Source organism: Peromyscus eremicus, chromosome 1, assembly GCF_949786415.1.
Source record: "Peromyscus eremicus chromosome 1, PerEre_H2_v1, whole genome shotgun sequence".
In the NCBI taxonomy this organism is placed as follows: Eukaryota; Metazoa; Chordata; class Mammalia; order Rodentia; family Cricetidae; genus Peromyscus; species Peromyscus eremicus.
In genome coordinates this window covers 43,157,256-43,221,352 of record NC_081416.1, presented here as the reverse complement: position 1 = coordinate 43,221,352, position 64,097 = coordinate 43,157,256, and the positions used below count along the sequence as shown (strand labels likewise).

Sequence of the window (64,097 nt, the reverse complement as noted above, 5' to 3'; positions counted from 1 at the left end):
AAACAAAAACTCTGATTCTAATCTTCTTGTTCAGCTTTTTTCCTGACCATTAACAATTGACACTTGTAACCAACCATTGTAAACAATGACAATATCCAAAACTCATTAAACGACCCAAAACCTCCCATCCCACCTCTTGGAAATGTGGGCGTCATTTTCTTAAAATTACTTCCTGCTTTCTGGGGGTGAAGACATCTTTAGGGGATCCTGAAAAGAAAATTTTTGGGTTAATTGTCAAGTCCTGTATCATTTGTCCAGTCGCTGCATAATAAGAAAGTGCAGGGCTTGTTGCAAGTCCTTGTTCAAGTAGTCTGTCAGGCTGGATCATCTCAGCTAGCCATCTCAAAATTGTCCTGAGTAGTTTGTAGTCCAGAGTTGATCTTTCTGTGGTGTTAATCAGCTTAACAGCTTTACCGTAGTCCATGTGGAATCATCTTTGTGGGGTCCCATTAGCCTTTTGAAGATTTCAAAGTTGCTGTTAGGTGTGGTCATGGTTGCCTGCAGATTTTTTTTTTTTTTTTTTTTTTTGTGCCTCGTCTGTGGTTTGGAGCAATGACAGTCTGATAAATGTCTGTCTCTCGGAACCATGAATGTTCTTCCCTAGAAGAGAAAATCTTCACAGCAATTTCTCCCCACTATTTGTCTTGCCAAATTTTTCCAAACTGACCTTTGCCAATGATGCTTCCTTGTAACACAATGGTCTGGGCAATTCTCTGAATAAGCAGCAATAAACCCTTCATCCCAGGTAGCAGCATCACAGCAGTCACCAACACAATGAGAAGCAGCCAGCAACTCAGAGCAGCAGCAGCCGCTGCCTCCATAGTCCCGCTGCCACCATTTGTGTCTGGGCCTTGGCCGAGCTTCTCCTTAGCAAGTCTCCTAGGCTGTCCTCAAACTCGAGATCCTCCTGCCTCTGCCTCTTTCAGCAAATCCTACCGGCATGTGCCACCACAACCGGCCTAGTGTAGCTCAGGCCTGAGCTGGGGCCCTCAAGGCTACAGGCAAGCAGCTTTTTCATGAATTCGTACCACGAACGTTGGGCGCCAGATTTAGCCGCAATCTTAAAAGGTCTTATTAATTAAATCAAACCTAAGGCCAGTTATTGGGGTGAATGCTGGAAGATCAGAGAAGCAGAACAAGTCACAGCTACCTCACCTCGCCAGTTCCTCAGCTGATCCTGTTTCCTCAGACTGGAAGCCTCTGTGTCCTCATATCCGAATGGGTCTCAGCTGAACTGCTGCTCCAAAGCCTAAAAGCTTAATCAGCCAAATGCTTCTAGTTTCTGGTCCTCACGCCTTATAATTGTATTTTAACAGAGGGTAGATATCCTTTACATAAAGAATTTCAAAATGTTCACTATATTTCCCAGGATATTGAAAAGTAGGTAAGTGATTGTCTTTACCAATGACATTCTGGACTGTGTCAATTAGGCTGTTCTGGCCTATGTCAATATTATGACATATGTTATTTTTGTGTGTGTGTGTGTGTGAGTGTGTGCGTGCAGAATTAGTAATGGCTAATAGTATAAGGAGTTACACATAATTTCCAAATACCAGTGTTTAAGAAAAATGGGAATTAGATAGAAATCTGGAAGGAGCAAGGAATTGGTGAATTGTGTGTGGAGAAGGTGACTGGGATAAAGACATGGTATTTTTACTCCTTTGGATTCTTCATTAGAAGTTCGAGCCATACCTTAGTGTGTTACTCTTAAGAAACACACTGAAGACAGGGTGTGGTGGTTCAGGTCTGTCATCCCAGCACATAGAAGGCAGCAGCAGGTGGATCTTTGAGGGCTTCTGTTTGTTTGTTTGTTTTTAGTTTTTCCAGATAGGGTTTCTTTGTGTATCATTGACTGTCATGGAACTGGCTCTGTAGACCAGGCTGGCCTTGAACTCATAGAGATCTTCCTGCCTCTGACTCCTGAGGACTGGTATTAAAGGTGTGTGCCACCATTCTCACATCACTTCCTTATGGTTACATATGACCATGACCTAGTGGAGACCAGCCAAGATACAGTGAGCTGTATGCATTCTGGGAAAGATCATAGACACCATCAAGACTCAGGCTCTCCTAGATTACAAGTTTGAGCTGGTATATGCCAAGCATGCCTTTATATGTGGGTGAGGGCATGGAGGAAGAAGAGTTTTCTGGAGCCCAAGATAATACGACTGCCCCAGAGAAGGGTTAAAAGGCTGGAAGACAGTGCAGAAGGAGAGGATGCAGGTGAAGGGTATTAGCTCATGTGCTGAAATTTTACACTTCGTTGTTTGGGAATTTGTTTCCCCTATTTTTAGAGAATTGTCTCTGGTAATCCTAAACTATCAATAGAGGTAATGTTTCCATTAAAAAAAAAATAGGGGGGTGGAGAGATGGCTCAGCAGTTAATAACACTTCCTGGTCTCCCAGAGGTGGTAGTTTGGTTCCCAGAAACCACATTTGCTTGTAACTCGAGCTCCAGGGCAGTTCAGAGGGCTCTTCTGGCCTCTGTAAGCACTCTCACACATGTGGCATTACCCCTACCAAACATACGTATAACTAAAATCAAATATTTAAAAAAAATAAGATACACTAGAACTTTAGAGAATTCTCATGTAAACTGTAAGTTTAACATACAAATACAACTTTTAGCATTGCTTTCATTTCAATTAACTTAAATCATGAAAACACAAAGCTAGTTTATTTTCAATGTCTCTTTTCAACAAAGTTTGAGATCGTTGAGCGTGCTTAAGTTCTGAATAAAGTCTTTTCTTTTTACTATTATTTTGTAAAACTGATTTGTTAGGTGATGTACCTAATTCACCAGAAAGAATTATTTTCTAAGAATAACATTAAGTGCAGGTAGGGGCAGCTGTTTTAATCCCGAGTCCAGAGAGAAATGAAGCAGAAAGCAAATAAAGGAAAGTTAAACAAAAGAGAGGAAGCGATCAGACCCAGGATGGCCAAGGGTCACTGCTGGATCCCGGACTGTTAATGGTTCCCACAAACATCTGCAGCCATCGAAAAGCGATGAGGGCTTTTTGTATTTATACGTTTCGTGTTTTGAGACGGGGTCTTGTTATAGTGCTACACAGGCGGCCTCGGCTTCCAGTGTAGCCAAGATTACAGAAGGTCGCCTTTATACCAGACTGCGGTTAGGACTTGTCATAGGTCGCTAACCACAGCCGTGTGTGTGCCTCCTAGCATCATGAGTGCTTAAAGAGAATCCACTTAGAAAGTGAGTTTAAAAGGGGAACGCAAGACCTTCCCTTTTTGAGTTTCTAACGTTAAAACATTCGAAATGAATTTAAGGAAATCTTTTTCTTTCTCTTTCTGGTCCCTTCTAGCCTCAGAGTCCGCCCTACTCCACCCAGCCAGTCAGGCTCGTAGCCCCACCCGCTGGGCCCTCACAGGTGCCCGCCGCTCAAGCCCCGCCCCACCGAGGAGCTCCTCCTCCACCTGGCCCCAAGCCCCGCCCACCGAGCGTCCCCGTACGTCAGCGCGTCGTAGCGGAAGCCCGGCAGCGAATGGGCGCGGGCGGCCGCGGCCTTGGCCCCGTTGTCAGCGCGTGCGCGCCGAGTGCGCGAGTCCCCGAAACCCTGGCGGAGCGCAGCGCGAATGGAGGCCTGAGGGCGGCGGGGGCGGGGCGCGCCGCGAGCGGGGGCCGCGGCCGCGGCGGGCGCCGTCTAGAGGAGGCCCGGCCGTCCGCCGCCACGCACTCGGGCGCGGTGAGACGCAGGCGGGTCAGACCGTGGGCCGCGGCGGCGATGCAGCGACGGCGGCGCGCTCCGCCCGCGTCTCAGCCGGCCCAGGACGGCGGGCGCGGCGAGGAGGTGGAGGTGCAGTTCTCCGCCGGGCGTTTGGGCTCGCCCGCGCCTGCCGGGGCTCCTGCGCGCGCCACCGCCGAGGACGAGGAGCGGCTGGAGCGCGAGCACTTCTGGAAGGTCATCAACGCGTTCCGCTACTACGGGTAAGGCGCGCCCTCAGCCCGCCCGCCTGCCCGCCCGCTCGCGGCCAGCCTCGTGGCGGCTTCGCGGAGCCCACGGTCACCTGCGCGCAGTCCTAGGGGACGGCTCCCCACTTTCCCCGGAGCCGCCGGGAAGAGCGTGCACTTTCCGTAGAGAACTGAACGGTGCTGCTGAGTGGCTCTAACCGGATCGGTGAAGGGGAGAAGTGGTCCCGGAATTCCAAAATGTGCTGCTTGGTAAGGGAAAGAGAGCAGGCACCGGAGCCGGCTTTATGTTCTTGTAGTCTGCGAGTAAGTGTGGAATTCCTTTCGTGGGCTAGGCATGGGTTGTAAGACCCTCGTAATTCAACTTCCTAACTTTAATGTTTCGTCTAGATAGGTGTTTAGATAGCCTAATCAGAGTGTGTAAATGCAGGTCTGAATGGGTTTTAATGCACCTGGATTTTCGGGGAAAGATAATACATTTATTCGGATAAGTGATAGAGTCCACTGGTAGCAATATCCTGAACCTGTAGTTGGAACCAGAGAGACAGACATGACCCCTTGTCCAGGTCAAACCATCGTAGATGGGACCCTCGTGCTATTATTATAGATATTTATATATGTAATTTTTTGCCCAGCTGTGACCCCCTTCAAGGGCAGGGAGTGAGTCTTATTTGTATGTCACAGCACTTGGCAATATTGTTGAAGCTCTATTTTTAACGAATAAAACATTGTAGCAAAAAAAAAAAAAAAAAAAAAAAAAAAAAGACACTCCTATGCAGCCCTCACCAGTTTTGGCCGGTGGTCACATTACTTTGTTACTTGTTTGAATTGAATAGGAGCTGATGGTTACATTGTGGCAGGTGTGACAGAAGCCTGAAACCCAAGGTCTCAAGCTTTACTGTTGGGAGCATTACTGCTTAGCTACACTTCTAGACTCAGGACAGACTGTTTCTTGGATCAAAGATTTTGATGAAATACTTTACTAATTAAACTCAGGAGGCGGTATAGAAAAGAATGCTGTGTGCATCTTCTAGTTGTAATGTGGTTCCCCACCCTTTCATCTCTCTTTAGCAGTTGAATGTGGGATTGGGGGAATTTTCATTAAAGTCCCTTCCCCGCCACAAGGTTTCTCTCTGTAGCTTTGTGCCTGTCCTGGATTTCGCTCTGTAGACCAGGCTGGCCTCAAACTCACAGAGATCCCCCTGCCTCTGCCTCCCGAGTGCTGGAATTAAAGGTGTGTGCCACCACTGCCCGGCTTAAAGTTTTTCTTTTATTTGTATGTACTGTCTGTGTGAAACACTTCAAATCTCTGGAAAAGTAGTGTAGCATAAGTATATGGTTTTTAAAATGCCACTTAGAGAGCCGGGCGGTGGTGGCGCACGCCTTTAATCCCAGCACTCGGGAGGCAGAGCCAGGTGGATCTCTGTGAGTTCGAGGCCAGCCTGGGCTACCAAGTGAGTTTCAGGAGAGGCGCAAAGCTACACAGAGAAACCCTGTCTTGAAAAACCAAAAAAAAAAAAATGCCACTTAGAGGTGTTGGGTAATAAGTCAGCATTGTGTTGCTTTCCAGCATTTTTTGACAGTCTGGCCTTGAAGTGTCTATACTGCAGCCACTACTCACATCTGGATAGATATAAAAATAAATTAATTAAAAGTTAGAATTGAGCTGGGCGGTGGTGGTGCACGTCCTTAATCCAAGCACTTGGGAGGCAGAGGCAGGCTGATCTCAGTGAGTTCGAGGCCAGCCTGGACTACATAGTGAATTCTAGGACAGCCAGGACTGTTACACAGAAAAATCCTGTCTCAAAAAACCAAGGGAAAAAAAAGTTAGAATTGAGATAGCCATAATATCAAGTGCCCCACTGCCTGTAGCTAGTGTACCATATTAGAGTGTATGGGTAGGAGTCTTTTCGTCATCAGACAGTTTTAACAGCCAGTCCTGTTCTAGACTCCTAGCACATTTTGGAGGGCTTGGTTTTTACCACTAAATGTTATAGTGAATAGAAAACTTAGATTAAGGTCGCAGGACAAGAATGCTTTCAGCTCTGGCAAAATACCCACCCCCCATGTTTTCTTTTGTTTGTTTGTTTGTTTCTAATTTTTGTGTGTGTGTGTGAGGGCATTTCTAGGGTTTGTACATAAACATAGGCTGTACCTCATGAAGCTACACACCCTCAGCCCAAACCCATTAAGAATTTCCCAAAGTGTCTTGTTTCTGGCAGCACAGAAGACAGCTAGATCACTGGGGTTAAGGAATGTGCTTCGTTTCATCCAGCTCTGTTCAGTTACCTGAGTTGTCTGAGTAAACACAGCTTACTAATAACTAATCAGTAAATATAGCTCACCTCCCTGCTGCCAAGGTGATATATAGTCTATGAAAAACCAAAAGCAGCAGCATGCCTAGCATTGGTTTTTGTTGTCGTTCTTACTGAAATGTGGAGATTTGGAAGTGGTAAAGATGGAAGTTGTACCTAGAAGAATTACTAGCAGGGCAGGGGAGGGTTGGGGAGACCCTAGGGGGAGATAGCATGCATCTAGCAGCAATATTCCTTAATAGCAAGCCCTTCAGTACTCTTTAGCCATAATGGGGCCTGTGCCCTGTGAGGCTGAGAAAAGTCATTTGGAGATGATAACTTCTTATTTGAGTGTTAGCTGTTAAGAAAGGGGACACATGCTACCAAAACTAGTTTGGTGGTTTTGGTTGTGGGTTTTGAGGTGTGGTGTAAGATGAGGGACAGCCATTGCCTAGGAATACTAGGAAGAAAGTTTGAGCTGCTCACAGTGAATTTTAAATTGTTACCACACTGCTATTTGCCTGACTTTATGCTAAGGCAACTTTAGAACTATATAGATAGTGATAAAAAAAAATCTTTCTGAAAATCATTTTGTAGCATGAATCTTAAAGAGTCTTATTAATAAAATCAAACCTGAGCCAGGTATTGGGGTGAATGCTGGAAGATCAGAGAAGCAGAACAAGCCACAGCTACCTCACCTGGCCAGTTCCTCAGCTGATCCTGTTTTCTCAGACTGGAAGCTTCTGTGTCCTCATCCAAATGGATCTCAGCTGAACTGTGCTGCTCAAAGCCTAATAGCTTAACCAGCCAAATGCTTCTAGTTTCTGGTCTTCACGCCTTATATACCTTTCTGCTTTCTACCATCACTCTCTGGGATTAAAGGCTCACTTCTTGGGATTAAAGGCGTGTATCACCATGCCTGGCTGTTTCCAATGTGGCTTTGAACCTCTGGAATGCTAGGATTAAAGGTTTGAGTGCCACCATTTTCTAGCCTTTGTATCTAGTGGCTGTTCTGTCTCTGAACCCAGATAAGTTTATTAGGGTGCACAATATTTTGGGGAACATAATACCACCACATCATTTTGTACTTATCCCTTCAGATCTGATAATACTGCTTTGGGAAATTTATACCCACCTTCCTTTTTTCCCTAAACAATCTATTGCTATAAGTGAATCTCCCAAGTTAAGCAATTTACTTGTAAGGATTAAAAACTAAAAAGGGTGGGAAGTTCAAGGGTATGAATCACATTTGATGAAGTTCTTCTTGCTAGTGGAGAATCCATAGATCCTTGAGGCAGTATAGGACATCACATGGTAGAAGGAACTGGGCATCCTCAGGGTCTCTTTTCTTTTTCTTCTAAAGCCACAATCCCATCGGATTAGAGTGCTACCCTTCAGGTACCATTTAATCATTTCCCAAAAGTCCTACCCTCAGATACCGTAGTTGGCTTACCTTTCCAACCACTTTATACCTCACAATGAGGATTAAATTTTAATGTGCATTTTTTTGTGGCTACTTGCAAACCATAGTAAATACAGACAGTTGAGAACACAAAAATGTTCATTACTCAATGCCTAGAAGTTAGGAAATAGTTTAGTAAATTTTGGTTGCATAAAGTAGAATGAATGTTAAACAGTCTTTTTATATTTGAGAACATATATCCAACTTGACAAAAATACTTCCTGTAAGGGCAAAGAATTACAAATGCTTCTCAAACTTTGAGGTGTATCTGAATCATATGTGAGTCTTAGCTAAAAGGCAGATTCCAACTCAGCAGGACATAGGTCTGTCCTGATGTACATTCCTAGCCATTTCCAAGAAGTCTGCTGTTACATTTTGAGTAGCTGTTACATGAAAGCAAGCCAGTCACCAGGCGGTGGTGGCACACTCCTTTAATCCCAGCACTTGGGAGGCAGAGGTAGGTGGATCTCTGTGAGTTTGAGACCAGCTTGGTCTACAGAGTAAGTTCCAGGACAGGCTCCAAAGCTACACAGAGAAACCCTGTCTCAAAAAATCCGGAAAAAAAGAAAAAAAGAAAAAAGAAAAGAAAAGAAAAAAACAAGCAAGCCAGATACCTCATGTTGTTATGTGTGGAATCTAAACAGCCACAGATAGAGCAGAATGGTAGTCAACCACCAGATGGGAGTGGAGGGGTGAAAATGTAGGGGTAAATATCACTTTATATTCCATAAATGCATATAACTAGAATTTGTGAATTCAATCATGAGTGAATTTGTCTTAAACAGCTACAAGATGGGTAATATGTGAAAGGTTAGAAGTAGTTCCTTCTAGAAGAGGGATTGCTATTTCTCTTCCCCTGAGCAGTTTTACTTTTCTACATTTTGCAGGGGAGGGTGGTATTTCTACTGTGGATTTGTTAATATGAAGAAAGTAAGTATGCCTGCTATGTTTTGCATGCTGTATTAGTCAGACTTGGTCACTGTGATAAACCCCAATGTAAACAACTTGAGGGAGGGCAAATGTATTTAGATGCACAGGTTTCACTTGGCTGTGCGGAAAGATGACTGAGCAGAGCAGCTGACCTGACAGCCAGCAAGCAGAAAGAGTAAGGAGGCTCTGGACAAGATGCCCAAAAGTGTGTGTCCCCTTGCCCCTGTGACTGTCACCTCCAGCTACCTCTTAGAGTTTCTAGAACCTCCCCCAGAAAGTGCTGCTAGTTAGGAACATAGTTTTTGGGTTTGTTTGTTTTTTTTCTTTTTTGAGGAAAAGAGCTTCATATCACAACAAATGCTTATTATATTCACTAAGTTTTCATATCCAATGAAGGCTAATTGAATGAACAGAGGACTATAATGATGCCTACCTTGTAGGTTTTGTGGAGATTTATTCCAACCAGTCCATGTTATGTGCATGCTTGGCAGTTACTAAATTTCAGTAAATGATATTTCCATGATCATTGTTTTTACCTTGTTTCATCAAGACACTTTGGGTGTAAAAGGATCACATAGTAGTAACAGACTTGAGAACAGTCATACTGTCCCCAGTGTAAAAAAAGCAATGTCAGTGCAACCACTGCCCAGGTGGCCTCTTACATCATCCTCAGGGCCTCCATGCCTGAGTGCCATACATGCTTTTAGAAACTTGACTGTGGCATGTGTGTATAGCCAGAGCTGCTTCTGTGCTTTATTACTCTTCACAGAAAGTATTTACATTTTTATTTTACAGAAGTGCTTGTTTTATTTGTAAATAGTTTTTATAGTCTGCACGCGCGCGCGCGCGCACACACACACACACACACACACACACACACACACACCTCTCTCTGTCCCATTCCTTTTCCTTAGAGAGGGTGTTCCTGAAACTTCATTTCCTTGCATGCTTGCTCGGTTCCTAAACAGTGTGTTGTTTAATGTTATATAAAATGGAGTTATATAGCATGTGTTCTTTAATTTGCTGTTTCAACAAATATTTGTGTTCTTGATTTTTGTCTATATTATAGTTGTAGCTGTACTTTGTTCATTTCCCTCCATTCCACTGTATAACTATAATTTCTGCATCCTGACCACTGATAATGGGCTTTCTGTGGTTTGTGGGATTTTATGTGTGTTGTTTGACAGCATTGTGGTGAAGATGGCTTGTGTTCCTTGACTATGTGTAAGAGTATAATTTCTAGATCATAGGGCAGATAAAACATTAAGCTTTACTAAGGATGTTGTTATTTTGTAAAGTGGTTGTACTCAATTCTGCATTCACTATTAGTATATAAATGTTCTGGTTTTTCCACAATTTCACCAACATTTGATCTAGTTGGATTTCTAGATTTTTGCCAGTTTGGTTGATGTAAAATGACACTTAGCTGTGAGTATATATTTAGCTTCTAAAAATGAGACTCTGCTGAATAAGCAATCTCTGAAGTAACCATTCAACTTAGGAAACCTTTGGAATGCAAATTGTGAATATTACATTTGAAACTCATTTGCTTAATACTTTCGTATTATATGCTTATATTTTTCAAAATTCAACTTGACTGGCTTTTAGTTTCAAAACATATTTTATATTCTATATTACTACTATTTTCATTCTGGGGATTTAACCTAGATTCAACCTAGGATTCAAACATGCTGGGCAAGTAGTTTGTCACTGAACTATATACCCAGACCATTTTAATGTACTTTTACAGCAACATGTTACTACTCTATAATACAGGAATCTAAGCCATCCTCCAGTTTTGCCCAAATGTTTAATTTGAAAATTGAAATTATTAAAAATAATTATAGATTAATCTTTATGTTTCCTCTTAGTGCACATGTCTGCTTTTACCATTTTGCATTTTTTTTTTTTTTTTTTTTTTTTTTTTTTGAGACAGGGTTTCTCTGTGTAGTTTTGGTGCCTGTCCTGGATATTGCTCTGTAGACCAGGCTGGCGCTTTTTGTTGTTGTTGTTGTCAAAACAGAAACTTTCTAAGTTGATATCCTTCAGAAATCAAAGGATAGTAAATAAGAGCAGTGTCCGGCATAACTAGGGAATAGTTATGTAGGATGACAATCTTAAAATGAGGTTGGCCTCTGGTGAGAGAATTCTTTTTGGCAATGAAAATAAAACACTTTTTCTGTTTTATTTAGCACCAGTATGCACGAACGAGTGAACCGAACAGAAAGACAGTTTCGATCACTTCCAGATAACCAGCAGAAACTGCTTCCTCAGTTTCCCCTTCACTTGGACAAGATCCGGAAATGCATTGACCATAATCAGGAGATACTGCTGACCATTGTGAATGATTGCATACATATGTTTGAAAATAAAGAATATGGAGAAGATGTATGTGAACCTTGTTCTATCTCTTTTCATTTTAGGATAACCGTCTGTACGTCCAGGTCTTTCAGGTCATCCACTTTACTGAGAGGATACTTTCATGTGATGAAGCTAGAGGAACAGTGTGCTAGAGATAGCATTTGTTCACTGTTTTTTTTAAAGCACCTAGATAATTGTTGATGCTTTCACATGGTGTTTTGCATGTTAGAGTATATAAGAGACTTAAATTTCTTAAAAGACTTTACTAGCTATATTAAGTTAATTTCCATTGTTGCTTTTTCAGTATCTTCTATTTGTTGATTTTCATCTTCCACTTTAAAATAAAAATATTTTCACTTAAATCTCAAGTGACTGGCAGTAATAGAAACTGAAGTCTCTTGGTATCCTGTGATAGATACAGTTTGGCCAGTCCAGTGTGAGCCATCCCTGCTGCCTGCCCATCAATGAGCTGCTGGAGGGGTTTCCTTCCCTCTCTTGGAGGGTGGAATGTTCTGTCTCCATAAGCAGTTCAGTGCTGGTCCTTTCCCGAGGAAGAACTGCTTCACTTTGTGGTCGTTTTATGATTAGTGGATCTTCCTCTGTTGAGGGTAGAAGTGAGAGCACCAAACTTTTTTCATGTAGGATCTCAAGCTGCACTTGAGTCCCTTGAGAGGCTAATAATTATCCACTGACTCACCTATATCTTAGTATGTGTATTTAACCATATTCAAAATTGATGCTCAGAAAATAATTCTTTTTCCCTCCCTCCCTTTTAAACAGGGCAATGGAAAGATTATGCCAGCATCTACATTTGACATGGATAAGTTAAAGTCTACATTGAAACAGTTTGTAAGAGACTGGAGTGAAACTGGGAAAACAGAAAGGGATGCCTGCTATAAGCCAATCATAAAAGAAATTATAAAAAACTTTCCAAAAGAGAGATGGTAAATACTACTGCATTTCTAACCCCTTTCTTTAAGGCATATAAGCACTTAGCTACAACATTTCATTGTGATTCATTTTCATAGCCACTCTGGGCCTGCATGTTTTTACGTGTGTGAGAGATCTATTTGTTCCTGGATGTTTCAGTTGTGTGAGGTTGGAGTTTTTAATGTTCAGTAACATTTGCTCTAGTAATTATGAGAAATTTGAAACTAAAATTAGAACAAATATTCATAGTCCATAATATACACTGCTTTATAAGTTGTTTTTTTTTTTTTAATAACAAAGCAATACTGATAGATTTTACTTTATCTCAATGAGGGATCTATCCCATAGAGAAGTCATAAACTTTTTTGAACATAGAACCTTTGGGTGTTCTGAAGCTCAGGGTCTGATTTTCAGACTAACATTTGTAAATAAATAAAATGCATAGGGCTACAAAGAACCAGTTATTTTGAAGCAAAGTTACTGAAGTCTTTAAAAAGCAAACTTGTGGAGGGCTGGAGTAGTGCCTGTTCCACTACATGAGGGCCTGTGCAGGCTCTTTATAGTCTCTGAGCTGGGAAACCCTGTCCTGGCTCAAAAATAAGGTGGGAAGCAACTGAGGAAGACAGTATACATTTTTAGTGCAACACACACACACACACACACACACACACACACACACACAGACAGACATTTATATAAACAAAATAAGTAACGTATCTTAATTAAAGCAAACACTGTGCTGTTACATACTTTTTATAATGTAGTGATTAGATACAGCCTGGCAGTGGCTATAAGTACTTTATTATGAAAATGCTGAATAGCTTGTACATTATTTTGATAAAAATGTGATTCCTATTGGTGACAAAGACACAGATATTCCTACACCTACCTATTGCTCATTGCCTGCATTTTGTAATTGAGGACAAATATCAATGAAAGAGTATTGCAGTTAGAATCTGTTGGGGGCTGGAGAGATGGTTCAGCAGTTAGAACTTGTACTTACTGCTTTTATAGAGGACTCAAGTTGAGTTTCCAGCTGAACATTATCAGGCAGCTCACAGTCACCTGTAATTCCAGCTCTGAGGGATCCAATCGATGCCCTCTCTGGACCCTGTGGGCGTCACATGCTCATTTCCACACACAGACACAAACATATACATACAATTTAACGTAGACCATTAAAAAAAAATTAACAGAGTAAAATCTAGTTCTCCTCATGCTCATAAGTCCAGTGAATTTTGTCCTCAGACCCTGAGATTCTTAGGTCCCTGTGTTCAGAACTCTAGAGTTTGATATATCCTTTGAGGAATGTCAGTACTTATGTCTCTTCTTTCTTTCTTTGAACTTTTAATTTTGGAATAACTTCAAAATTATGGTTCATGAATTGTACAACCGCCTTCCATTTACTCTTTTCCAAAATTCATCAAGTTTTGGCATTTTACAACATCGCTGTATCATTCCCACCTTCTCTTTTCCTCCATCTTCCAGCACATGGATGTCTAAAACCATACTCTCAAAATTATTGTGAATTCATTTGAGACTTCAGTTAGTATTTGCCGTGTTTTCTTACTGCTTAAAAATTCACAGTTTTAGACTTCAGGGTCTCGCTGTGTAGCCCTGGGTGGCCTAGAACTTTTGTCTGACCTGGATCACTGAGATCCATCTGCATCTGCTGCTGAGTCTGGGATTAAAAGTGTGTGCCACCACACAGGTGTAGAGTTTATTCTTAAGTCTGTTCCCTTTCAGTTACCAGATTCAGGAAATTGACCCTTGAACACAGTTATGGAGCCTAATAGTATATACTCAGATTTCGTAATTGCCCTGGTAGTCTCCTTATAACATTTCCAGTCCATTCTAGAATCCAGTGCACTGGTGGTTCTTATGTGAAGCAGTCTGTGAAGTGATGGTCTTTATAACCTTCACAGTTGCAGACTGCTTTCCACTAAAAGGAAGACTCTTCTTCTCTCTCCTCTGTATATATTTATTTCAATGACCCATAGTTCCTGTTGTATTTAGTAAACTATAATCTGTTACTATTATTTTAATTTTGTTGTTCAAATTCCTTTATCCTTAGGTGATTTTTCTTTCTTTTTTAAAATTACAAAGATGCATCTTTTGTATTTTTTATAAAAAAATTTTTTTTATTCATTTTACATACCAACCACAGATCCCCTTCTCATTCTTCCTCTTGCCTCCCCTACCCCCACCTTCCCCCACCGTGAGCCACCCCCCATTCCCTGCTCCTAGAGGTTAAGTCCTCCCATGGGGGAGCAGCAAAGACTGGTACATTCAGTTGACTCAGGGCCAAGCCCCTCTCCCCTGCATCAAGGATGAGCAAGGTGTCTGATCATAGGTAATGGGTTCCAGAAAGCCAGCTCATGCACCAGGGATAGATCCTGATTTCACTGCCAGGAGCCCCTCAAATAGACCCAGCTATACAACTGCCTCCCATATGCAGAGGGTCTAGTCCAGTCCATTTGTGAAAAATATAAAGTATTTAAGACCCATGTTGTAGTTTCCTGTGAGGGTGTGGCTATTTCTCCTTGTTATATGGAATGCTATACAGAACTTCAAAGTAGACATGAGGTCTGTTCATTGTTACTCGATGTCATTTGCTTTTGGGCATTCTACTGCACAGACATAAACACACACACTCATACTCAGTGCTGAATTCCTTCTTTGTATACATGGCCTATCTCTTCGGTTAGATGCTTTAACTTTATGCTTTTCTGAGGCAGGATCTCATTGTAGCTCATAAGCTCATGCTGGCCTTGAATTTAAAATGCTCCTGTCTAGATCTACCTCCAAAGTGCTAGGACTATGGGCATATGCTGCTACATCTCAGCTCAATATAGTTTACAGTGATTTTTTTTTCTTTTTGTTTGTTTTTGTTTTTTTATTCCTGATCAATAATCCCAAAATCAGTGTTTGTGGGTTTGTTTTGAAAACTCCCTTTATTTTCTTGAGTTTTCGCATTAGCAATTTTGTTTTAGTGGGACATTTTATGTTTAAAAAAAGTGAAGTTGAGTGTAAATAAATTAATCAAAAGTAAATGATATTTTGCTTTTTCTGTCAGGACACTAGTATAGAGGGCAGGGTAAATAATTTGTTTTAAATTTTTGAAATACTTGCAAGTATTTATTGCTTCAGACAATCTCTTAGGGAAATTTTCTATAAACCTTGTATCAAGAAATACGGGATTATTGCCTCTTTCTAGAAAATGAACTGGTTTATTAGGTTTTGTCTGCATTTCATCCACATTGTCTTCTTGAGACAAAGTAATAGAAATTTTGCAACAGTAAGTAGTTACTGGCCTCTTTGAATAAAAACAATTACTTCTTCAATAGTAAATCAACTACTGTGTACACTGGAAATCATTGGCTTATTAATGTCATCTGCAAAGGCTGGGAGCAAGATATTGTGTTGTTGAGTCAACTTTAACACAGAATGTTTGACTATCTCACCTTGTTTAGATCCCCCCCTCACTGTGTGTGTGTGTGTGTGTGTGTGTGTGTGTGTGTGTGTGTGGTTTTTCGAGAAAGGGTTTCTCTGTGTGGTTTCGGTGCCAGTCCTGGATCTTGCGCTATAGACCAGGCTGGCCTCGAACTCACAGAGATCCTCCTGGCTCTGCCTCCCAAGTGCTGGGATTAAAGGTGTGCACCGCTGCCTCCCAGCGTGTGTGTGTGTGTGTGTGTGTGTTAGTTACTATTTTTTAAATTGTCACAATTTGGGTTTCTTGTTTCTGTTTTTTTCCATTCAAAGTATCATTTCTTTTTATTTTTTTTAAGTTATCATACAGCATAATGGGTTTCATTATGGCATTTTCATGTATATATGTCAAATATGGCACTTATTCATTCACTTCCCCATTGTGTCATGTAGTTTATTTTCAGGAGAATAAACATAAAAGTCATGGTGTAAATGCTTGTGACTTTTTGACATTTTGGATTGTACTTTCTGAATAGCATCTAGCTTTCTTGTAGGGTTTTTTTTGGGTGATTTCCATATATACTATCATGCAAAAAATCTTTCTTCCTTCCCAACTTGAATGCCTTTTAACCCTTGTTTTTGTTGTTAGGGGAAAAGCTTTCTCTTTTTCACCACTGAGTGTAATATTAACTGAGGTTTTCATAATTCCTTTTTTCTTGTTGAATAATTTCCATCTTTCTTAGAAAGGATGTTGATATTGTTAAATACCTTTGGATTCTATTGAGCAACCTCTTGTTGAGGTCCCCCTGCCCCATTTTATTAAAGTCTCATTTTCTCGTGTTAAACCTTCTTTGCCTTCTTGGGAGAAGTCACATTTGGTTATGGTAAATAGTTTCCTAAGCTTGTTATTGGGTTAGATTTGCTAATATTTTATTTGAGATTTCTATACTCATTCAATTGTAAGGGATAGTGGCCTATAGTTTTCTTTTTCTTTTGCTAGTAAGCCTTGCCTTGTACCCATGGGACATTGAGGTGATGACAGCTTGTGTTTTTTCTTCTCTAGAAAATAGGAAGCAATCTTCAGTACTTTTACTTTGAGTTGAAATACTACAAACTTCAGTCCTTAAAGGCTGTTTTATTCAGTCACAGTGCTACTACACATCTGTTTATGTGCTACACGTGGACCCTACCATTGAGCTACTCCCGTGCTAAGATTCTTATCAGTGGCAGTTTATGAAAGATTCCATAGCTATTAGAATATGAGTTAATTTCTTTCTTTTTTTTTTTTTTTTTTTTTTTTTTTTTGGTTTTTTGAGACAGGGTTTCTCTGTGTAGCTTTGCACCTTTCCTGGAACTCACGTGGTAGCCCAGGCTGGCCTCGAACTCACAGAGATCCTCCTGGCTCTGCCTCCCGAGTGGTGGGATTAAAGGTGTGCACCACCACCACCCGGCCCTAATTTCTTATATTAACTTTTTATAATTGCTTTAAGTTTATAAACTTTTATGAACATCATTACTTCTTTTTTGTTTGGTTGGTTTTTTGTTTGTTTTTTCGAGACAGGGTTTATCAGTGTAGTTTTGGTGCCTGTCCTGGATCTTGCTCTGTAGACCAGACTGGTCTTAAACTACAGAGATCCTCCTGCCTCTGCCTCTGCCTCTGCCTCCTGAGTGCTGGGATTAAGGGCGTGCGTCACCATCACCCGGCGAACATCATTACTTTTGTAGGGATATTATTTGTTTTAAAGTTCCTAGTTTTTATTCTCTCTGAATGTCATTGGTCCTTTGCTCAATAAAGTACTAGATAATGGCTTCTTTAAAGTCTATGTATCCCTGAAAATTCAAAGTATCTTTGTTTCTGAGATTGTAAAGTGAGGCTCTTTAAAATTTGAGTGTACCAAATTTTGAATGAATTCCAAAGGCTAAAAGGTCAGATGCTTATGTCAACATAATTTCAAGTATTTATAATTTTATTCATATTCAGATTCTTGAATAATATATGCTATTGCGTTTAATCAGCCTTTCAATACTAGCCTATCTAAAAAAAGCATGTCATTATTAAAGGTACTTAGTAAGCTTGCACAATCACTACTGTTTTACAGTTAATTTTCTGCTGTGATAGTGTAAGTAGGTAAATGGTTCTAGTAAATTACTTTAAAAGTAAAAGAATAATTAAAGGCATTTTTCAGTAGGTGAAGATTTCAGCGTTGAGGATTCAGAAGGATGTGACTCTCCTGTCACTGCTCTCCAGTCACCCACTTTCCATCTCTGAAAACAGCAAATGTCACAGGCGGGATAAGGACACACACACTCATAAACTTTAAATGAAATGAAATATACAGGGTGGGGGGTGTTTGTTCCCCCAGTCTTAGAGCTGATGGGAAAATTAGGTATTTTCCTCTATATTATTTTATCTTGTTTTATTTAGATTAGTTGCCTTATTGTAGATAAAGAAAGTTAAACAGTAAGATCACACACACATCGAAGTCCTAGCTTTCCCATAAAATGTAACCTCCCAGAGTCAGGTGTAGGTGTGGTGCTCTGTACCTGTGCTCCTACAGGGCCGAGGCAGGATTATGGTAAGTCTGAGGCCGGCTTGTGTTGCATAGCCATACCCTGTCTCAGAGGAAGAAAAAGGCCTGCTTGAGGCACATTAGTTATAGCCCAGAATTAGTTAGTTCTAGAGAAAGCCTTGTCATCTGGGTCTCAGATGGTACCACAGCAGGCATAGGAACTTAACGTCCTTATTTATACTTGAACTGGATTTGACTCAGTTTCAAATGCCTGTCCTTACTGAGATTTCAGTGATGGCCATTCTGAGATGTCTATGAAAGATAGCATATTTAACAAGTATGCATAGAACTATCTGGACTTGATCATTAAAATGTTATATTGTAAACATGTTTATTTTAGCTGTTTGTCCATGTTTGGAAATAATATGCTTGAGTTTTTAAGTACAAAATTTGAAGGTACAGATTGACTTCTGCAAGGGTCTGTTTGCGATGAGGAAACGTTTTCTACATTTTCCCAAATGCCAGATTACTGGTCTCTGCTTTGGTTTTAACCTGTGGTGCTATTGCAAACAGTTGAGCAAACAGTACTCTTTGTTTTTGTTTTATTTACATTTAAAATCCAAGCTTAGCCTGGCATTGGTGGCACACACCTTTAATCCTAGCACTCGGGGAGGCAGAGGCAGGTGGCCAGCCTGGTCTACAGAGTGAGTTCCAGGACATCCAGGGCTACACAGAGAAACCCTGTCTTAAAAAAAACAAAACAGCCAGCTAGTGGTGATGCACGCCTTTAATCCCAGCACTCGGGAGGCAGAGGCAGGCAGATCTCTGTGAGTTCGAAGCCAGCCTGGTCTACAGAGCGAGATCCAGGAAAGGCGCAAAGCTACACAGAGAAACCCTGCCTCGGAAAAAAAAAAAAAAAAAAAAAAAACCAAAAAAACAAAAAAACCCCAAAACAAACAAACAAACAAATCCAAGCCTAGCTGAATATGGTGGCTCTTATATCAGCAATCCAGGTATTCAGGAGGGAGAGGCAGGAGGAGCACCAAGTTCAAGGCCACTGTGTGACTCAAGTGAGCTTGAGGTCTGAACTGTTTTCTTAAATATGAGCACAAGGATAGTGTAATGCTTAACATTTGATAGAATAGTATGTATTGAAATTTTCATCCAAATAAACAAACAAACAATAAAGAACAACAAAGCAGATCTTCAATTTCCCTGAGTGTCTGCTGGTTCAGTGCTATAAAGTACAGAGATATTGAAGGAGAGAGACATTTGAGCCTGTCTTAAAGGCTCCCAGTTTTTATCATAAGAACAATTAAGTTATTTTTGTTACTGTTTTAAGTTTTTAATTGATTAGCCTAAGACAATTTGGGGTGATATTTGTTTAGAATATGTTGGTACTCACTATACTCCCAAGAAGACATTGACAGGCAGAGTTGAAAATTAATCTTTCTCATAATTTTTAGGAAAAATATTGTTTTAAAGAAGCATTTTTCTATTTATAGTAAAATAAAGATTTTAATTATATTTATGAAGGGATTTGTTAGCTTAAGGGAATCCATTTTAAAGAGTAAATGGAGGAAATATAGAATGCCAGATGCAGTTGTGTAGAGTGAAGAACATTTTCTCTCATTCTGAAAACAGGCATGTGTTTTAGACTTCATTCAGATCAGAATTTCAAATGTTTATAATTCTAGAATAATACCTCAGTGGTAAACTGTCCAAGATTAATAATTCAAAAGAAAATGGCATAAAAAGAATATAAGACAATCTTACAAGAAAATTCAAATCTAAAAATCTATGCTAAGAAGCCTATTTTCATATAATGTACTGCAAAATTTAGAAATTAGGCACCAGTGAAGCTGTGGAGAAACATGTTTCTCATAAAAGGAAAAAATTAGTAAAAATATTACGGAGAAAAAAATTTTTATGGAGGACAATTTTGTAGTTTTTGTCAAAATCTTTCTTAGAGTTCAATTTTGTTGAATCTTATTTATAGATATACTTCTGAATGTGGAAATTATTCTAATATTGTAATACTAAAATATTAGAAGTAGATGCTTGTAATTGGGTTATTCATTTATTTATTTATTTATTTTGGTTTTTCTAGACAGGGTTTCTCTGTGTAGCCTTGACTGTCCTGGTCCTGGTATAATGTATCTTAATGATTTATTTGTATAGACCACTGTTCAGAATTTATGGACATATGCAGGGTGTAAATATAAGGTCCACATGTAATTTTAAATGCTTTGAAGCAAAGTAAAATAGTGGAAACAAGGAATTTATAAACTAAATTTCTAGAATATTTCTACCACCAGGGGTCAGCCAAGTGTCACTCTGATGACACCACAAAACAAAGTGTAGTGTGTTAGAGTTTGCTGATTGGTAAAGGAAAGGTCCAATTAATGAAAGCTCTGTCACCAACATTTACTGTTGGTAAAATAGCCTAGTCTGCTTGTGTCTGTTTAGTCTTGTCCCTATAGGTCCACCTCTTCTTCACTCCTGTCTGAATGAACTGCTGAGACTTTTCCTCTTGTGTTAGGGGTCACATTTGTAGTAAATGCACCTTACAAACTTGGTCAACTTGCAACTTTTTTGCTGAGAATCTCAAGCTGGCAACATTTGATTATGTGACCACATTTTATATATCTATCTGTTCCTGGTTTTTAAAGTTTTAAAATCACCACATCTGTATTTTAAATTTGTTTCTCTTCTCCATGAAAATAAAAAATGCTCGAGACTTCTTAAAGATTCAAATCAGCATGTATACCTTTGGGGGAAACATCTAGTTAATATTACACATTTAGGAAAGCATACTTGCCATCTCCCCCATTCTTTGTTTGGTTCTTAATCAATCATATTTTTATTCTACCAACTTTGTGTTAAAAGCCCTTTGAAAACACCTTTTTGTCATAATACAAATAGTGTGAAGATATGGAGTATCTGCTAACTTGTGAGGTAGGGGCTTGATGTAGTCTGTGTTTTGTGTCTTGGTACCTTTTAATAGTAGTATACACACTTAAAATGCACTAAGTTCATAGTTCTGGTTAGGGAAATTTTGATAAAAGCAATCATAAAGCTCATCTTCCATAAATTACCAAATTGTTCTTGTTGGGTTTTATTTTGTTTCTTTAAAGATAGTTTTCATTGTGTAGTTCTGGTTGGCTTGGAACTTACTACATAGCCAAGGGTGGCCTCGAATTCACAGCAATCTGCTTGCCTCTGTCTCCTGAGTGCTGGGATTGAAGGTGTGTGCCCATTCCTGGCAAGTGTATTAGTCAAACTTATGTTCCCTAAATTGATATATAAAACCAAATTACCTTGGGCTGCTTCCTTTGGGACTACATTTGTAGAGTGAATTTTCAAACTTCTATAAGTTTGTGTATGTGTATATGTACATGTATGTGGGTACACATGTGTGGAGAGGCCAGAGGAAACATTGGATGTCTTGCTCAGTTCTTCATCTTATTTCTTTAGATAGGGTCTCTCAGTGAACCCGGAGCTCACTAATTCAGCTAGGTATCTTGGCCAACAAGCCCTAGGGATCTTCTCGTCTCTGCCTTCTTGGGCTGGGATTACCTGGCTGTTTGGAGATGCAATTCAAGTCCTCAGGCTTGCATGGCAAGCACTTTACTGACTGAGCCATTTCCGTGGCCCCCACTTTCTTTTTTTGTTTTAAAATGGAGTATGTAAAGATTGCTTTATAGAATACAATGCTAGCAAAAATGCCCTATTGCTTTCTGAGAGTGCAAGACCTCAGGGAACAGGTAGTTTATAAGATTTGAATGGTTTGAAATAGCATTGGTTTTGTGAACCAAATTTTGGAAACATAATAGTTAAATTCTTTTTTTTATAAAAACAATACCAACTGATTACACACATTTTCCTTTGGTTCCCTATACAAAAGTCATTTTCCCTACATTAAAAAAAAGTTATGTTTGTGTGCATGTGTGTTCCCGTGTGTATACCAATGCATGCACATGGGCGCATATGTGGAGGTCAGGGGATAGATAGCCCAAAAGGGTTGGCTCTCTCCTACTCTGTTGGTCCCAGGGATTGAGCTCCAATTGTCAGCCTTAGTCACAGCTGCTTTTACCCACTGAGCAATCTTGATGACCCTATAATTTGATTTGTCAGGGTTCCTGAGAAAAGTTCCCTGCTGCCTACTTTTTTTTTTTTTCTAAAACTTATTGCAATTTGAAAGCAGACTAGCAGAACTTAGAGAAAAGGAACATGTAACGGCAGTATGATGGGATATATAGGGCCCCTGGTCTGGTGCCATATATTTGTCATGAATGCTTGTCTAGAAGTACTTGAAAATGGGAGCTGTGTTTGAGGCCAGTCTGGGGCTACTTAATGAAACCCTTTTGAAAAGAAGGCAGCTGCCCATTTTCTCCAAGAGAATACCCATCCCTCTACTCCTTCCTCTCTCTTTTGGGAGAGAGGTAGGGGCAACGGAAACAGTTGTCTCCCAAGCTACTCTGGAATTTACAGTGAGGACCAGCTAGTCTCAAACTCAGTGGCAGTCCTTTGAGCCTCCCAATCATGGAATTGCAGGTATGAGTTACTGTGCCCAGAACTGCTTTTTCCTTTTTGTACCTGAGATCTATAAAATTTTAGAGATAGGCTTTATACGTTAAAATCTAAATATAGTTCATTTATTTGATTCTGTAAATCATTGTGTTGTATGAGCTTAGAAGTGTCTTCTGCCTCATGATAAAGTAATTGTTCAAATGTCCCATATGTAATTTGGGGATCACTTTGGGAAAATTATCTTCCCAGAAACGGGAATGACTGTAAGTCTTTAGATACAGTGTGATTCTATTTTTTTTTTCTTGAAAAGTATTTTTTTGGTCACTTGATAATGTGATGATTCCTTCTATCTCTTGTTTTTATTGACATTTAGAAATACTTCATTTTTAAGAAGTCAAGAGCCTAAGTTAGCTTATACTTATTGAATAATTCAGTAAATTTTTAGTTGTTAATGTGGATTTTGTCTTTTTCTTTCTTAATTTTTTTTTCCTCTTTGAGGGGCTGGATATAATTGCCTTGTTTCATTTCAGGGATCCTTCTAAAGTAAATATTCTGGTACCTGGTGCTGGACTAGGAAGATTGGCCTGGGAAATAGCTATGCTAGGTTATGCTTGTCAAGGAAATGAATGGAGTTTTTTTATGCTCTTTTCTTCCAACTTTGTACTCAACAGGTATTTAATTTACTTTTTGCTGGAAATAGTAAATTCTCAAAATCAAATTGCTTTACCTATTTTTGAACAATTCTGAATTAGAAGAAAAGTATATAGTACTTGACTGATACAGATCATATTTACATTAAATTCATAATGTTTATACCGATTGCCACTGTAGCCAGTGTTAATTAGCTAACAGTGTTGACACAGGGCAAGCAAATAGCCATTTAAAAAGTAATTGGGCATTCCATGAATATAGGAAAGGGTTTTTTCTCATTGTTTTTTTAAGCTTTTTCACCTTTTGTTTCTTGGTGAAGAGTTTATGGTAGCAATTGTAACTATTTTCCCTGACTTTGCAGTAAGTGGCCATACATGTTCACATGACTGATTTGGAATGAGATCTGAGAACTTCTGTGTCCTCTACCAGAAGGTAGTAGAAAAGAGTGACTATTTTTTAAGTCAGGAGGTACAGGGGGACAGTGTGTTAGAGACAGAATTAGCTGCCTGTTTCAATAGCACGTCACTGGTATCGTATTCAGTTCTTCAGTGCAGTGCTGTCATTGGTGGCAGTATGAGTTGCTGGTGAGATGGGGAAGAAGAAGGCTACCTATAGAATGGTAAAAATAGGTAACAAGACTAGTTTCCTTGTTTTTACTCAAATGTGAGGTTCAGGAATACATTTTTGCTGGATGTGGTGGCACAGGCCTCTAATCTCAGCGTTTGTGGGGTGAAAATAGGAGGATCAAGAATTCAATGTCATCCTCAGTTACACAGTGAGTTCAAGGCCAGGCTGGGCTACATGAGACCCTGTCTCAAAAACCAACAAAATTTTAGTAATTTTTTGTAAATCCAAATGAATAGCACATGTGAGTCTCTGAATTTGTTTCTTTTAATCCTCAATTGGTCATCTACATGTATACACAGCTTCAGATAACTGAGTGCAGTGTAGATTGACACTTTTCAAGTCTAATAAGTTACATGTGAAAACCTTCAATCAATAGATATTTTAGTGCTTAAAGTAGGTTCTTTTTTGGTAAAATGTGTAGTTAACATTGAACCTTGTGCTCATATTTTACAGATGTTCTGAAATTAACAAATATAAACTTTATCCCTGGATCCATCAGTTTAGCAATAATCGGAGATCAGCTGATCAGATTCGACCCATTTTTTTCCCTGATGTTGACCCCCACAGTCTTCCTCCAGGTTCTAACTTTTCAATGACAGCAGGAGACTTTCAGGAGATTTACTCAGAATGCAGTAAGTTCAAAGCAAGTATTTAAAGTTCTTATCTGTTAGTCTAAATGATGACCCAGTGTTATAACCGTTTGTTTCAATGACAGAATATAAGGTGTGCAGTGTCAGTGACAACAGAGTATTTTCAAGGTTGTGTAAAAGGCAGTGACAGGAAATGTAAAGAAATATATGTACATTCAAGAGATGTTGGCTCTGTTACTAAAAGATAACTTTTAAAGAGTCCAAATATATGCCGATTGCAGTAAGGATGGAAATAAAATAGTGTGGGAATGGAGCTTTCTTGTAAAGAGGCTGTGACTTGATGGACAGAGATGAATAGTTATTTGAGGTACAAAGACACCAAAGAATAAGGTCATCGGGGACTGCAGCAGGGTCCGATTGGCAAGGAAAGAAGTTTTATGGGAGATATGTCTTAAAAAGTAGGTTAGGGGCTGGAGAGATTGCTCAGAGGTTAAGAGCACTAACTGCTCTTCCAGAGGTCCTGAGTTCAATTCCCAGCAACCACATGGTGGCTCACAACCATCCGTAATGGGATCTGGTGCCCTCTTCTGGCCTGTAGTCATACATGTTGTATACATAATAAATAAATAAATCTTTTAAAAAAAAAAAAAGTTGGTCAGTAACAGGAAGAAGGAAAACAGAACTCTGAGCAGTAGCAAGAGCATTCTTTCAAGAAAGATCTGTTTGCTGCCTGTTAAATGCTAAGTGCATTCTAGACATTCAAAACACAGCAGTTAGTGGGACAAAGTCCCTAGGCACAAGGGACTTATAACTCTGGAAGAGACAGAGAGGCCATACATAACATACAGAATTGTTTGGAAGAAAATAAAGTAAGTCCAAGAGTAGAAACTAAGAAGGAAATTGTCACATGTTTAGGGATGGCAAGGGGGTTAGGAAGAGCGCCTGGCTGTGTTCCGCGGGGGCTGTGGTGAAGTGAGTAAGGGGATGAGGGAGATAAAAGGGCATAGGGTTGGTTGGTTAGGCCAACTCAAAGCAAGAAGTTTGAATTGTACTCTGAGAGGACAGGAAGCCTCTGGAAGAGGGCTTGGAGCAAGGGTAACAACAAAGAAAGAATGTATCAACTTGCATTCTGAAGTTAGAAAAGAACAGCTGGGAGAGGTTAAGCTGTTGGGTAAATAGATGTTAAGGAACAAGATCTCAGACCAGTGAAATAGTGGAAAGCATCATGATGCAACTAACAATCATTTTCCTCTGACTGGGACTGGAAGAGGGCTCAGGTGATCCCTTTTGGGCCAGGCACTTTTACCATATCAGGATTAGAATAGACACTACATCATGAATCTGGTCCCTACCTCTGCCTGGCAACAGCTTCCAAGAGCTAAACAGTTTTTTGGGGGGTGGGGTGGGGGGCACCTTTGCCTGTGTTTTCTCCAGCCAACTTCTCCCTGATGATTATCAAGTAATGGTAGGTATTTGGGTATTTTAATGTCATCATTTCTCAAATTGGCAAGAAAGGCCTACCTAAAGCCTGCCAGAACCAGTCGTTAACACTGGTTTAAATCGGAACTCAAAAATTAAGGTGACTATTTTGTTTTTAACAGATTTTAGGTGAGATCTAGGGTAGCCCAGGTAGCACTTTCCTAGCTCAAGACCCTAGGTTTAGTTACAAGCATCACAGAAGTAAACATAGTAAAACTAAAGGCTAGCAATTGAGTGGATGCTAAGCAACTTTTTAACAGTATCATTTGGTAATATGTATTGATGTGTTAATAACGAATGATTTCCAAATTGACTACTGTATTTACTATACTGTTATCATCTTGATTATAGTGTTGATCAGAATAGTACAGTGTCTGCATCCCTTCAGTTAAATGAAATATTAATATTCTCTAAGAGTTAGTTGGCAAGCTTAATAGATAGGTAAAAGAAAAAAAAATAACCGATGCAGTGGTCTGATTTCTGTTGATTAGATACCTGGGACTGTATTGCCACCTGCTTCTTCATAGACACAGCTCACAATGTAATTGATTATATCGATACCATATGGAGAATACTCAAGCCAGGTGGAATTTGGATAAACCTTGGTAAGTGCTTTAATGTTCATTAACATTTTATACATCAGTCTGGGGATTAGAGCTCTTTTCCGTTTGGTAGTGGCACGGTACCAGATGCTTGTGAATGTATAATTATGCTATATTATCTATTAGACCACATTCAAGTGGGTGATACCTCCTGAAAGCAGTGGCAGTCCAAGCATTGGGATGTCCCTCTTAGGGCAGCCTGTGGGTCTTGGGCACATACTAAGTTTAACCTGCTGATTCAGTACTTAGTCCCTTGTACTCTTCCCCCACTCCATGCATGCAGTGGCATTTCATTCTGTTAAGAAAAGAGTGTTTTCAGAGACTAAAGGAGCAAGCATGGGGCCTGCATGGGTCTGCACCATGTTCTGTGTATATGTTATGGCTGTTAGCTTTATATTTTTGTGAGACTCCTAACAGTGGGAATGTGTGTATCTCTGACTCTTTTGCCTGCTCTTGAGATTCTTTTCCTCCTATTGGGTTGCTTTGTCGAGCCTCAATATGGGGGCTTTCACTTTGTCTTATTGTATCTTGTTTTGTCCTGTTTTCCTTTCATCTCTTGGAGAGGGACAGAGGAAATGGAGGGGGAGTGGATCTGGGGGGAGGGTAAAAGTGGGGGGAGCTAGGAGGAGTGGAGGGAAGGGAAACCGGTTGGGATGTGTTGTATGAGAGAAGAATCTATTATCAAAGAAAAAAAAAAAACCATCCACAAGGAAAAGAAGAGAATGTTTTTATTGTTTTAAATCTTTGGAGGGAGGATTTTACCTTCGTCATGGAATTTTCCTCTCCAGTAGATGAGATAGTTTTTCTAACTACCATGAGTTTAAGAAGCAATAGAAATACAATTTCATATATGCAAAAAACCCTTTGCTTGATACTAGAAATAAAACTATGAGTATGACTTGTTCCTTTATCAAGAATCTAAAGGGAATTGCCTCTTTTCTCATCTTAAAGTAGAGGGAATATGGTGAAATGTCCATTTAAGTGTGCCCTATGTTTAGAACGTTAACCATGCTTAGAAGATGAGACTTTCATGATGAGGACTCTACCACCGAAGAGGCGGATACATAAAGACCTAGTTTATTGCTGAGCTTCTGTCAATTACTGTGTAATGATTTTATTTTTACTGGAAATTGTTTTATCAGGACCAAGACTAGAAGTAGTAAGTCTTCCCACTTTCTCTTCAGAATTTTGTTAAGATTAGATGAGAACAGCTATAAATTCCATCATCATAAGAATCAAATATCTCAAACCTTAGGACTTTAAAAGTAAATGCTTTGGGAAAGTTGGCCCAAGGAATGATTGAAGGACACTACTGAGAATCTTATGTGTTCCCTGTGATTTAGGTATCCTTATAAATTCTTTAAATTTATAACAGCCCTATTCTGTTTGTGGTCCTAGGGGTCAGAGTAGGGCCTTGTGCATCTAGACAAGTGCTCTTTCCACTGAGCTACATCCTCAGCCTCTCAGGGCAATCCTAATGAAAAGGCTCTATTTACTAATAGTGGAAGAACATGAGTCCCGGTTAAATAACTACCAGAAAGGTCCTGGAGTGTACTTGTGGTGAGAGACAGGCTCATAGCCTGACACAGTCCACTTTGTGCTTAGCATTAACACGACACTATATATACAGAATTGAAGGTTTGGACATTAGTTATTGAGTTAGGATAAGGTTTGTTGTCTTTCTAAGGTACTTTATTTAACTGATAAAAGCAACTTTGTGCATGAACACTTGTTTTATTAATATTTTATTAAGTTATATAACAAATGCCTGAAACAAAGTTGGCTCTTCTAAGCAGGGAGGCTGTTAGCTAAAAGTAGTTATGCTACAGTATGTCTTCAGTGTCATGGACGACAGAAGACATGGATCAGGCAGTTTACAAGGACAGTTAGACCTGCCAGTCATCTAACAATCTGAGGAATTACAATAATGGAAAAACCTACCTTACCTTAATACTTCATAAATAGAGTGTTTTGCATGTATAAGTTAAAGAATATTAAAAATAATAATCAGGGCTGGAAAAATGGCTCTACAGTTCAGAGTGCATGCTATTCTTGCAGAGGATCAGAGTTCATTTCCCAGCACTCACATTAGGTGGCTACCTGTAACAACACCTATAACCCCAGCTCCAGATGCCTCTAGCCTCCACAGGCACCAGCATTCAGGCACCAGCATTCACATACCTGTACATGTACACATAGTTAAAAGCAAAATCTTTAAAAATAATAAAGAATCTAATTTTCCTTAAATATGAGTGTGTCCTTGATAAAATCAGTGTTCTTTACTTTTTGTACCACGTGCTGGTTCTTTACTCTGTTCCTTCTACCCAATTGCATGTTTTCCCCTAGTGCTTTTAATTCTCTGTCAGTATTTCTGATTCAAATAATGCTCTTGTGTTCCAAGCCAGTTTTGTCTTTCATAGATTAAAAAAAAAAAATTAAGATATCTCAAGATGATTCTGGTGCCTCCCTGATATGTTTCTATACCTGAATCTGCTCAAACTCCCTCATCAAATATTGGGAGAAAGTCTTTGATCTTTTGATTAGGCTGGGCTGCTAAAACAATGCCTAACAGATTGGATAAAATTTATTCTGTCATAGTTCTGGAGATGGGATTCCAAGAATAAGGTGTCAGCCAGGTTGATGTCTGGAGAAGGCTCTTTTGTATTGCAGTCACAGATTGCACATAGCTGCTGTCCCGATTAGAGTTACTACTGCTATGATGAAACACTATGACCAAAAGCAAATGGGAAAAAGGGCTTATTTAGCTTTATATTTCTATATTGCTGTTCATCATTGGAGGAAGTCAGGGCAGGAACCTGAAGGCAGGAGCTGATGCAGAGGCCATGGAGGGGTGCTGCTTACTGGCTTGCTTTCTTATAGAACCCAGGACCACCAGCCCAGGGATGGCACTACTCTCAATGTGCTGGTCCTTCCCCCATCAATCACTAATTAAGAAAATGTCCTACAGCAGTGGTTCCCAACCTTCCTAATGCTGCTATCCTTTTATACAGTTCCTCATGTTGTGGTGACGCCCAGCCATTAAGTTATTTTTGTTGCTACTTCATAACTGTAATTTTGCTGTTGAATGGTGTCTCTGGTCCTAAGACTTCAGAAATCTGTGTTTTCCCATGGTGGTGACCCACAGGTTGAGAACCACTGCTCTACAGGCTTGCATACAGCTGGATCTTACAGGCATTTTCTCAGTTGAGGCTCCCTCCTTTTTGGTGACTATGGCTTGTGTCAAGTTGACATAAAATTAGCTAGCACAGCTGCTTTCTTGATGCTGTGCATTTACCTGACTCTTTGGTAAGTATGGCTGTGGGGCTGGAGAGGAGAGAGCCAGAGGACAAGCATTTGACCAGGTGTTTTACATGGAGAGACTAATTATGCCAGGTCTTGACCCCATTTTTATGCTCTTATTAACCATAATTGTTTCCTGTTTCCTGATAGACCCCAACTTCAAATGCAGCTGAACTCAACACTAAGGTTGTCACACACCAACTGGGAAGGGGAGACGTGGGGCCCAGACATTCAGTCCATATCACCTCCTCTTCAGAGTTGAGCTGAAAGCTGAACTTCTTAAAGTTCCTTAGTACCTCTGACTTTATCCTAGTTTCTTAACTGTGGCCCTACTGTCATTTGGGGTAGGGTTATTTATTCTTCAGGGATGGTGGCAGGGGGTCTGTTCTATATATCACAGGGTTGTTAATGGCATCCTTGGCTTTTGCTTACTGGATTTCAGTAGTATCCCCCCAGTATGCTAAGTGAAAATCATCCTCAGACATTGAAAATGTTCCTTAGCAAGGCGGAATTGTTCCCAGTTGAGAACCACTGCTATAACTTCATCATTGCTTCCCTGGAGTAAGATGTAGTAGTCCTTGGGGTATCTGAAACTTCACGTCCCTTTCAGTTTCCTTTCATCCCCCATCAGCAGGGTTACCTTTTCAACATGCAGATCTGTGCCCATCAGTCGCCTTACATAAAATTGTATAGCTTTTTTGATAACTGCTACTCTTCAAGGTTATACGCAGTGCCTCTAGTGATCTGGCTTCTTATGGCTTTGCATCCTCCCCCAGTTCCTGCCCCTTTCCCCTTTTCTCCATCTCTGAGTTGTATGACAATAAGGCTCTAATGCCTCCTAGTCACTGATGTGGACCCTGGCAGATAGTGGGTCTTTACTGACAGCTATGCTTGTGGATGAATGTATTCAAGATTTGCAAGAAGGGACAAAGTCAGACGGGGAGATTGGCTGCCTAGAGACACGATACGACGGCGTTTATACTAGTAAAAGACATCCCTATGGTTTTGATGTCAGCCATATGGATCTAGAGGCTTAGTTTTCTTTGTACACTGAGAATGTATCAGCCCCCTTAGAAGTGGGTTTTACTATGTGATTATAGAGACTAGAATCAATATTTTCATATGTAAGAGTTGCAACTGCCAGCAATCTTCTGGTTCTGACATTGAAGCAAAATTAGTGAACAGCTCCCCAAATTGCGTCAAGTCAAAGTTGTAAGGCTCTGTAACTTACAAAACCCTTAAAGGAAAAGTTAACACACTTTTTATAACCCTCCTCAGGTTAGAGAAAGCCAGTGACTTGTTACTATAACTGTTAAGTCTATGTTAAATGTAGGCTTTATCCAGTTTTTCTGGCCTATCATTTATGAATGCTTTGTATTTTCTTAAAGGGCAAGGGGAAAAAATATGAGTAAGTGATAGATATGGGGAGTATATGTGGCCCACAAAGCCTAAAGTATTTGCTAATATTGTATATTGGTTAAATTATATTTTCTATCAGAGAAAAATAATTAGATAAGGGCTAACACTAAAAGTCAGTTAATGAACAGGTATGCCCAGTAAATTTTAGACTGGACCTGTCTCCTAACAGCAAGAAATGGATGAGTAGTTTTAAGACTTCCACAGTAAGTACATTCCTTAGAAAGACGCTAAAGCATATATGTAATTCTTCTGACTGTACATCAAGGAAACCCTCAAGGAGATACAGTGTATCTTTTCTTTTGATGCTGTTTCATGTTGCCTTAACTTTCTATTATGAGCTTACTCTATATTTTATGATCAAGGAAAATACATCTTTGTTCTTTCTCTTAATATGAAGAGAGATGATAATTAAAAACAAACAAACAAACAAAAAACCTGGCAACTGCTGTCTGGGTTTCTGTAACTCCAGTTTCCCCTTCCCAGAATATCATATAAACAGAACCATACAGTGTAGTACTTTATGTATCTGGCTTCCATTGTCTAGCATGATGCTTTGAGACTCACTTAGGTTGCTGCATAACCAGTGTGTTGTTCCTTTTTATTGCTGAGTCATACGTCACTGGATGGATGGGTGATATTTTGTTTATCAGTTCTCAGTGGATGGACATTTGATTTTTTTGCCATACTATGCTGGTTAGGAATAAAGTTGCTATGGACACTTGGCACAGAATCTTAAATGTGGCTACAAGATTTCATTTCTCTTGGGTTAGCACCCAGTAAAGAAATTTCTTAGTTATATATGATGAGTGCGGAGCAAATTTTGCCAGAAACTACTGATCTGTTTTTCAGAGTGATGGTACCATTGCATCTCACCCTGATAAAGTTTTGAGACAATACTCTTCATGCAGTTATGAGTGAAAATCTATACAGATCTTTCCTAACTTGAAAGTCTAAATTGCACAAGCCAAGCTAAAGCCAGTCATTCATAAGTAAAAATAAGTCTGTATATTTATTTGGTACCTGGGTAGCAGGCCCCAAAGATTAAGAAAATCAACTGCACAGCATGTTAAAGCTATACTAACACAAAAGAGTGATGACTGACAACGTATTTTTGTTTAATACATTATATCCATTGTATATAAAATAAGCCACAATTCTCAATTTTTTAAATATTGTATAATAAAGAATTTATCTGGGCTTATTAAAAAAAAGAAAGTCTAAATTGCTCAAAAATCTAAAATCTTGATATGCTAAGTAGCAAGTTCAATACATGATCTCATCTGATAGATCACAGGGAGTGTATATGCACTAAAAATACTGTGCAAAATTAGTGTTAGAGTTTAGGGTTATAGCCCATTGGTAGAGCCTTATTATAAGCAAAGCCCTTGGTAGTCCATACTGTCCAGACAGACTATTAGGTTATGCGATTAAGTATATATGAAACAAACTAGTGTTCGACTCAGTCCCCTTTTCTATCTTCTTTTGTATATGTAAATATTCTAAAATCTAAAACACCTGTACCCAAGCACTTAGGATACAGGATCTTCCATCTCTAACTCTTTTGGCAATTTGAACCAAGTCAGTAAAAATATTTGTTGTCTCAAATGTCTTTGTGTAAGGGAAGATCTGAAATATGTAGAGATATCTGTCAAAGCACAATTTATAACAAAAGACTACAGAGTGTATTCACACCACAGTTCTTTTTTTTTTTTTTTTTTTTTTTTTTTTTAAAGATTTATTTATTTATTATGTATACAGTATTCGGCCTGCATGTATCCTTGCAGGCCAGAAGAGGGCGCCAGATCTCATTACAGATGGTTGTGAGCCTCCATGTGGTTGCTGGGAATTGAACTCAGGACCTTTGGAAGAGCAAGCAGTGCTCTTAACCTCTGAGCCATCTCTCCAGCCCCACACACCACAGTTCTTGTCCTTGACTGGTAATGTTATAAACACTTAAGTTAGACAGTTAACATTTACTAGTCATTTTGGTAGACTTGAAAGAAACTTAAAGACATCTTTGGGCTGGTGAGATGGTTATGTGGACAGGAATGCTTTCTATGCAAGCATGAGGACCTGAATTTGATTCCTAGCACCCACATACAAAGTCAGGTATTCAGCCTGGAGTCATAGCTTAAAGGTTAAGAGCACTTGCTGCTCTTCTGGTGAACCATAGTACATTTCTCAGACCCTTGTTACGTGGCTCACAACAACCTGTAATTCAAGTACTGGGTGAATCTGATACCTTCTTCAGGCCTCTGTAGGTATCTGTACAAATGTGGCATACACTCAACACAGACACATAAATAAAATAAAAACAAATCTTATAAAATGAAAAGCCAGATGTTGCCATGAATATGCCTGAAACCCCAGCGCTGTTGGAGACAGAGATAAGAGAGAGGATCACTGGGGCTTGCTGGCCACCACCATAAATGGTGCCAGGTTCAGTGAGAGACCTTGTCTCAAAGAAATAAGGTGAAGAATGATAGAGAGGGCTATCTAGTGCCATCTTCTGACCTTTGTGTGCACATATGTGCATATACTACACTCATATGTGTCATATTGCTTGATGCTTAGTTTGCAGACATGAGAATGCTGATATTTACCTGAAAGTAGTGTGTGATACAACACTACAGTAAATGAGTTCTAAAGGACGTTGTACTAGGAAGGGTTTATTTTAGCTTACAGATTATAGTCATTCACACAGGGAAGCCAAGGCAGGCAGGAGCTTGAAGCAGAAACGACAGAGGAATTCTGCTTTATGGGTTGCTTGCTCAGCTACTTTTCTTACACACCTTGGGCCTGCTGTTTAAGGATGGCACTGCCCACAGTGGACTGGGCTCTTTTACAGCAGTTAGAAACCAGAAGATGCCTCACTAACATACCCACAGGTCAGTCTTCCTCGATTGAAAGACACAACTTTTCCCAGGTGCATCAAGTTGACAACCAAGGTTAGCCATTGCAAGAATGAACAAGCAGCCTGAAAACTTAGATGGATTTCAGCAAAATTATGAAGCACAGTGTAACACAAATTCTAATATGTTTTTTTAATAAAAAATCCCAGAGACTGATACTGGGGTAAATGCTGAAAGATCAGAGAGACACAGAGGAACAAGCCACAGCCACCACCTCTTCCCTCCCCAACTCCTCAGTCTGAAAAAAGTTCAGTTCCTGTTTCTTCATACCTTATATACCTTTCTCTGCCCAGTCATTACTTTCTTCTTAGTGCTGGGATCAAAGGTGTGTGTGCTTCCCAATCAAAAGCATGAGATCTCAAGTGCTGGGATTAAAGGCATATGATTCCCAAGTACTAGGATTAAAGGTGTGTGCCACCACTGCCTGGCTCTGTTTATCTCCTAGACTGAGTCAATCTCATGTAGTCCAGGGTGGCTTTGAACTCAGAGAGATCCAGATGGATCTCCGCCTCCCGAGTGCTAGGATTAAAGGTGTGTGCCACCACTGCCTGGCCTCTATGTTTAGTCTAGTGGCTTGTTCTGTTCTCTGATCTGTAGGCAAGTTATATTAGGGTACATAATATATCAGCATAGCTAAAGTTTGAGTTTGAGGGATAGGGCTTTATAGGCTTTTGAGATCAAACATGGAAGTGGAAAGACAATTACATATGACTTATTGGGAGGAGTGTATACCTACAAAACTGATTTTCAGATGCTCTTAAAACAATAGAGCAAAGGGGTTGTAGAGATGGCACAGTGGTTAAGAGAACTTACTGCTCTTGCAGAGGACCCAGATTTAGTACCAGCACCCACACAGTGGTGGCTCACAACCTTCTGTAACTATGGTTCCAGGAGGTCCTGAAGTCATCTTCTGCCTTCCACATGGTACATACACATACTTGCAGATGAAACATTCATGCACATAAAATAAACATTTATATAAAAGTGGAACAAGCATAAAATAAGCTTCAAAGGCTGTAAAGATTGCTCCGAGGCTCTGCACTCTATACAAAGGCTTTGATATAGTTTAGGACTGAACAGATAGTCAGAAACTGGCCAGTAAGAGTAGGTTTTTTTTTTTTTGTTTTGTTTTGTTTTTTTTTTTGGTGTTTTTGAGATAGGGTTTCTCTGTGTAGCTTTGTGCCTTTCCTGGATCTCGCTCTGCAGACCAGGCTGGCCTCGAACTCAGAGATCCGCCTGCCTCTGCTTCCCGAGTGCTGGGATTAAAGGCGTGCTCCACCACCGCCCAGCAAGAGTAGGTTTTTAAAGAAGAACACTTATTTTGAAGGGTGTGCTAACATATAAACTATATTCATGGTCATTTACTTTAGTGGTTTAGGTAGGGTAAAAATAGAAGAGGGGCCAGCATGACTAGATTCCTAGCATTTGAGAAGCTGAGGCAGGAAGTGTATTCAAGACCTCCTGGGCTACATTGAAAAACCCTACCTAGAAACTAAAAAAGAAAAAAATGTTTGCCCACAGGATCACAGGATGGCAAAGCCTCTTAGGAGCAGAAACTGTCTCACTTGTTACTTTTATCTCTCTTCTTGCCTTTTTTTTTAATCTGTTTGTTGTCTGAGGAGTGTAAATGGCTAGCTCTATGTCGGATTGATGATGAACTCAGTCAAAGGTAGAGACAAGACTATACAGAGGAATCTGAGGGCACAACTGTGATGTGATGTTTTCTTGGCTGAAACTACAGAAGTTTGGATGACTGCCCTCAGCAAATGCAGTGGACCTTTTCATTTTTTCTTTATTTCCTACTCAACTAGTACATCTAGTGCATGCAGTGTTCATGTAACTCACTCATAGTATCTTCAAACCATAGGTCCTCTACTGTACCATTTTGAAAATCTGGCCAATGAACTGTCTATAGAATTGAGCTATGAGGATATTAAAAATGTTGTTCTTCAGTATGGATTCCAGCTGGAGGTAAGAATGGAAAGAAACAGTGCCAGAGTTTAGCTTGCAAAGCCTTTCAACAGGAATACAGGCATTATAGCAGTTACTAACTTTACTTCTTCACTTTTCTTTTTCTCAATTCAGATAGAAAAGGTATTATTACATAGCTTTCTTAATTGTAAGATTTGGAACAATATGTATGTAAAGGGAAAACTATAATTCCTGTTGAAATAGACCTTCAATAAATGGTAGCTGATAATGGCCTGGGTAATCTCTTACTGACAGGTACCGAGTGGACTAGGCTCTGGAGAAGGCAGATGATGGGAAGGCAGGCATCAAAGAAACAGTTCTATCTCATTTTCTACCTCCTGGCCTTTCTCCTCTCCCCACCCCCTTATTAAATAAGACTTTATGGTACTTTGGCTGTTGAGTTGGTTATTTACTTATTTAGGACTGTTCTACTCATTTACAAAAGAATGGATTTATTCTTAAGAATAAAGACAAGCAATGCATTTATAGCACTTCATAGTTAAGATTGCCTGAATTTGAATCCATTTTTAACCAAGTGTTAGTGATGTGATACTGAACTTCTATGACCTGTTACTTTGTAAGTGGGATGATGGATGTTTTCAGTCTATTGTTTAAATATAGTTAGGATAGTGCCTGCCATTACTAACTTCTTATTTGTTAATACTGTTGCCATCATGATCTTATTTTGATTTTTGTTTGTATTACAGGTGGAAAAAGAATCTGTGTTGTCAACATATACTGTGAATGATCTCTCTATGATGAAATACTACTATGAATGTGTTTTGTTTGTGGTCCGGAAACCACAGTAATGGTCTTAAGTGATATTACCCAGAAAAAAGTTTAAGATGAACAAATGCTGAAATAAACAACTCACAGTCAACTATCAGTGACAACAGGACACAACCTCAAATCAGTGGTGCCTTCTTATTCCTAACAAAATTTAGAAATAGTGTCTATTTTCTTAATATCTATTGCCTTTTTCAGAAATATACTATACCATGCAGATTCATACTGCACAAGAAAAAAAATGGAGAAAATATCTCCCATGCAGATATATAATGGAGGAAATATCTTCAAGTACTTTTTTCTTTCAAGCCCAGAATTGTCTTTCTTTAAGAAAATAAACCTAAACTCCAGTCTTCATGAAGCTGTTGCAAGTCTGACATATTAATGACTGATAATGCTAAAGTCCATACTAATCTCCTTTTTGGGTTTTACATTACCTGTGTTACTTTTAGAAGAGTCTAAGGATCCTCTGTCATATTTAGCATCTGGAACTGGAACTTTGTTCTCATTGGACCTACGTAATCTATACTTAAAGAATTTTGAAACTGTTCTTTCAATAGTTTCATTCAAATTCGGGACTTTTTTTTTTCTTCCTTACCTCAGCTGAATTTAGAGAGGCATCAGATATGTCTTCTATGAAGTATTTATTCAGTTATATCACAGGTGAAAATTCAATGAAATATATCAACAGAAATTCAGTCTTTACCCATGCTAAACTGAATCTTATAGAAACTCCTGGATCCCTTTAAAATGTATAAGATAGAAACATTCAGAGACGCAAAAGTTTTTTTCTTTCTTTTTTTTTAAGCAGTGTTAAGTAACTGGGAAAATAAGAATAAAATCTGCCCATCTGAAACGTAACTTCAAATTAGAAATGAGTTATAAAGTTTGTCAGTGTAATGTTTACAATGATGTCTTTTATTAAGTATGTGGCTTATGAAAGCAAGCACTTTTTTTTAGTTAAAGTGTATTTTAGTAAAAACTGTCATGATAGAATTAACGTGAGAAGTTTGAGTATGAAATTCAGGGATAAGTTAATGCCCATGGTCTGTGTCTTTAATATCCTAGGCAGCAACTATTCATGGAATTTCAGATTAGTAACAGTTTTGTCCCCTGATAGAGTTGGAGTTTAAACAGTGTGTGTGCTGCTTTAATTTTCTACCTCTAGGGAGGCCTGTTTGGGAGGGAGTTGTTGCTGTTAATTTTAACGTTGGTTATTCCGTTTCCATTAGCTAGGAAAGCAAAGATGACTGATACTTTAACTTCTACAAGAAAAGAAAGCTCTTGCTGAATATTTCACAGATGGTGATGACCTCTGTGACATTTGGATTAGATGGATTTAATATATGCTGGTGGTTGAACTGCCGTGTTGCCATGCTTTAATAGGAAGCCTTACTGTACGTCTTCAGGCCTTTGTGTTGCTTAGGTTGGGGAGTCTGTAGGATCTGCTCTTTCTGGTTGGGGGAGTTCTACACAGTGTGGGACTTTTTCTCATCTGCCCTCCCCGATGCAGTACATGGCTCCATGGAGTAAATTTTACTTTGGCCATGTAAATACATAGTCTACTTACCTTTTAAAATTATTTCTTGTTCTTCCAGTGTTCAGTACTTCATAAATGTTCATTTGGTAAAGAAATTCTCATTACTTACTATTTGCAAGGGTGAAAAAATCTCCCAGAATTATTTTTTTAACGAAAAAAAAATTTAAAGAAATGTATTTTAAAAGACATTGAAGAGGAAGGAATGCAAGTTTTTGGTTGTTGTTGTTTTTTTTTTTTTTTTAGTTGTTATTTAGGAATGCTTTTTATTCATTTTGTAGTATTTTTTAATAGCCTGGTTTTGTTTTTCTTACAAAGACAAGAACGGACTGACACCACTGGGTTGGTTTTGTTACCTAAAGTTTTTTCTTTTCTGTCATGTTTTACTCTTTAATAATATTACTTACATTTCTAAATTATATATTTTACTTAACTCTGAAATCAGTTATTTCATTTATTTTTAGTTTTCCTCATATCATGAATGTTTTAAAAATATTCCTTATAAATTTGCATCACTCTTTTCTCTTGTGGCTTTTGAAGTTAATATATTCTAAATGTGGAAGTGTGGTATAAATCAATAATAGAAGTGTCACTGGAGGAGCTTAGTTTTGTATTTTTTTTATATTTAGGTCTATTGAAGTGTGTAAGCCTTAAGTTTTAAGTTCTTTTTCTTAAATTTGCTCTATACACAAATGTTTTCATCTTCATTAGGTGATCATGTGCTTGCTGTTTTTAAATTTCAACTTTCTGAGGTGGTGCAAATTTAGGTTCTGATCAATGAGCAAGATAGGGCATATAAAATATACAGGGAAGCTGCAGAAATCACAGTATGAAATAATCAAGTTTAAGAACTGTAAAGTATATGGTATTTATATGTAATTCACATTCTAAACATTGCCAGAAGGTTGAATTGGAAGCTTCATGTCTGCATGAAATTTCCTATATTTTTAATGTGTATATGGACTTAATTTTTCTTAAATATTAAAGTCTGCCAATTGCTATAACAGTTTTTGTTGATTGTTTCCCTCTGTGTAATGATGGCTGTAATGGAAATATTATTTAATCACATTCTTTTCAACTCTTTGTTATCCTAATTTTTGTATGCTTTTAGAAAGTTAGTAATAGTGAGTATTTGACCTTTGAGTTTGCCAAGGTGGGTAGTAGTTACTTTCTTCACGTTGTTTCATTCATGTTCACTATCATGAACTGTGAATTCCCCCAAGGAAAAGGATTAGTCTTGACAAAGGCTAATTGCAAAAAAAAGTTCCAGGATGAGCATTTTTATCATCTGGGTTCATTTTCCTGAACTCTTCCTTATTGACTGGGGGTGGGGAGCAGTCTCTGAAGACTTTTGGCAGACCCCTCCATGAGTGTCTCAGCAGAAGCCTACTGGGGAGGACTTCACACTTTATTGTGACTTGGTATTTTCTCCACTCCTGGTCCTTTCTGTCCTCTGTACTATCAATCTTCTGTTACTGTGACAACATGCCTTTAAAGTAAAAAGGATGGTGGGTTTATTGTTTTGTCTCACAGTTTCTCTCCATGCTTACTTCGCTGTTTTTTGTTTGTTTGTTTGTTTTTGTGTGGGGGGAAGTGAGGAGCAGAGTGGAGTGAAGCTGCTCACCACATGGCAGCTGGGAAGCAGAGGAAGCATGAGATTAGAAGGGCCAGGGAGAGAAATAGTCCCAGAGGCATGCTCTAATAGTGGTTTATCCACCTCATAGATTTCATCTCCTAATACTCCATCCAAGTATGAAGTCATCAAAGAAATAATCCATTTGTGAGGTCAGAGCCTTCACTGCTAAACAATCATCAGGGATCAAGCCTCTAACATATATACTACTGAGGGACTTTTTATACTCCATCCCTACAGCATTTGCCCATCCACAATATTGCAGAAGTCTTTTCAGGGCTCCCTGAGTTGTGAAGACCTATCTGTTAATGTACCTGACCTTGGTGCACTGTTTCAGGAGGGTGGAAAGAGAAATTGATCCCTTTTCTGGCTTAGTCTCTGTATGATGGTTCTCTAGAGTCACAGAACTTATAGCATGAATACATATATTTACTCACCCCGGAGGCTGGGTGTCTCAGCTTGTCTTCTGTATATGCTGAAATCATCAAGTAGACTCCAATGCCAGTGAAGCAGTGGATATTCTGACAAGGTGAGGGCAAACAGGCAAAAGAATGAATAACCTTACTTCTTCCATTGTCCTTAGGCTTCCAGCAGGAGGTGTGGCATAGATTAAAGATGTGCCTTCCTACCTCAAAATCTGGATAAAAGGCATGTGTCATCCTTCCTCAAGATCTGGATCTCAAGTGTGCCCTCCATTTCTGGGCTGTAATTCATTCCAGATACAGTCAAGTTGACAGCCAAGAATAGCCATCACAGTCTCTTACTCCATTTCAGCCTGTAATTAAAACCTTGACAGTTACTGTCTTAGGGTTTGTGTTGCTGTGCAAAAACACAGACCAAAAGCAACTTGAGGAGGAAAGGGTTTATTTGAGCTTACAGAGTCCAACAGCACAGTAGATCACTGAAGGAAGTCAGGAAAGGAACTCCAACAGGGCAGGAACCTGGTGGCAGGATCTGATGCAGATGCCTTGGAGGACTGATCTTACTTGTCTTGCTCCTTATAGCTTGCTCAGCCTGCTTGCCTGTATATCACAGGACCACCTGCCCATGGGTGGCACAGCCCACAGTGAGCTGGGCCCTCCCACATCAAGCAAATGCACCACAGGCATAGTGGGGAAGAGGTGGGCTGTGTTCTCATTGATGTTCCCTCTTCCAGAAATGACTTAGCTTGTGATACAACTCCCCGGCATGGTTACTTTCAGTTTTGTTTCTTGTTTAAATCTGCTGTTCTAACACTGGTAAGTTCATCTCTGGCTCTAGTTCCGATCCTCCAGGACCCTTTGCTTTCTGTCCACACACATGCCATCCTGTTTCACATAGGATCAAACTGTGACTATTGTAACAGCCTTTCAGAGAAAGAATATTTATAGAAATAACAAAAATATCTAATACCCAGCAAATAAAGTTCCCAATGTGTGGCCAATCAAAAATTGTTAAGAGCACATACTACACTTGGAGAGGACCCAAGTTCAATTCTAAGCGCCCAAGTCAGGCTCCCTGTAACTCTAGATCCAGGGGATTTGACAGCACTTATGGGCTCACAGGTGCACATATCCACACACAGACCAATGCATATACATACTTAGAAGGAATCTTGTTAATTGCTATGTGGGTCAGAGAGCAGGAAATGGAGAAAGAACAGTGAAATGAGACCAGCCCCAAACTAACACTGATTATAAAATTAGCAGAGAACAGTTAAAACTGCAATCCTATATGTTCAGACATTATCAGATACATGATAGCTTACCACCAGAAGCAGCTTCCCTAGAGAGAGAGAGACCTCTTCCTGCTTGACTTGTGTTTTTATTGCCTTTCTGTTCTGCCTTCTCATTGGCTCTAAACCCAAGCACATGACTTCTTCGTCACTGCCTGTCTATACAGACCTCCAGGTCTCTGGTTGGTACTGGGGAGAGGGGTTATTAAAAACCAACGTCTGGTTCATTACTGAAAAGATAAACCAAGCTACATTTTATTTTTGTTACATCTGTTCACTGTATGTGTGTAAACTTGCCAGCCACAGCGTGGAGCTCAGTGTCAGGGGACTACTTCTCAGTGGGTTTTTCCTACCATATACAGGCCTGAGGCCTGAACTCAGGTTGCCAGTGGTGGCATGCACCGTAACCTGCCGAGCTACCTGGCCAGCCCCAGACTGCATTTTATACCAAACTATGGGACAGGCAGAATTGGTAGAAGACATTATTGGGCCAGTACAAAAATAGGTTGTGCGTGGGTTATGTTTTACATAAGCAGTACAAAGTTTAAACACAGACTCTGAAAATCAGTTCAAGATGAATATTAACCTTAGGGGAACCATTGAATACGAATGCAAAGAGGTGCAGCTAAAGTGCCAAGGGGTTGAAATGAAATTAAAAATAGTTGGTTATTTAACAGAAGTCAGGAAAAAATAAAAGAAAAATTCAGAAGCATTTTAAACTTCAAGAACAATGAAAACAACATACCAGAAATTACAGACTGTAGCTGAAGCAGGAGAATTGCAGCTTGAATGTTAGCACTGGAAAAGAAGACAGCTGAGCCTGTTGTGTGCCACAATCCTAGCACCTGCTTTACAATACAATGAATCTGAGGTGACCCTGGGTACAAGAATGAGAACATGTCTCAAAAGCCCAAATAAACAATTGGAGAGACTATACTCAATTTTAGGCTCCACCAGCACTAAGAAAGTATTATGACAACTTGGATTAAGTGGACACATTCCTTGACTAAGAAGATTGGTCCAACTGAGGGCAAAGTGACAGCAAGTACTACTTGCAAGGTCTTGTAAAGATGTTAGTTATGGGCAACAAAGATATTATGCCAAAGCTATAAAGTTAAACCTGGTCAAAAGGTAGAAGCTTTCTATCACGGTAACTATAACATTTTAATGAAGGACATTTAAAAATCTAACTAGAGCTTGAATACTCCTGAGTAGGAGTAGGCTTGATATTGTAAAGATAAAAATTTTCCCCAAACCGATCTATAATCCACTGTAATTCAAAAGACCCAAAGGGAAATGCTATAGGTGGTTTAATATGGAAGAGCCAGGGGCTGATTGTCCTACAGGCAATCCAGAAAGTAGTCAAGGATTGCTGTCAAAATCTCTTAATAAATAGACACAACACAGGGGTGTGTGTGTGTGTGTGTGTGTGTGTGTGTGTGTGTGTGTGTGTGTGTGCATGAACGTGCACACTTGGCATGGATCAGAGAACACCTTGCTGAAGTCAGTTGTCTTTCCACCATATGGGTTACAGGGATTGAACTCAGGTTTAGGCTTGGAAATAAACATTTTATCCATTAAGATGTTTTGCTGGCCCTGTCAAACCCGCCTATAAAGCTGTAAACATGTAGATACCATTTATTAAGACACAACTGCCAATAGAATAGTTGAGCTGAATAGAGAGTACCCAGTGCTGTAAGTTTAGGGAAGAATGGAATAGGAACCACAGAACAGTGAGCAGTGACAACTGTCTCATATGAGAACAGAATGTACTGGTCTCCAGCATAAACACACACACACACACACACACACACACACACACACACACGTACTAGTCTCCAGCATAAACACACACACACACACACACACACACACACGCACGCACGCACGCACGCACGCACGCACGCGCGCGCGCGCACACACACACACACACACAATTGACTCCAAGTGAATGAAAGTCTTAAGTATGGAAAGAAAAACAAGACACTGTAAAATGTTTAGACAAAATAATACACAAACTAAAACAGATGTGGCAGATCAATTTTTGCTACAATAAAATTAAGCCATGGCAGGGCCAACGAGATGGCTCCATGGGTTAAGGCACTTGCCGCTAGTCCTGACCATCTTAAATTTATTCCTGGGACCCACAAGATGGAAGGAGGAACTGACTTTCACAAGTTGTTCTCTGACCACCACTTGTGTGTTCTGACATGTGCAAACACAATAAATGTAATAAATGCAACATAACAATAAAAATCTTGGAACTGGTAATACACACATTTAATCCCAGTTCACACGAGGCAGAGATAGAGCTATGAATTTGAGGCTAGCCTGGTCTATTTAGAAAGCTCAAGGCCAGCCAGGGATACATATTGAAACCCTGTCTCAAAAATAATTTAGAAGTAATATACCATACAATGAAAATATAAGACTCAAATTGGTAGAAGTCAGTATTTTTAACACCAACTATTACCATAGGAGATATTTTCTAGAGTACTAAATAAAAAGGTTCTCACAAACCAGAAAAAAGGACACCCAGTCTAGTTTTTAAAGAGGACTAAAGAGGCAACACACCTTTAACCAGCGTCCAGCTATCCACACTGGGCCGAGAAGGTACTAGAGTTCAAACGTAGGTTTTGAGGCAGAGGTGGTTAGAAGGACCGACCCCTTACAGCAGCCCAAAACCAAAAGGAAAAACAGGACTCATCATTCTGAATCACATTTAAGTCAGAGAACACCATTAAATACAACATGGGTTTCTGCAAAAAAAAAAAAAAAAAAAAAAAAAAAAAAAAAAAAAATCTATAAATACAAAAAAAGATGTCCAACTATACTGAGTAAGATGCAAATTGAGGTCACATGAGATCCATTTCAGATCCACCAGGTCAGCCATATTTGCTGGTGAGAATGTAAAGAAAATAAAATAATAAACAACAGCCTTCCCATGCTAAAACAAACTTTAAACTGCAGAAAACTCTTTGTAAAAATCAGCCTTTGTCCATACAAAGTTTTTTTTTTGACCAATGTTCTTAGCAGCTTTACACATAATAACGTTCATTGAAAAGTAATTAACCCATCCACAAATGAATAAACATTCTCATGCAGTGGAATACTACTTGTCAATAAAAAGTAAAGAACACATAACATGGATCTTAAAATACTTATGTGAAGGGAAAAAAGACAAACAAAAGTATACATTGCATTATTTCATTTATATAAAATAGAGAAAATGCCAAGTAGATGATAGAAAGCAAATTTGATACACTTAAGGGGATGTGAAGGAGGTCACGTGGGAGAGATTACAAAAAGGCAAGGTAAAGATTTATAAGGTGATGGATATGTGCACTATCATGTGTGTTCTCACAGGCATATGTAGTGGCAAAATGTCACGTTTGAAATATAAGCAGTTTATTATATGTCAGTTAGACCTCAATAAATCTTAAAATATCAGCAAAACCAAAAACGTTTTACAAATATATATAGGTGAGTGGCTAGATAGGGAAATAATGTAATAAATATCTCAAAGGCTGAAACAAGACTACTTGAGCATGGAAAAGAGAAGGTGCCAGTGGGGAGGCATACAAGATGCTCTTTAGCCCTTCTGGTACGGTGCTGTTTCTGAAACTGGGCTAGGCAACTCACATGTTTTTGCAGTCATTTTAGCCAAGTGCGTTCTTTCTACTACCTTGTGTACATATGCTAATTCTCACAATTTGGGGGGCAAGGCACGAGCCACTTGCCCACGCTGTATTCTATCATTTTGGAGCAGGGTCTACGCAGAATAAATCATCATCGGAAGGACTAAATTCTTTGGTAATGATACAGCGCGCGGGCCTTGGCAGGTAGTGCCCTGTGGCGGGTGTAACACACCATGCAGACGCGGCGTCAGAATACTAATATCTTTCATGTCTGATCTGTGTCACTAGTTTGAAAATGGCCAACTTTTCATTTGTTCCAGGCGTAAGAATTATCAACTGCAAACAGCAATTGGAGAGATCAATCAGAAAAGCTATGGTTAAACTTCCTGATACACTACTGTCTGTGCTTGTTAATACTTGCAGTCCTCCCACAACCTTCTAGAGTCCACCTCTAAACACAGATGGTTAAGCATGCACGTGGTACACATACATAAATACACCCATACACATTTCCTTCTTTTAAAGTAGCTAATATTCTCAGTACCTAGAGCTAAAACAGAATCTTCCTTGCATGCTTTTTTGCTCTAGAAGATTGCTCCTTCGGGGTACAGATGGCTTTATTTTCCTTAGTTTTGTTTGGTTACTACTTTCCCCCCTTTCCTCTCCTTACAGCATTAGGGATTGAACCTATGGCCTTGGGCACGGTAGGCAAGCACTCTATCATTGAGTTACGGCCCTGGCCCCTAATTACTGCTTTTATCAAATGGCTAAAATACAAGCTGAAGCAAACCCATGACGGTTTGCATTTCTCTCCGCCAGACACCACCCACTGGTCTTGGAATCCGCTGGGCTACTGCAGGGTAAGCGGGGAGGGGAGGGGGGAGCTTAGGCTAAGCAGTCACCTCGGCCGCACTAGATTCAAAAAGTGCAAGGGCCCCAGCCCGCTCCCCATCTGGACTTCTGAGGCCGCGGGGTTTCTCGGCCGCTCCCGCCCGCGTCCTTGCCTCCGGGACCCTTTAGGAACAGGGGAGCGCCCGCGAGAATGCGAATAACAGTGCAGGTGCAGAGGGGGCCGCCAGGGTACAGCAGGAGAGGCCCCGCCCCGCCCATGCCCCGCTTCCTACCAGCCACACCCCCCTACGCCCCGCCTCCCCGAGCCGCGCACTTCCGGCCGCAAGGGCGCTCGGGAACGCAAGCCGTGAGCCTACACCAACCAGCGGCCGCGTTGGACCGGCACGACCGCGCGCGCATTGAGGCGCAGGTTCGAATCTCGGGCGCCTCGCTGCGGCTCCCCAACGTCCCGGCCGCCCTCGGGGCGCCCTAGCCCGCGGCTCCGCTCCGCCCTCCGCCCTCCCGTAGCCACCCGCGTGCCGCTCATCCCCGGCCCATGGCCAAGCGGCGTGCGGCTGAGCCGCTCACGTTCCGCGTGCCTTGGAAGCGGCTCTTGCTCAGCGACTTCCCCGAGGAGCCGCCGCTCTGGGTCCCGCCGTCTGGGTCGGTTCGGCCCCGCAAACGCCAGGGGGACGCGGGGACCATGGCGGAGCCGGCGGCTGCGCCCCGCAAACGACGCGGGGGCGGGGACGGCGGCCAGGAGCGGCAGGGCCGCGGCCTGGAGCCGGGAGAGCCACCTCCGGGCGAGCAGGAGGAACCCCGGGTCAGCCGAGCTTCGGGCGGCAGCGGCGACGGGGCGGGGAGCGCGGGCAGCGCAGCCGACGGGGCGCACGTCCAGGTAGGTCCGCCCCGCACAAGCCGGGAGCCGGGTCCCGGGCTGCGGAAGTCCGGCCCACTCGAGGGGCTGGACCGAGTGGTAGAGCCCGTGCTTGGCCCTCTAGAGGGTCAGCTCAGTGGCGAATGGGAGAGGAGCGTTGAGTGTAACGGCGATTATTGTCGAACTCGTAGGTTTTCCAGTAGATCCATCAATGAATTGAGCATGGTGCTGGTCTTGGCAGAAGGGAAGGGCTGTCGTCGGGTCTTAAGAGGACCCGTTAACTCGTAATGTTCAGTCCTATGAGAAAGGGTCGTTGGGAATCACTTAGCTCTCCGCCGTCTGTTTTGGCAGCGCCTAGCCATGTGATCCAGAAAAAATACTAAGAAATGCAACTTATCCAAATTTATGTATTGTAAGTGTAAAAGAGTAGGCTTTTAAAATTTGGTTTAAGGGGGCTGGAGAGATGGCTCAGAGGTTAAGAGCACTGGCTGCTCTTCCAGAGATCCTGAGTTCAATTCCCAGCAACCACATGGTGCCTCACAACCATCTATAATGAGATCTGGTGCCCTCTTCTGGAGTGCAGGCTATCTATCTTGCAGGCAGAATACTGTATACATAATAAATAAATCTTTAAAATTTGGTTTAAGATAAAAGCTCAGAGTTGCCCAGCCGTGGTGGTGGTGGTGGTGGTGGTGCACACTTTTAATCCCAGAACTCCGGAGGCAGAGGCATTCGGATCTCTTGAGTTCGAGGCCAGCCTGGTCTACAGGAGTTCCAGGACAGCCAAGGCTCCAAAGAGAAACCCTATCTCAAAAAAAAAAACCGGGGTGAGGGGAAGGCTCAGGGCCTGTGCTTTGTTACACACGAAGTAACTCTTCACACATCGGGTGAAATGAAATGTTAATTTTACTTTTTAAAATGTGACTGGAAAACTCCAAATGAGTTTTTAACCCACATTATATATGTACCACCCAGCCTTGACCTGACTTAGGAACGCCCGAGCCTTCTTTAAAGCAGTTCTGGTATAAATTGATGGAGCTTGGGGTGATTGGCAAGTGTAATCCTCCGACCTTGGCAAACCCACCTCAACCACCTTGGAAGGCATCTTCCCAATGTCTTTCCCTGGTCTAGTGTCTTAAGCATTTTATGACAAAATCATGCCAAAAATAAATAAATAATCGAGGTTGTTCTTTTTTTTTTTTTTTTTTTTTGCCATTGTTTCTTGTGAGAAAGACAGGGTTTCTCTGTTTAGCCCTGGTGGCCCTGGACCAGGCTAGCCTCTAACTCAGAGATCTGCCTGTCTCTGCCTCCCAAGTGCTGGGGTTAAATGTGTGGGGAGAGATTATCTTTCAATGCTGTGGTGACTGTTTCTAGGTGAAGTTGCAAATTGTAAATACATAGTTTAACATGGCCTTATTTAGACTTTCGTTAGATTGCCGGTAGAAATTCAAAACCCACTTACTTAAAACAGTCATAGTTTTCCACGTCTGTTGGATAGAGACTGGTGCTGCCTGGGGTGAAACCTTCCTCTCCAGACCATCTTTGGCAAACTGGCCATATGCAGATTTTCTGAATATACTGTGTGCAGTGTGGGTGCAGTCTGTCTCTATGTCCATGACTCATGAGGGATAGAGAGTGAAGAGTTGGCCAAGGGGAGCTTTTAACAAGCCGACACGGCACCTTCTTTAACTCCGATAGACACAGTTGGGTCTTGCCTCACACACTGGCTGGATTTGGCAGGTTTTACCCTGTGAAGCCCAGGAATGTTCTGGTAGGTAGGTCTGCTCTTAAGTTCCTTCTCTTCTACAGATGTATGAGAAGATACAAATTCTCAATCTCTCTTGCCTCCAAAGACAAGGTTTTGTTTTAAGAGCTTATCATCCAGGAGAAAATGATATAACATAAAGCATACTGACATTAGTGTCGGCCTGATGTCTTCTTGCTCAGATTAGGCGTTAAATCCTTGCCCTAACTTTGTGGTCTCAGGTAGGAAATGCTAGCACAGAGGCATTCTTTCCAGACACAGTGCTAATATCTACTTTGTGTTGTCAAGCTTTTGAATACACAACTTATATGTGTACATAGAGAGGGGATAGTTTAAAGTACATGTATACTTAAGACAAAGCCAAGAGTGCATATATGTTATATATAAAATATGTCTTTAATAACTGTAATTTTACTCAGATCAGTTGCTTAGCCAATATTGTATCGTACTGTCCAGTAACAGCAGAAATGTTCTACTAGTGAGAGAGTTAATGACATTCATTTGAAGATTTGTAATACCTAGCAATAGTGAGCATTTACTATGCTAATTTTTAATTCTCACAAAGATCCTAATTCCTGTTTCTAATGAGAACTAGAGAGTAACTGTTTTGACCCCATTTGCTTATTATTTTTTTGGATACATCCTTTTAAAAGTTTTTTGTGTATGTGAGACACAAACCCACATGTATTGGGTTATCTGCTGAGCCATTTCACCAGCCCTATGTCTTGACTTTATTGTGTCTTTAGCCCAATATTAAGAAATTCCCAAAAGACTAATTCTTTCTGCCTTCCAGTCTAAGAGGGTGACCACAACATGACTGCTTCCCTTGTCTCCACTGTCATGTGGCCCCAAGCATCAACGTGTGGCCACTTTTGAATAGTACTACAAGTGTACGGTGCATTCTTCATTTTGAAAAGAATGTATACACCACTAAGTTTTGAAATGTTGAACACATACTGAAACAGTAGTTTAGTTACATTGGGTTAAATAAGATCAAAGTTAATTTCACTTTTTTTCTTTTCTTTTCTTTTTTTTTTAATTGGAGCAGTAAGTACATGTGATTGTCATTCCTAGTGGATGGAGTTGCTGTAGCAAGTGCCATTTAACACAGTGTGTGAGGCATTGATCTGGCAAGGGCATTCAGGTTAGAATTGTCACCCGTCAGCCTGTGGGACTCCAGTGCTGCCCTGTTTGCATGGAGTATTTTGAAGATGCTGTGTCACTTTGAACTTCACTAATTAAAGTAATTGTGTAATTATTTATGGGAAACTGCTTAATGTTTAAGGGATCACCACTCATTTGGCTTGGTAGATAGATCTATTTGTCAGTCATACCGATTGTCAATTCTGTGTTATTCTCTTTATCAGGTTTATATCCTAAACTTCATAGGAGTCCTGAAATATTTTGGCCTCTATGTTAGTCTCAATACTAAACGTCAGGGAAAAAAACAAAAGTGGATAATAAGGGTGTATATGTATTTTAAATCACATATTTCTCATTGAAACTTAACACTGGCTGCTTTTCCAGGGGACCAGGGTGTAATTCCTCAAACCCACATGGTGGCTCACAACAGTCTGTAACTCCAGTCTCAGGGGATCTGGTGCCCTCTTCTGGCTTCCTCAGGCACTGCATTCTCGGTGCACAGACATACATTAAGGCAAAACACCCATACACATAAATAAAAAGTTTAAAGCATTACGTTTTTTTGAAAAGATGCTATTGAAGGAAATTCTTTTAAAATTAAACTATTAGCAAATACAAACCCACAGATTTGATTGGGTATGTGAAGTGGTTTATCCATAATTAAAACTGTATTTGTTGAAAATGAAAAAGAGTGTGTAAAGTATATTTGAGTTTATTTTTCAAACAAGGAATTTAAAAAGTAGTTATTGGATTGGCAAGATGTCTTAGCAGGTAAAGGCACTTGCTGCCAAGCTTGAGTACTGTCTCCTGAAAGTTGCCCTCTGATCTCTATCATGGTATGTGCCACCCCTAAATAAATGAGTGTAAACAAAAAAAACCACACAACTATTTTTTTGTTCTTGAGGCAGGGTAGTCCAGGATCGCCTTAAATGTACAGTTCTCCACTCAGGCTTCTCAGTGCTGTGATTCTGGGCATGTCAGCCTGCCCGACTGAAAGAAGGCAATTTTTTCCGTGTGTGTGTGTGTGTGTGTGTGTGTGTGTGTGTGTGTGTGTGTGTGTGTGTTTTCAGTTATTTCCTAAGGGAGGGTGTGTAGTGGTGTTTTCTAAGCCGGTGATATATTTTTCTCTTTCTCCTTTCCTTAAAGCCCAGTGAAGAGTTTTGGCAGTATAATACATTCCAGTACTGGAGAAACCCTCTACCACCTATTGATGTAGCCGCTCTTGAAGATGTGATTGCAGACAGCCTGACGGAAACGCTTCAGGACAAGAATGAAGTAGTTGAGATTGACATGGAGTCCTGACAGGAGGAGCTGAAGAAGCAGGATTCTTTGAATTTGAGGAACTAAAGGAAATGTTTTTTTTGTTTTTTTTTTCCATACTTGACATGCTACTGTTGTCAAACCTGGAAAATGAGGAAGAGTTTTCAGTCTAAATACTTGTAATTACTACTGAATATTCTAATGGAGATTTATGAAGGATATAGTATAGCTGGAGGCAACATACTTCGTGTGTGCATTTTTAATGAAAAGAGTTGTGTTCGTGCTCTACCTTTGAAGATGCTTATCTTGGAAAAGGGGGCGTTGGCAGCTTCAGAGGAAGCACTCAGCCCTCCTCTCTTGCTCTGTCAAATGTTCCTCTGCACTAGAAAGCTTATTTGTGGTACATGGAATGGTTACGTTTATATAACTGATGCTAATAAAATACTTTCTAGTACATCTTATTGGCTCCTCTTAGTTGAACTATAGACTTGAGTATCTATGCAAAATTAAAATGTGAGATTGTTTTAAAAGAGTGTAAAATTTAAACTAGTGAGAATTTCCATTTGGGTAGCTTGTTTTAACTTTTTAAAGTTAAAACAGTATTTGCTGTTTATTAAAATACTAGAGGCAGTGGATGCAGCGGAAAACTGGATAAAGAGCAGTGAGAAGTAGATGCCGGCTTCTCCTCTGCTTTTCCGAGATAACAGGAAAGGAGCGATATGGTTAGTATATTGATTTTTGGTTTGAGGATATTCTTGTTACTGTCGATTTCTTTAGACCTGCAGTTCTCAACACTGGTAGCACTTTAGCCCTGTCCTGGAGAGATGTCAGTCAGTGATTTGAAGTGGGCTTTACACATAGTTTGTTGTTGTTGTTGTTGTTGTTTTATTTTATTTTTGGCGCCAAGTCTGTATTCCTGTACTGTGCAGACCCAGCCACAACCACTAGACTAGTAGCTTTTCCTGTTGAAAGGAGATCACTAGTGTGAGCTGAAGCAATGCCTGTTAATTCGCTTTGTCCTTAAATTGTTACTTTATTGGATTTATTGCTACTAAGTTATTGTGTTACAATTTTATTGTTAATAAAGTACTGTTTATGCTTGAGTATCAATGACTAATTTTTGTATTACTTCCAGAATGCTGGTTTTGTTACTGAATAATTTATGTTTGTGTATTTTTGACATTTAATCCAATTCAAAATTCAGAAAAGATAGTTGATGTCAATGAGAGGAAAATGAGAAATAATAAATAGTATCTACCTCAGAGTGGCTACTTTTAAACTTTTATGTTTACTTAGCATACCTGACATTTTCCTACATGCTTTTGCTGTGGTTGATCCCCACCCCCGTCTGCCTGCCCAGGCTTCCCTGATGCCTATCAGTCCACAGAACTGCTCTTTCAGCCTTTCTACCCTCCTTCCCTAAGCCTTTTCTACCTCCTGGGGGCCTTGTCTTAGATTCTTTTCCTGTTCTGATAAAACACTCTGAGAAAAACCACTTAGGGCAGAGAAGGTTTGCTTTCTCTGGGTGTTGAGGCCATAGTTCACCATGTGGAGGTCACAGCAGGAGACGGTGAACACTGTACTCTAAGCTAGCCTTTTAAAGGTACACCTTTATTTGTGTATGTGTGTGGACACTTGTGCCACTGTGTGGTGGTCCTCTCCACTATGTTTCCTGGGGACCAAACTCAGGGCTTTGGGCTTGGAAGTGAGTACCTTTACTTTCTGAGACAGCTCATGGCCCTTGACTTGTTTTCAAGTTTTTTTTTTTTCCTTCACATATGTCTGTGTGAGCGTGTCAGATATTCTGAAACTGGAGTCGCAGACAATTGTAACCCTCCATGTAGGTGCTGGGAATAGAACCCAGGTCCTCTAGATGAGCAGTCAGTGCTCTTAAGTGCTGAGCCATCTCTCCAGCCCCAGCCCTCACCTTTTTATATGGTCCAGGATTCCAGCCCAAAGAATGGTTTCACCTACAGTGGCAATACCTCCTATCTCAATTAAGATGAAATAATTTCTCCCAGGTGACTGATCTGTCAAGTTGACAACAGCTGATCACAGACCCTGTCTAGTTTCAGGACACATGCCTATGCCCACTCACCCTGTATAAGTTAGAAGCAGATCTACTTTAAGAGAACATTTGGCCTTTGTTTTCCTGAACTTGGTTTCTCTCACCTAGTACTTTCCACTTCATACATTTTCCTACAACTTTTGAATAAAACTTGATTACACCTACCACATTTTCTTTGCTGGTAGACATCAAGGCTGATTCCATTTACTCCCCTTGTGACTACAGCAGGAATAAACATGAATGTATTCACACACCTTGAGTAGGATATAGGATGCATACATGTCCAGAAGGGGGTATAGCTGAGTCATAGGGTAGTTCTGTTTTTAGTTTAGGGATTTTCTTTCTTTTTTCTTTTTTTTTTTTTTTTTGAGAACTTCACACCTACATAGTGGCTGTACTAGTTTAATACGTCCACAAACAATAAGGGTTCCTTTTTTTATTTCTTTGAGAGGTCTTTGTGTAGCCCTGTCTGTCCTGGAACTCTGTAAATCATGCTGGCCTTGAACTCCGGTCTCTGCCTCTGCTGGAATTAAAGGTATGTTCCACTACACCCAGCTTGGCATCTGTTTTCTTGATAGCCATTTTGACTGGGATGAGATGTAATCAGTAAGTTTCAATTTGCATTTCTCTGCCTGCCAAAGACATTAAACTCTTAAAAATACGTTTTGGTCATTGTGTTTCTTTCAAGGACTCTGTTTAGTTCATTAGCACATTTATTGGTTTGGCATCCTCTGTGTGTGTGTGTGTGTGTGTGTGTGTGTGTGTGTGTGTGTGTGTGACAGTTTTTTGTATACTGGATCTTCGCTCCTTGTCTGAATTGTAGTGGACAAAGTCTGTTGTGTAGCCCATCTCTTCACCCTACTGAAGCTTTTGCTTTGCAGGAGCTTTTTAATTTCACAGAATCTTCTGTGTTAATTCTTGAGGCTGCTCTCTGTGATGTTGGAATTGGATCCAGAAGATACTGTCTGTACCTGCATTTGAGTGATGTCCCTGTGCTTTCCCCTAGCAGTTTCAGCATTCCATGTGTTAAATTAAGGTCTTTGGTCCACCTTGAATTTGTTTCTTCAGATTGAGAGCTATAGATCTAATCTGATTCTTCTGTAGATGGGATCCTTTGGTGAGTGAAGATAACCTTGAACTTCTGATCCTCCTGCCTCCACCTCCATGCTGGGATTACAGGTGTGTGACAAAAGGACACCTGGTTTATGTGATGCTGGGGATCAAACCTAGGGCTTCCTGTATTCCAGGCAAGTACTCTTAACAACTGAGTCACACACACTCCACCCCATAAATAGTACATTTAGAGGTTAAAAAAAAAAATACAGAGAATTGCCTTTAATCCTAGCACTCGGGAGGCAGAGCCAGGCAAATCTCTGAGTTCGAGTCCAGCCTGAGCTACCAAGTGAGTTCCAGGAAAGGTGCAAAGCTACACAGAGAAATCCTGTCTCGAAAAACCAAAAAAAAAAAAAAATAAAAAAAAATAGAGAATTGGTAGATTTGCTAAGTAGAACAAAGGAGATGACAGGAAAGGAACCAATGAGCTTGGTGGTGGATCAAGAGAGATGATCACAGCTCAAAAACAAGAAGAAAGGTTACTACAGGGAACAGAATCTCAGCAGCTCATGGTGCAATATAGAACCTCAGAATGTGTCACTGGAGCCCTAGGAGTCATTGAGCTGGGGACATAGCTTGGCGGCAGAGTGCTTGCTCAATACGTGTGGTGAGGTCCTGGGTTGAATACCAAAGGAATACATGGGAGGGGGGGCTGTTGAAAGTGATATTACATAGATTTTATTTTGAGGAATTAGATCAAGTGGATAAATTTCTTTATAGGCATAAACTACTATGGCATCTTTATAAATAAGTAGCCTTAACAGTCTTGTGTCTATTAAAGACACTGAATTCATAGCTTGAAACCTTCCAGCAGTAAAACTCTGGTATCATGTAATTGTGCTGGAAAACTCTTCCAATCATTCAAGGTAGAAATAGCATGATTTTCTTCAGAAAAATGAAACACGGACAAACAGTTTTCAGTTCATTTTCCAAGGCCAATATCACTGTGATTCCAAAGCTAGAAAAACATCTCTCACAAGCATAAGCATAAAAGTCCTCTATAAAATGCTGAAAAATCAAAAAAAACTACACATTAACATAGATAACATACTCCTCTTTGATGTCCTAAGATGAGTTTAATAGCCATTCTTTTATCCCTTTACTTACCTAATTGTTTTTTATCTACATATTTCATTTTGCTTTTTAATCCAAGACAGATACTGCAGTCATGATTGGTCCTGAACATGTTTTGAATACTCACAGGGATAATGAGTCTTTGGAAACTCCAAGTTGTCGAAGTGACATTGCTCTGTGTATAAATAGCTTAGTATTTCAGCCAGCAACCAGCTTTCAAATATGCTGGCTCACCTTCCAGATGAAAGGTGGAGCTATTGCATGATGCTTATTAAAATTTCAAAACAATAGTTTTACTTATATTAACGTAGTTTTTCTGATGTGAACTCATAAAACTACAGGTGCAAAAGTGTGGGATCATTCATTGTTGCCCAGTTGCATTCCAGCTCTGCTTTATAGGCATTTTCTGAATATTGAGTTCCAGGTCAGGGTAGCAGCTGGGGCCTCTGACAAAGCTGTTTACCTGGTACTGAGCTCTATCTGTGCAGAACTAAATCTACCAGCATCCTAATGTGTGCACCCCTTTTCAGATTATATAAATTGCAGTGCATATTTAGGAAATTTAAAGTGTAAAAGGAAAAGTTGAAATTCCATTTCCCAAAGATAATTCCAGTCAATATTTTGGTTTGTTATTTGTTATCTATAATTATACAAATACATTTGAATCTGTCATGGTTTATTTAATTAAAGTAATTCATGAACATTGTTTAACACATTTGATTCCCGCCCCCGCATCCCGATTTGATTTTGTATTATCATACTTCTGCTTTTTGGACTATATATGAGCTTGGAATTTCCAAATTTTCAGTGGGAGAGAGGGAGTGATGAAAGAGGGTGTGGTGGTGTATAAACATTCCCAAGACTCAGTATGTGTATGAAATTGTCACACACACACACACACACACACACACACACACACACACACACACAAGCTCTCAGTCTATTAAAAAGAAGCAACTTGTGCCGGGCAGTGGTGGCGCACGCCTTTAATCCCAGCACTCGGGAGGCAGAGGCAGGTGGATCTTTGTGAGTTCGAGGCAAGCCTGGTCTACAGAGTGAGTTCCAGGAAAGGTGCAAAGCTACACAGAGAAACCCTGTCTCGAGGGAAAAAAAGCAACTTGTAAGAATGTAAGCCAAGAGTTGAACAGAAAAAGATTATTTTTAAATGACACCAATATAACTTAGAAGTAATGAATGTTTAATAGCATGGATGAACATCCCACCCAGCCTCTCTTGATGGACACTGTGATGGACAAATGACAATTATGGAGTAAGAGAGGAGAGGTAAACAAATATAGTTTTATTAATGGACACCATTTTACATGAAATTTATTATTAAACACAGTTTTATTCAAATTTAATGAAGGACATAAAATTAAATAAATTGCTATTTCCCAGATAAATGTTTCTTTTAGATTTTTATCAACCTTTTAGAGTAGTTAAAAGTACTTACACCAAAGCTAAAAGGCTCCCATCAGAGTTGAGGGTCAAGAGTTTGAACATACAGTACTCGACTACAGGCTTGTGAGCCTCCACACTGTCTGTCTTCTGCCAGACACAGATCTCTCTTCACATTTTGCTAAACAAAGGACAGTTTGAAAGTCAAAAAGGCAAGATTATGAGGCACACAGCGATAAGATGCACATATTTTTCCCACTCCCTCTAAAGAGTCTTCTCGTCCCTGTTCCTGGGCTTGGGGTGGGGGTGGGGTGCCTTACGTTGCCCTTTCTTTGAAGCTTTTAACACGTTCCACTGCACTTTTAACGATATTGTTCTTACATTCACTCTCCCCACACAAAAAGAACAGTTCAAGACCTATATGCTTCCACTTTAGAACATATTGAGAGAAGGGATGAAGCAAGAGACTGTGTGTGTGTGTGTGTGTGTGTGTGTGTGTGTGTGTGAGAGAGAGAGAGAGAGAGAGAGAGAGAGAGAGAGAGAGAGAGAGAGACAGAGACAGAGACAGAGAGAGAGACAGAGAGGAGACAGAGACAGAGACAGAGAGAGGTTGATTCAATACAGCCTCAGCTCTCCATGGGAAGAAGGCCCTTCCCTGCTGTAAACTTTACCACAAAGACACGTTAAACCACATCTGTTTTGATTGCTGCCTCCAACTTTCTTTCACAATATCCAGTTTGCTCCTCAGCTAATCAATTACTTTACCTAATAGCATTGTGAACTTACGTATAGCCTAGTGAAGTGCCCCACCCCTTGTCTTAGAGCTTCCCACACTGGTCTTTCATGGGTCCAATTTCAGGGTCTCTAGCCCAGCCAATATCATCCAGTCTCTCAGGCTTTTCCTCTGATAGCTTCCTCCATGGCCGAGTAACTCTGGCATTTTACATACCTACAAAACCAACATGTAGACGACGCTAAGGTCTTCCACTAGCCTGAACTACCCCACTCAAGCCTGCTCAAACTGCAGCTGCCCTGCCCTGAGTCCCAGGCAGCTGAACATAAGGGTACACACAGAGACAATTTTCTAAGAGGCACTGAGAACAGGGTTCCTCAGGATTTCTCAAACAAGTCTTTGAAATGAATTCACATTTAAAAAATATCTATCTTATTCTATGTGTATAAGTGTTTTTGCCTGCATTCTTGTATGTACATATATACAATGTGCATGCCTGATGCCCATGAAGATCAGAAGAGGGCGTTGGATCCCTGGACCTGGACAGTTGTGAGCCACTACGTGCATTCTGGGAACCGAACCTGTATCCTCTGCAAGAGCAGCAAGTTCTCTTAACTTCTGAGCAATTAAATTCACATTTTTACATCTTTGAGCTCGTGGTGAATGGGTCTTTGATTGCCAGGATACACTCATGACCCCTTTCCTATTGCCCTCCTGCAAAGTACTTGATTTATTTATCTGTTTAACTCTTAGAGTTTTGTTTAATTTTTAATTATGTGTAGGTGTGTCTGTGTGTGGGTTATGTGCACATTTGTGCAGGTGCCAGCAGAGGCTGGAGGTGTTGGTTTCCCGGAGCTGGATACAGGTGGCTCTGAGCCACCTGATGTGGGTGCTGGGGATGGCCTCAGATCCCCTGCAAGAACAGTGCATTCTCTTACCTGATGGGCCATTTCTCCAGTCCCCTTTGATTTCAATCTAATGGTACTTACCTCTTTAGCCACAATACCCTCTTCGGGTGCAACTTCCAACATGCTTCTATTTTGAGCAAATTGCGTATTTTCCAGTTTTTTCTTCTTTCTGTTCTTCATTCCCATTTCTCTGAATAATAATAATGGGAAATGGTTACTCTGTGTTACCACACACAGCAACAACCCCCAATTCTCAGTGTCATTTTTTCTGTGTCAGACAACTTTTCATCACTGACACAACACCCAGGGAGGACTGACTTAAAGGAAGAAAGGTCCATTTTGGCTTGTGGTTTTTGTCCATGGTTGTGCTGTGGCTGTGGGTCTGTGGCAAGGCAGGACAACATGTCAGGAAGGACGTGGTGGACCAAAGGTGCTCAACTCAGAACTGAGGAAGCAAAAAGGATAAGAGGGAAGAGCCAGGACCCCGGGAAGAAAGAGCCAGGACCCCAATACACTCTTTCTTTCTTTCTTTCTTTTTTTTGAGACAGGATTTCTCTGTGTAGTTTTGGTGCCTGTCCTGGATCTCGCTCTGTAGACCAGGCTGGCCTCGAACTCACAGAGATCTGCCTGGCTCTGCCTCCTGAGTGCTGAGATTAAAAAGCATGCGCCACCACTGCCTGGCCCCAATATGCTCTTACAGTCACATCTCAGTGTCCTACTTCCTCTAACAAATCCCACCTCCTGATGTTTCACCAACTCCCAGTGCACCATACGGGTCAAGCCTGCAGCACACAAACTTTTGGAGGACAGAGAAGACTGGAATCATAATAATGGGTTTTCTGTCCTCTTTGTCCTGCTTGAGGCCAGATGGCATTACTCCTGCCTCCCCAAATGCTGTTAGGACGATCTCATTTCCTTGTGATTGCCTTCCAGCACCAACTCCCCCGTCTGGAGGAGGATGCCAGCACTTGGAGTAATACTTCTGGGTTATTGCAGCATATGCAAAGTTAAAGCAAGAAGAGTGAAACTAGTTATGACTATGTAAAAGCAATATAAGCCTGAGGGATTTACGTGCCTTTTTGTATACAGCTAATACCTTATATGGTCATCATTAGCTTACTCTGATTCAATTGGACATATATAATGATCACCTGTCTCTGATCATCTGTTCTGATGATATTCAGCTTATAATGTTTGTAATAAAAGTGTGAACCTTGTTACTCAAAATAGTTAATATTGGGTTTTACCATTTTATGGAGATCATATCACTTTTCCCTGACACCCACAATCCAGTTCTCAAGTCTATATATACCACATGCTTATCATGGAAGACTACATATTTTTCTTTTTTAAAGATTTATTCTTTTGTGTCTTTATGTGGATTTTGCCACATATGTACAGATGCCCATGGAGGCCAGAGAGGGTGTTGGTTCCCTTGGAGCTGGAATTACAGAAGATTATGAGCTTCTCAGCACGGATTCTGGGAACAGAACTTGGGTCCTCTAGAAGAGCAGCAAGTGTTCCTAAGTGCTGAGCTACCTCTCCAGGCCGCTACAGTTTCAGTTCTCTGGAGCAGTGGATTTGCCTTTTACTGTGTGTCATTGACCCCTTCGGTTAAGGATCTTATAAATTATAACAATGGTTTTTCTGGAAATATTCACACAACCATATAGTTTAAATGCAATTTCAGGGGTGTTTGTAAGACTCCTGATCTGCTTTGTATTTAGGCAAGGGTCTAGAGTAAGTTCTGAAAAATTTTATTTCTCCAGTGCTTTTACACACTTGTGGACATCAATCTCTTTGACAACTGGCTAATAGTGAAAAATGATTTTGTTCTGTGCTTACAGTGTAGCAGGCACTGTGAGAATGACTAACTACATGGATGATTGTGTGTGTGTGTGTGTGTGTGTGTGTGTGTGTGTGTGTGTGTGTGTGTGTGTGTATGTAATTATTCTCTCCCAACTTCCTACTAAAATGTAGCTAGGCAAAAAGAAGGAGAGAATGGTGGATGAATTGGAGTACCCACTGCATTTCCGGGCCTTGATGGGACGTTCGAAGCTCACACAGAATGCTTGCGACAGAAATGAAAGCGATACATAGGTGAAGGGAGAGGAGCGAGATGAATCCACTTAAGCGTCCAACAGCACTGAAATCACTAAAACTTGGTTTGCTTGGTAGGGTGGGGTGGCACGAGGTTAGGAAGAGGTCTTTGCATTCCTAGAACTAACTTGGCAGGAAAAAAATGGTAAGAACTCTGAGTCATCAATCTCCTCCTAAACAGCAGTCCCAGGGCTATCAGGGAAGTGAAGTTTATAACACAATAAACGCGGCTGAAGACTAGCTCTTCTGCTCTGCCGCAGCACTGAATTTCAACCCAGGTTTTACTGTCCCTGGACATTTAGCCAGCATCACATGGTCCACTTTGCCCTGTTGGAGTGGAGCCCTGCAGGAGAGCCAGAGAGAAGCCTGTACTCATATCATCTTCATGGGCTCCTGATTTAAAGATATTGCATAGACAGCTAGCCAATAAATCTCTGCCGTTTCTCTTATGGGGTGAGTATATTTCTTTTCTTCTTCTAGAAGTGCCTATGAAGGACTGTTGTTGTTATTCATAACAAACCATGTAGGCAGAAAACTTAGGAATCTTTGGGGACTTGTGGGTGCCTGTAAGTTAGGCGTTCCTATTGTTCACCCTCCCCCTTTTGTCTATGACCCAAGTCTCCAGAGAAGTAAGTGCTGACTTACTCGAAAGGCCACTTGCTTAGAGGTGTCATTGAGGAGACAAACAAGGCTGCAGAACACAGAGCTTCTGCCACTGTTACTTATAAACCTTTGGAATTTTAAAGAAAAGGGTCAAAGCGATAATCCATCTTTTAATATGAGGCACGGAAGTGGGGATGGAAAGAAACTCTTTGAGAAATCCACTTTAATAAGAATGGCCACTCATGAAGTTAGCAGTGGTCACAGGCACATTCTTACTTAGAATAACTGAGCACTTGAGTTGAAGTGGGGGCAAGCAGGTCCAGTGGGACAAGGAGTTTACAGCTTCCATTCCCAGAATTGATAAGGTCCTGCAGCCAGGCCTCTACAGCTGGAGAGCTCTAACAGATGTCAACAGGCACGTTAATCATTTTCCCACCACACAACGTTAGTCACAAGTTCCTGTTAAAAGTGAAATCACCCCCTCTTGTTTAAGTGGAGTTAAATGCTTTTTATTCAGCGAACATTACAGTTCTCTCTTCTAGATTCAGCTCACGGGAATGTGTTGGGCTGTTCTTTTTACATCACTTTTTCCATTATTCTCACTAGCTGGGGTTTATCTGATTGTGTGGTGAATGGAAGCAGAGGAACAAAATTCAGAGTCTGAAGACTGAATCAAGTTTACACTGACTATGGTAATGAACATGGTAAGTCCATGAACATTCTCATTGCTCCTGCTTAGAATTATTTCTTTCACGTGAGCTTTTATCCACCACAAAATGCTCAAGGCATGCTGTGGTGAACCACCATTATAAGTCAAATGCATTTAGTGGTTGATTGTGTTTAGGTGAACCTATGTCTGAACTAAGAAATCAAACAGCACAGGGAGGCATGGACGGCAAACAAAATTGCTTCAATTTCTTGGGGGAAAAGCCCTTTTATTAATGATGAAACAATGTGCTTATCAAATGTCCTTCCATGTTATTATAGTGATATTTGACTCAGTAAATACATTGGAGATATTTTTGTGTGAAGAAAACGACAAACATCATTTTGATAGTTATAAACAGCAGGCTGGAAGTTGTATGGATTCTCTGGGGTCAGATGTCAAGTGACCAATAATTTCCATTCTAGTATACATATTATTATCTTATGGTTGTGTATGTCTATTCAGGAAGACAGTATTTTCTTTTCTTAAACTCCACTTGAAAACGTCATGGCAGAATAATATCGCAATTCCTTTCCTGAGAAGCAAAATTATACTTAGATATGATTAGGGAAGTGAAGAATCTTCTTGCTCTGGGTCCAGCAATATTATATTTAGATATGATTAGGGAAGTGAAGAATCTTCTTGCCCTGGGTTGGGATGCTTCATTCAACAGTTTTGTTACTGGTGTTCTTTCTTTTCATGCTTCTTGATGGCAGTCTATGAGCACATCAGATAACACAGCAGGTATGACGCTGTATCTACCGAATGGATGAGTAGCGCTCATCTCTAGTGCAGGGCTTCTGTATCTGGGGTTCGTTCTGTTTGGCTCTGGGGAAAACAGGAGGAGGATATGTTTGTTTGGGATCATTCTGGTGACCAGTGACAGAACATTGTGACTAAAATAACTAGAATTAAAACACACACACACACACACACACACACACACACACTATGAATATATGTATGAAAACAGAAAATAGGAAGGAGGAAGGTGCACAGGAGGGAAGAAGAGAGAGGAAATATGAGCAAAGATATATATATATATATATATATATATATATATATATATATATATCTCATATATATATATATGAGAGAGAGAGAGAGAGAGAGAGAGAGAGAGAGAGAGAGAGAGAGAGAGAGAATGAAAATGTCATGAAGAAATCCATTGGGTTGTACTTGCAAGACTAAATTAGGGCTGGTTGATGCCTCAGTAGTAAAGACGTTTAGATGCCAAGTCTAATGATGATCTAAATTCAATCCCCAGGACCCATATAGAGGAAGGAGAGAACTGACTCTTGTAAGTCGTCCTCTGATCTTCACATGTGTGCCATGATGAGCTGGCATGCATGTGCATGTGTGAACACACATGCAGGATTCACACACACAATAAATAAATGTTTTAATCCCCCAAATAATTTTAAAATGTGAATAAAATAAAATTGGCAGATGCTCCTGGTATGAGAAATAGCCAGACTGTATGGCTCAAAATAGCTCCCTCTTCCTCTCTCTCTCTCACTTTTTTGTTCCTTTCTCCCCCCCCTTTCCTCCTTATCCTCCCCATCCCTTGTTCTGTTATTGGATGAATTTCCTTCCAGAGGGTGCAAAGTAGCTGCTAGCATCTCCAGGAACTCTAATAATGTTCTTTCAGTTCCAGATCCAGCAGGAAAAAGCTAATCTTTGCCTGAGCAATCACAGAGGCAAAATCATGACACTTACTCAGGGTTGGGGAGATCCACTGGATAGTAACTCCAGTCCAGACAGTCTGCATGAAGTCTTGGGTGAACAGTTAATTCATCAATGCATGCAGTAGGGGTGAGCGAAGGAAGCCAGGGGAATACGTGGAATGTGGGCTGTGATGCAGTCAAGATCTACAGCTGCAGAGGTGGAAGGAGTAAGAGGAGGAAGGCTGGAAGTGGGGAGGCCAGCGCAGAAGATCCGGTTCTCGTGAGAATTCAGTGGACCAACCTGAGACAGGGTGTAGCCCTGTGTGGCTGAAGATGACAGACAGCGATGCTGACGCCGGATGGGAGTGCGGATGTGAGGTTTAACATAGGATATCTATTTGGTTTCTGATTCAAAATCTTCCAGGAGCTTCCTGTTGTCTATAGGATAAAATCAAAACTCCTTGGAAGAGTCCCCCAAGTCCTCTGTGGCTTGTTTACTGCTGATTCATCTTATTTCCTGCTTAGCTGCTGCTCTCTAGGTTTTTGCTTCAGGATTGTGTGTTATTCCACCAGAACCTTTGCTTCTTGGCATGCCCACTCCTATATAAGGTCAAC

The 64,097-nt window shown here is 40.4% G+C and overlaps 2 protein-coding genes across 3 annotated transcripts; both read left to right on the top strand.

Annotated features, from left to right (window-relative positions):
- Positions 1-3,728: 3,728 nt before the first annotated feature.
- Positions 3,729-37,075, top strand: Carnmt1 (carnosine N-methyltransferase 1). 2 transcript variants are annotated; one of them, XM_059259849.1, is made up of 8 exons: positions 3,729-3,946; positions 10,807-11,002; positions 11,756-11,919; positions 22,908-23,048; positions 24,109-24,287; positions 26,216-26,329; positions 35,825-35,928; positions 36,636-37,075. In XM_059259849.1, the coding sequence occupies exons 1-8, from the start codon at positions 3,744-3,746 to the stop codon at positions 36,735-36,737; spliced, it is 1,203 nt and encodes a 400-aa protein (XP_059115832.1). In that variant the 5' UTR covers positions 3,729-3,743; the 3' UTR covers positions 36,738-37,075. The 2 variants fall into 2 exon arrangements, with proteins under 2 accessions (XP_059115832.1, XP_059115833.1); XM_059259850.1 differs by lacking the exon at positions 3,729-3,946 and adding an exon at positions 3,998-4,180.
- A 9,405-nt stretch (positions 37,076-46,480) lies between these two features.
- C1H9orf40 (chromosome 1 C9orf40 homolog) lies at positions 46,481-51,200 on the top strand. Its single transcript, XM_059247708.1, has 2 exons — positions 46,481-46,965; positions 50,999-51,200. The coding sequence occupies exons 1-2, from the start codon at positions 46,624-46,626 to the stop codon at positions 51,152-51,154; spliced, it is 498 nt and encodes a 165-aa protein (XP_059103691.1). The 5' UTR covers positions 46,481-46,623; the 3' UTR covers positions 51,155-51,200.
- The last annotated feature ends 12,897 nt before the right edge of the window (positions 51,201-64,097 follow it).

Excerpts from the sequence above, each read along its gene's own strand:
- Carnmt1 (XM_059259849.1), top strand. The coding sequence starts at position 3,744 with ATGCAGCGACGGCGGCGCGCTCCGCCCGCGTCTCAGCCGGCCCAGGAC. Across the intron at positions 3,947-10,806 it reads AACGCGTTCCGCTACTACGG|CACCAGTATGCACGAACGAG; the intron begins GTAAGGCGCGCC and ends TGTTTTATTTAG. Across the intron at positions 35,929-36,635 it reads AGTATGGATTCCAGCTGGAG|GTGGAAAAAGAATCTGTGTT; the intron begins GTAAGAATGGAA and ends TTTGTATTACAG.
- C1H9orf40 (XM_059247708.1), top strand. The coding sequence starts at position 46,624 with ATGGCCAAGCGGCGTGCGGCTGAGCCGCTCACGTTCCGCGTGCCTTGG. Across the intron at positions 46,966-50,998 it reads CCGACGGGGCGCACGTCCAG|CCCAGTGAAGAGTTTTGGCA; the intron begins GTAGGTCCGCCC and ends CTTTCCTTAAAG.